Here is a 72,089-nt window from a genome sequence, read left to right on the forward strand (position 1 = left end):
ATGACTTTCCCTACCAGACTGCCATCCTCATCAGTTACAAATTCAATGATTAAACTAATAACATCATCTTCCTAATTTGTCTAGGCTTTTCCGAAAAAACTTACTATCTTAATTTGTTTTGCCATGCTGCTCAGTCGGTGTATTAGCTATAATGAGTTTAGCAAAAAATGCCCAATGAGCCAACCACACACGAAAATTGCCTGCATTTCTAATATGCCGATTTTATTGTGAATATCAATGAACAAAGCCATTTAATTTCGTGTTTTTGCTCGTTCGTTATGATTGTTTAGTTTCGCTCATGAAATTTTCGCGAGAGGATGTTGCCGCGAAAATGCGAAAGTTAGATGCCGCGAATACATAAGTGTCCTAGGGTAGTTGGCGAGGTAAACGTGGATGGGTCTGTGATAATGTCAACAATGTTATCAAAGAAAATCACTGATATAGTAAGGGTGTAATGCTAATATACTGCAACATAGTGTGAACCAGCTCATAGCAGAGTCACTACCTGCTAATATACTGCAACATAGTGTGAACCAGCTCATAGCAGAAAAATAGTTTGGTAGTTTTGGTTTTTTGGTCAGCTTTGGTAGTTTGGTAGTTTGGTCAGCTTCTGTTTTGCTAACCAATTTTTTCACAAGCAATGAACACAGTTTTTAGGAAGCCAAAAATGTCTCCTTTATAGTAACTGCTGGTTGATAAGCAGGCTGACTTTCTGTTACTTTAACTAGCCCTCCTATGTATCTGCTTGTTAGTTCAGCTTCTAGACAACTAGTGCTAGTAATATACTGTTTTACTAAGTTGATGCTTATTTTACTAGTTGCTTATTATTACTTCAGTGAATGTACTTAGAAGTACCCTTAAGTTCACTTAAATCCACTATAATAAGGCAGCTGGCAATACTAGTATGACCAATAGCCACAAATTAGCTTCCTTTAAGGCTCGTTCACACTATATTTCCGTATTTCAGCGCTGTCCTCTCGATGTTGGTTGTCGATTATGTGAACTTTAAACAGATGGTATCGACGAAGCAACGTGGACACATCGGGAAACTTCGTCGAGCATCGACGACTGCCTTTCAAATGCGAACCATTTTGGTGACGGTAATTCGCGGTCGTGGATACTGTGATTTATTCATATCCGCTTATGATAGTCGCTGCGGAACTAGTTTTTGATTCCCGCATGTAAAAACAAAAAGTTTCTTTCCAAAAATTTAAAAAGATAAATAGAAACGCTACGTCACGGAGTATTTCCTGATGCAATTGCAGATGGGTTTGGGATAGTGTGAACATGGTTATCATCAGCGATCAAAGAAGTATTGCGACATCAACGCCATGAAATGTGAACTAACTTCTAAGACAACAGTAATAATCCACATGTGTTTACTAGACGAAATGGCAGTACATGACTAGTAACTTGAAATGCTTTCAGATTTCCAATGCAAAATGGGTAAGCAATGAAGATTCCATTTGCCTTTCTTTCCCTATTGCAAAGAATCACAGTAACTCTTGCCTTGATAGGGCACACAAGTTACCCAAAAAGGCAGCAAATGTAGATACGTGAACCATCAATATCTTTATGAGTAGTTTGATGTATATAAAATAATCAAGTGGTTGCGTAATATAAGCTACATTTGGTGTACTTAATTTTTGGGTATTCTGGAAGCAGCTTTAAGGTCAGCTGTGCATCATAAAAAATTTCATGCATAAAATAACTTCAAGTTTACAAGTACATGCAGGATTAAACAAATGGTTATTGTGTAACCTATCCCATGATTGATATTTTTAATATTTGGTCCAACATGCCTCTCTGGGATGTACATGGGTAGTCAGAAATCCTTATTCTATTCTGAGAACGCTTGCTTTACTTTCCTTTACAGCTGACAATTCAAGCGGATCAAATTCAAGAACAAAGGGGTTGCACTAAACATACCAAAGGAATCAATCATTTGAAACTTGGCACAGTGATAGAGAATGCAAGCCTGTAATTGAGCCTATCATACCATAACTACGCATACCTTATAATGCAGCAGAGGCTGTTGGTGATAGCCTATTAGGTTCTCGTTAGTTATCATGATGATATGACTTTGAAAATATGGCACCGTCGGTTCAGTGTGTTATAATGGTAAAAAACCGACTAGTTAGTTATCTGTAGTGATATTAACTAACAATCTTTTCGGGTCTGTAATCATTCCAAGGTCAGTGTCTACTATCATTTGTCACTTCTCTCTTCTCTAATCTTGCCATCTTCTAATAAGTCTACTCGGTAGTTCTCTAAACAGCTGATGTCAACCACTCCACTCAAAATTTGCATTAATGCGTTTTCTTCGGTAATAACTATGCATGCATCTTCAGTCAGAGAATGGCAGCCTCTAGAGAGGCCTAGACTAAGGACAAATTGTTTTAACCAAAGTAGTCATGAAATGCGTCCTTTGTTCAGTTCAGTACTTTGTCAAGTTAGTGTAGAAATAAAATTCTCAGTGATAGTAAGAGATGTGACTCTAGGCAAGAATCAGGATGCTGTGTTGTTTACACAACTCATATAACAGCTGATAAAGTTTATATAAAAAACAAGTCTGGATACCTATTAATAGCTGCATGTACTTACATGTAGTTGCTGCTGCTTGTCATAACTGGCAATTAGATTTGTGCTTAGCAATTACTTGGCAAATTGAAACATTATGGATAGCCTCAAGTTCCTTGCATAAACTAAAGCTTTAATCACTATCTTTCTATAAAACAAAGTTATCCAAGTTACATTAGAAATTGGTAAATATATGCAAATGGACCGCCAGTTCTGATCAAAATTTGATAGAAAAAATTGTTTAGATAAACTTTAAGAAAAATCGTGGTGCAAAAATATGGTTCAGCAGTAAAAGTCACTTTTGAGCATCTGATTCGATGATAACCAAAAAGTAACCATAGTGCCCAAAACATTCAAAATGGCAGATGGCTTACAGAAATACAACAAGACATATTTTCACAATAAAAATTTTCAATGTAATATAGAGTTCAGAAAATAGTTTACAAAGCAAAATTTTGCAGCTTCTGAGGTCACCAATTTACATGTATGTTAACATTCTTGGCACAGATGTTTTTATGACTACTGCACCCATTCCTTTAGCGTTCATCAACACATCGATTGAGGCAATGAGTTTAATTGAGAGAAACCAAGTTTATAAGGAGACTGAAAAATCTTGGATTTTTTTGGACTAGCTTTTAGTCATTGACAGAGATAACTGCTCATATGATTGCAATCTGAATATTACATAGCTACAATGAGCCACCATTTATGACACAAATTGTATTAATGAAAGGTTGATACAATTAAAGATCAATAAAAATGAAGTTCTACCAGCGTAGATACACTTTAAAGATTTGACTCTGCAATTTGTTCTATTGATTTTGACATATCATTTGAGTGATTGCTTAAGATGTTGTTTTAACATTGATCAATGTACACAATGAAACGCTGTGAATAAAGACTGGTTCATAGTATATCGCCGGAAGTCAGCATTTTCTTTTCGGTGTTAATGGTCGATTATGTGAACCATGAACAAGTGGCATCGATGAAGCATTGCGGACACGTCAGGGAAGTTTGCGGCTGCCAAACTTTCCCGATACTTTGCTGAGCATCGACGACCGTCTTTCAAATGTGAACCAGCTTGGCGATGAAAATCTGTAGTCGCAATTAGCATGATTTATTCATATCTGTTTATGACAGTTGCTGCGGGACTAGTTTTTGATTCCAGCACGCAAAACAAAGATATTTGTTTGCGAAAACTCAAAAAGTTGAATGAAACACTACGACACGAAGTATTAGCTGATGCAATCGCGACTGGGTTTGCGATAGTGTGAACATGGTTATCATCGATGATCATCGAAGTATAGTAACACCAACAATGAAATGTGGCGATATAGTGTGAATATGCCTTTAGGTTAGAAACTGTCAATTTTATGGAGGATCATGGAACGATTAACGTTTGTCAAAACTTTGCACTTTGAGTTATTCGTGTTTTAGCAAATCGATATTTTGGAAGACCAATCTAGTTTATGTCTTGAATAATGGTTTTATGTATACTAAAGCCTATTTTGGTTTACTAACCTTACACCAAATACATTATGTGTTTTTTGTTTTTCTATTATAAGTGTTGTTCAAGCACATTGTCATGATATATATTTTATAAGCGTTAGTATTTTTCAAAAAAACAAGAGCCTCGAAATCTGGTGCAACGATAATAATATTATCCTATTACAAAAGGAGTGTCTGCCAATAAAGGCTGTGCATTACTTCCTCTACTAGTCTCTAGAAAGCTGTTAGTACAAAAGTCAGCCTGAAAAGAAAAACTTTCTACTTCCAGAAGCTGAAGTGGATAGGAAAAACAGACTTCTCTCATGCGTTTGCGTCTAAGTGGCTTGCCAATAGCCACTAACTAGGTCCAGTTTACAGTGTTTCATCAATCTGTGAAAGGAGGTAGGCAGCCTGTTTAGTGACCACATTGTGTCGGCAGTAGTAAACACAAGCGCCTTTTCTCATCATTCCGAAGCAATACTATTGTCAAACTCCACGCTCCTCAGGTTATTTCTATGAGGCCCTGGTCCAAAAAATCTAGCACATGTTTTTTCTTCCTTCTTGAATTTGAAGCAATGTAAAGGTTGGCAAATGAGTTTGTTGCCCTCCTCCAAAATGACACGCTACCACCATTTGCCCTACCTCACCGTTGCCAGTACTGAAGAGAACACTGCATCGAGACAGCAGCTTTGCCAGTCTTCCTGTCTGGCGAGGTTTTTGGCTGTTTGGTCATGACGACTCAAATAATCCATCAATGTGTTTGCACACGTTTTTTCCTGACACCACCAATAGTACTAGAACCATGGCATTTGCTTTGGGTAAAGGTCGCATGCGATTCAGCTTCTGTTCCTCTATGCCTGTATACATGGCGATAGTTGTACTAAACTTCAGTGGAGGGGCTAGGCTGGTACGCTGATGTATCTGGTGAGCATCTGTCATTCTGGTCTGAGATTGTTCAGGCTTATTGTCATTGAGAGCTCATCTGGTCATTCATTTCTTTGTTTCAGCAACCAGTAATTCTAGGCCATGAATCAGCAGTAAACAGAAAATTTTGTCTCTTATCACCTCCACTTTGATTTGCAACAAGCTGTCAGGCCAGTTGGTACAGGTTAGCAGCCTCCCATTTAACAAAACCACAGGCTGCTGGAATTCTAAAAAGCCCCTCATGAAGAGAGCCGTCAAAAAAAGCATGCTTAAAATTGCATCCTTGCTGATGTGGCTCACTACAAAGAACAGTTCTGTCATAACATTTTATAGTTGAACAGGCAGCCTGATTACTCCGTAAAAGAGCAATTCGGTTCCATCGGCCAAAAGCTCATGGCTGCCACTTTCTTTCAGCTGGTTCTGCACTGTCCTAAAAAGTTGGTCAAAGCTTTCTTGCATAACACATTAGTGGTACAACTTCCTCCCAACAACGACAGCTCTCCTGTTTCTTCGGGAAAAAGTAACTTGTTAAGTGGGGCTGGCTTAGGGCCTGAGCCCAAGCTGAACTCGCCTTCTTGTGATTTTTTGGTGTGGTTATGCTTCCTGGCACATGTGGAAATCAGCTGATTGGTGGCGTTGACCTTGTCTTTACAGCTGTTTGACAATCCAGCCAGCTCATATTGTTTCTTCAAACTAAGTGGACCATGTAAACTTACTTGCTACTTTGAGCTCTAGTTTGCATGGGAATTAGTCTGTCTCTTTTGTCAAGTCATCTTTGGTGTTGATGGAACCCTAAAAGCTGAGCTTCCAACCTTAGTTCTTTGCTTCTGGTTCTGGTGTGGGTTATGGAAGTAGACTAAAAAATATTTGTGCCACAGGCCCCTTAGATTGTATCAAATCCCACTTTTTCAAACTCTACTTTTAGAGGTTAAAAAAGCTTTTGGTAGACACAAAGGGCTTCTGATGTTTGGCTCTTTGGCCTTCCAGTCTTGTCAAGGTAGCTCTAACCATTATCAGCATATATGCTCTGTCTCTCCAGCCAGTCGATTGATGTATTTTCCCGTGTGGTGAGTGTTGACGGCATCAGTGCAACAAATTGTAGGCTCTACTTCCGCGATCCGTGGCTATTTTCAAAACCACACTCGAATCAAGCCTTCACACCCTTAGCAGAAAACTTTTTAAAGTTTTTTCAGCTCTTTGCTGGTTGTGGCCCAATAGCAAGGTGAATCTCGTGATTGTTTGACTTGTTCGGCCAATGTCTTTGGCTGACATCTTCCTCCATCGCAACCTGCACTTGGTCTAGCTGCTTCTTTTTACAATCCCAACTGGAGCGCCAGCTGGTTACTGTTCTTCCATTTTGATTTGCAAAAACTCTTGAACAACTCATACATCATCGGTCAGTGTAGAGTTGAGTATGACCAGAAAGCATTTTTGTAAAATGGCTTAGTTCAAAAATTTACAAAACATGTCGGTTTCCATCATAGTCTCTATTCGCGCATTCGTCCGCATGGTGTATTTTTGCAAGAAGTACCGATTGTCAAAAGCAGTCAAAGAAACTCAAAGACAGTCCCTATTCTGTTGCCCAGACCACAGTTTTCTGCTTCTTCTGTTAGTACCGCCGTAAAGTGCAGCAAGGAGTCATCAGCTGTCCTGTTTCTGTACCAGTGTACTAGAGGTTTTGAATTAGTGTGCCATTTTGAAAGCCTGGGATACCGTCATCGGCTACTACAGGTCATCAATTGCTTAATCTGTGCTGTAGTTGGCACTCAGAGCACGTCTGTGCGCCTCCAGTGAAATCTAAGTTTTTTAAGGAAGAATCTGTACAAAGTACAGTCTGGGTGCAACCTGTGGCAAAGCCAAGTACCAGTTTTTTATTCCAAGCTCTCCAAATGTTGGTTTACCACAAAGATTAGAGTCCAAACTGTAACAAACATTTTTTTTCTTCTGAACTCCTAAGTTTGCCTGTTTCTTAGGTAGATTTTTTTTGTAGTTTTCCTCCCGACTGCTACTTTTAAAACAAATGAAGAGCACTGTTGCAGTTAGTGTGAAAACTAGGGTTTGAAGATCTTACTGCTGCTACCAGTGTAAAAGAATACTAAATATCAGCCAGTCTACGATTAAGCCATGTGGAAATCTCGACGCTTTACTATTGCCACCAACTTTTTACAGTTTTGCACAAATAAATGGCTACAGCTTTTGTCTAACAAATTTATAAAATAAACATTTTCACATAGCATAAGACACAAGTGTAAAGTCACAAGCGTCCTTGCTGTATTGTTTGCCGAAAAAACTTCCCTCCCAATCTAACTATCCTATTTCATACTCTGGCCCTTTTCTCTTATTTTTCTGGCTAATGTCTGGCCGGGGGTGTATCTGGAGTGTCTGCTCTTTAGGCTATGCTTGGCTGGGTGGTGTCAGTGGTTGTTTGCTTGCTACCAATTCCTTGTTTGAAGCAAGCAAAGGGAATAAAGCTGATAATAAATAAAGCTAGGAATAAATAAAGCTAGAAAGCTAACTAAAATTACATGAATGAGAAGCAGCATAGACCAATAAAATAATAAGTAATGTACTATTGATTAATTCTAACAAGACGCAAAAACAGAAAAAAATGTAAGACAGAGCAGGTTTCTCATTTAACTATTTAATTTTTTGTTGTAATCTTGTTTAGAACTACTAATTTGTTTGTAATAAAATTAATTGCAAAATTGATTAATTTTTGAAGATTTCTTGCTGCTTATCTTTCAAGTTGAGAAGATAAGCAGAGAGAAACACAGTACTAGGAAAGCTAGAGCAACCAAGGTCAAATAGTAGGTCAGAATAGCAATAGATAGTAGAAGTATAGAAAGCTCTTGGTATGAAAACATTTTTGGCATTAGTTGTTAGCTATTGTCTTTTTCTCAATTTCACAAAATTTGCGACTAAATGCTAAAATTATTTATCAGAAAGTTGTAATGGTTGTCATTACACTCATTACTGGATTTCAGCATGATTAGAAGCTTGGAACTGTCCTCTCTTGTCCCAACAACCAATACATGCATGTACATGTGTATGAGTAGCACTCACTAAAGAAGTACTGTGTATTTACAAGAGAGTGTTAATTACTTTAAATTGAAGATGTTCATACCTAAATAATGGCTAGCATGGCAAGTTTGTTTATTAGTGTCAGGTGTCTCACTGCTAGAAATAAAACAATATATCACTTGGAGCAGCTAAAATCAGTGATGTGGCCAAGCAGAGCTTGCATAGCATTAATAAAATCAGCTTACATTCATTGATTGCCTTCTCACCATGTTTTGTTTTGATCAAGTTTACAATAAACAAATATTGTATTTTAAATATCTATTACACCCAATATAAATAACAGAAAGGTTTATCAAACATTTGCAGTACATTTTCAAAACAGGGTGTTTACATCTACAACAATACTTTATGGAAAACAATTGAACAAACAGTTTTAAGTAGCTAATCATTGGCAGTGGGTTAAATGAATTACTGTAGAGCTTGAATAATTTGCACCTGGATAATTTGAATTTCTGCTTAGTTCAAACACTTTTAGGTCTTTTTCATCATTTACCGTTGTAAACAGTCTGACTAATTAGAATTAACTTTGGCTAATTCAAGCTAAAAGATAAGAAAAGTGTAAAAATAAACATAGTTGAATACATTAGTTTTAGCCGCAATCACAGAATCGAAGCGCAACTGATGGGACGTATATTCCTTGGTGATTGTGAGAGGTGCGTCAATTTATTAGGTCAAATTCCAGATTAACAGATAACACACAACCTTGATAGAAAAAGTTGTGGTACCGGTAAATCCGTCTTAACTATGTGAACTTAAAAACGAATTTAAAATGAAACCCACTGAAAATTGAATCTGGGCTATGACTATGCATCAAACTAGAGCAATAATGAACCTTTATCTTTGATACAGAAGTGAATAATCAAAGGCTAATCAATAATCACGGTTTTAAGCTTTATTCAAAGCTTTTTCATCTTTGGCAAACACGCCTTCAAAATTGAAACAGAATTACAAAATGAAAACTTACCAGCATAAGGGGAATATTATTAATTATTAATATTATTATTAATAAAATTCAAAAAGAAATAAAACCAAGTAAAATAGCAAAAAGAGAGAAACATTTTAAATCAACATACATGTAGATTAGGAATGAAAAACAGCACGTTGTTAATCTAATGTAAAATACAAAATACAGCTCTTATAATTCAAATTCTGATTCCTTCATACTGTTTGTCTTGGTCTCTTTGAGTTTGAATTATGCAGACTCTACTGTATTTTAAAGCTTTGAAATATATTCTATAAGCTTACTCATAAAATCATATTCATAAAAACAGTCATGCTATTACCATTTATCTGTTTGAAAAAGCTGCCCTGATGCGAAAGTACGAAAGTTACTAAAGATTTTTATGTCAAAGAGTCAGAAATATACGGATGCTTTAAAAAGTCTAGTTCAGGAATGTGAGGATTTTTTGGCAAAGTTGAGAACATTTAGATACCATTAATCTTATGAACAAAGCAAAAAAATTAGAAAAAAACTTGAGACTCCTCTACTACCAGCCTCTTGAGGGAAGTTCATATCACCCACACTCACATCCATACAGCTGAAACAATGAAAGAAAGAAGTAGACTCTCACTAAAAGACTATTTTAAAGGTTGACTTGCAATAAAATTCACATTACAGTTATTTGATATGAAAAGATTCACCATGTCTTACTCTGTTGTGTTGTAGGTGCCAAATATGTGGAAAGGTGATTACAAGCTCTTAAAAGCTAAAAAACGAACAGAAAATTGCCGCCACACGAGACCATCGTAGTTTGGATTCTCTTTCCAAAACGGCTCAAATGTGACGCAGTTGTGAGAGATGGTTTCTGTTTACACTTTCATGCAGTCTTATTCGTCGAAATATTTTCACAAATATACTTCACGCATTCAATAAAACCATGTCTATTGTTCTTATACGTCTGTTTTATCGTCATCGTAATGCTGTCACTTTTAGCAGTGATATTTTATAACTTACCGTAAAAATTCGCTTAATTTTTCAGCCTCATCTTGAAGGAGTACATATCATTGTCTGATAATCATGACGAGCCTGTTGGTCACTTGTGATAATCAAAAAGTGCTGTGAATTGAATAATTGAATTGAATAATCGAAAAATTTGTGAAGTATTGGGTCACATGATCAGATAACGACTTGCCGATTAGACCAAACCAAAACAAAACTGTAAAGTAGCGAGCATCTATATTTGATACGGGGTCTTCAGTAAAACCCGAAGTGTTTGTCATAAACTAGTGCTACGATAAGTTTTATATTGAGCTTTTTATTGTCCTTTCAATTCACGTGAGAACATGGCTACGTCATCGAATTACAGAGATTCCAATCTACGGCGGCTTTTCGTTTTTGAGCTTTTAAGAGCTTGTAATCACATTTCCACATATTTGGCCCCTACAAAACAACAGAGTAAGACATGGTAAATTTTTTGATACCAAATATCTGTAATGTGAATTTTATTGCAAGTCAACCTTTAAGCTCATGTACTGATAAGTTTTTGCTATTTTTCTATTGTTATAAAACATTTCCATGAAGAGAAAGATGTGTGCAAAAAGATGGGTTTTTACCTGCAGTTGTATGAAAAAGCATCAAAAGTCTTTGTTTCGTGAGAGCTACATGTATGATCAAAGTTGGAGAAGTAGTGGAGTTCTCCAAAGGCAGCTCTCTAACCATATCTATATCAAATATACAGGCTAGATTGGAAAGGAGTTAAGTTAAATATCCAACTCTGGCATTAAATTACTAGCAGTTTACAGACTGCTAAGTCTTGCATGATTAGTGTTACATAATTATGGTGACAAGAATTATAGTACTACTTAAAGTGAACGTCTTTAAATAACAGTTATAAACAACACCTAACTTAAAATAAATACTTAAGGTGATCATGCTATTTTTTATTAATTCGTAGCTTTTTCAAGTCTTTATTAGTTACAGTATGGCAATATATACATCAAGAGACAGTCGAGAATTTTGTCCAGATAAATAGTTTTAGATATCAACAAATATTAACATTTTTGAAGACCTTTTGGGTGAAAAAGTAGTATCTGCACAATGAGACAAAAAAAATTAAGTTTATATTTGGTAACAAAATTTAGCCAAATTTCAAATAGTTTTTTTAGCTTCTTTTATAACTAAATGAAAGTAAATATATGGCCTGAAGAGTGTTGGAAACGTTTTAATATTTAGTTTGCCGGCCTGTAGTAGTAGTAATCACTAAATGGGATAAACGAATGCCCAATAAACTTATTGTATCTCTTGAGAAAACCTTTGGAGGCAGACAGAGTGTCTACAAAACTTGCTTCTCAAATATGTAAATTATGTATGATCTAAGATAATAGAAAAGGGGCCCTACTATAGTTGCAATCACTACTGTAAAACAGGTCTCAACTACTCGGGCAAACTGATGAAATCTTTTTCTTCAAAACTTGGTTGGTTTATGGCTTACAATAAACATAAAGAGCTATTGTGCTTTGAACTGTTTGTTGTTGCTTGTTTACTTTTAGTGTTTGAACTAAATTGTTCTCAAATTGGTGATACTTAATGCCAAAAAAGTTAAATAAAAATCTCATTATAGTAAAAATCAAGAATAAATACATAGTTGACACAGTTAGATAAGACAGCGACATTTGCAACGGTTAAGAGTCTGAACAAACTTTAGTAGCCTAAAAGCTTGGCTGATAAACTAAAAGCTTTAAAATGCTTCAAAAACTAAAATATAGCTCGATTGAGCATCGATGTATCATTTAAAAAATTGGTTAGGTCTTTTAGATCTTTTGTTGATCAATTTATAGCATAAAACACTTCTTGAAATCATTCAGAGCACAAATATAATCTGCAGTCTGGGTAATCAAGCCACCCTTGAGACCAGAGTGTTTGACATCAATAAGACAGAATGGCCCTATGATGAATGCTCTTTATGTTGGCCTCACAGCAATGTCTGAAATACTTTGTAAAACATAGGTACATACGTACACACTGCAATGTATATGCTATGCTGTATAATGTGCGGCACACAATGTGTGGTCTACATCAAGCTCAATATATGTGCATGTAGAGTCAAGTAGCAAGTGATTTAAAGTACATGTATCGAAAGAGCTAGTTCTAAACCATTACTACTCACACACAAACATGTGTACATATATGATGAAACTTGGTTAAATTCTAGGCAGCAAGAGTTTTCTCGTACTGAGTAATGTATTCTTCACCATAGCATATTCATACAATAATTCACTGTTTTGGTTCATCAAAAAGAAGAATAGATGAGGAGACAAGTAAAGGTGTACATTATGTAATACAGGATTTTGCACAATCAATTACAATCTAAGACAAAAAAGATATTATTTTTTATAAAAATAATTAACTAGGACAGAAACACTATGAGTAGCACCAATTCTTATTGTGCAATATAAATTCAATGAGTCTGAAAAAATTCACCAATTCAAGTTTGACCAAGAGAGCCCTATCTTACTCTGCCTGATTGACAATTTCTTGACAATTTCAACTTTGCAATTGAAGCCTTTGGAGTAGGTCAGGTTTATTTGGTAGTGATGTGGGTGATCAGTAGTTTAAGATGGCTCATCATCTTGCCATATGAAAACAGTTGAAGCAAGTTAAATTCAAGGTCTTGGTTGACGTTGTCAGCAGGCTGGAGAGATTGTCAGGCTGTTAAATGAATGTCAATATCAGATGTTAGAGCAAACAAACCTCCATTATCTCCCCAAACCAGGGTAATAGCATTTGGGGTTTCAGCATCAGGTGCAATAGAGGTGGTGAGATTAAAAAGTTTGATAAATCGGGTTTTTCTAAAGCAGTTGATGATGGCATAAGTCTGTCCAAGTCACAACATCCAGCACATTGATGTTCTCGGCAAGATAGTAGATGTCGAAAAGATTGATAGTAGCTCGAGTGAAAATTAGTTTCCTGAGACGTTTATCACCTCGTCAATTTCTGTAACAGTTCTCAAAGCAGCTGATCATTCCCATATCTATTGAATGAAAGGAATGAAAAGTTGAATGAAGGAAGTATTGAGTGGCAAGGGTTAGAGGCAGATGTTGGGGATGTTTTTGAAGATCAGTGGAAAGGGCAATTGTCAACCAAAACAGAACCTTTCAGCTGTTAATACGCATGTCTATATGGATGTACTGCAGCCACCCTTTGTACATTGCTGTAACAGTCTTAACATTTTTATTAGCACGGCATGTTACAGGTTGTGAACCATAGGGCTTTCAACTGGTATAGAGTTTGAAACGCAAATCGTATGAATGACTAAGTTAGTAAAACTCTTGACAAAAGCTCAACTAAGGAAGTGATTGGTTATCTAAACCAAAATCAATATACAATTGTTATTTTGTTGACATACATGAATGTTAATGAATCCTGCCTTATCATTGTGTGTGTTAGTTTGCACAAACGCTTTGTGTTTACACATTTTTTTAGCTGAGTTTGTCCAAACTTTACACATATCTACTCCGTGCTTTTTTTAGTTCATCAAGCTAATTAGTTTCAGAACTCAACAGGTTCTTGATAACCTGCCTCTCAAACACCTGTCTGATTAGAAAGTCAATTATGCACCTTCACATACCTTGAGTTTGATTGTTGCGGTGAAAGCACTGTAGCAATTTGTGTTGAAAACTTCCTCTTGTGTTGCAAGCTATCTGATTGAAATTGGAAGAAAACTCGAGAAACTCCGAGACGATTGCCGGTAATTGATAAGTACAGCAGATGAGGGTCATAATTTTTGTATGTCAACTAAATAAATTATCCAAAACAAGTCATTACGTTTTTTTATTTTTTCTTTAACCTTATTATTTACGTTAAAACATCCAAGGTTCTATTTGGTGCTAAAATTTTCTGTTTGAATGATTCAGTTTGTTACATCATATCAAAAGTAGTGCGTGATATTATTTCCATTTATATAAATGCCCTATTTTCTTTAAAACTATGCTTGTTAGAAGATATTGATCAAGGTTGTAAATATTTAACAATACGCTATTGACTTTTCAAAGAATCTCTTCTATACAATTCAGGTATTTAGTTTTATAACTTCATAAATAAACTTTGCCAAGATCCGCATCAATATTTTTTTATAAGTATTGTTGAAAGAGAGCTTTAGATTTATTGTTGAATGTATACAGGTCTAGTCATATATTTCGCGTTTTTTATATTATATTTAAAAAAATTGCAATATTTGTAGCAAGATTTCAAAAAATTTATACTACTTATATACTGTTATACATGGCTTACTAAAGTCTGATTAAACTCTCTTGCGGAAAAAACTTCCAGCTTTATGCTAAAAGCAAAATATAGGTAATTCCTTATGTTCTTTATCCTTTAAAGCCTTACATATATAATAACTTTAGATATATCTAAAAACCTATACTTTGAGATTAAAAATTTGCAGAACCAAATTGAACTGAGTGTAAAACTGAACTGTAAACTGAATGTAAAAATTGAACTGGTGTAAGAAAATATTATTCTACCACTAGTACATAGCACTAAATAGTAAATACATGTAAAGGATGAGTTGTCAACTGAAACCTTATGAAATTATGGTTGTCAAGAACAAATTACGATAGTAAGATATTAGATGTGCACTTGCAGACAATTAATGTAACCCCAAAATAGTTTAAAGTCTTTCAAGCATAAAACGCTATACATCGCTATGAAAAAATAACCAATTCAAAACAGGAAAGGGTGCTAAATAAGTTCACTGGGATCTTTATCATCGCATACCTCTTATAAAAGTTAGTGATTCAAAACAATTTCTCTAATAGTTTAAATGTGGCAATTGTAAATGTACTCATCCAATGCTCAAGTTTGCTTGTTTGCTTTATTTCATAAAAAATATGAAAACAGAAAAAAGAAAAAAAAAGAAATAATGATAAGGCCCAAACTGCGCAGTAGCATTGCTAGTCAAGGCGCTGGGCCACAAGTTAACAGCAAGCAGCCAGGAACTATTTAGTCACCGCTCAACAGGTACAGCTCGATGGGACGTCTAAAAGTGGGCTTACTCAATACCTTACACAGTTCATCAGGCAGAGCATTCCATTATGCTGACTGCTGGTATGACATACTGCGATGAACCGAAGCAGATTTAGAGGGAGGTAGCTTTAGATTTAAGAAAGAGCAGCGAGTGGGATATTGATGAATGCAATGTGATTTAAGGCTGTAGAATAATTGATGAGACGCCATGAGAGTTCGAAATTTATAGAGTTTATTCACTGTCAAAATTGAAGATTTTTGAAATAGTGGGCGGGTGTGTTCTAATTTAGGTTTTTTTATGTAAAATCCTGAGAACTCGTTTTTATAGAAGTTGGAGTTTGTTTAAGTATTTACCTGGAGTGTTCCCCCAAGCCTCAATACAGTAACTGAATTTAAAATGAATAAATGCTTTGTAAATTAAAACCAAAGTTTTGTGGGGTAAATAACTTGAGCATTTATATAAGAGTCCTAACAAAGGTCTAACACTATTAAAAGGTTTTTCTATGTGAACCTTCCATGATAAATTTGTATCAATGTGAACACCCAGAAATTTTACACTTTCTACTTGGTTTAAAAATTTACCATGCAAAGTTAAAGCGGTCCTAGGAATTCATATTTATTTTGATTGTTTTTTAATATCATAAAGTTTGTTTTGTCAACATTTAATGTTAGTTTATTCATAGTACACCATTTTTGGATTTCATTCAGTTCATTATTTACTGCAGAAATTTGCTCATCTAAGTCTTCGGATTCTAAAAACAAGTTTGTATCATCGGCATACAAGATGAGAGTAAAAACTGTTAAAATGTTTGGTAAATCGTTAATATAAATTAAAAGAAATGTAGGGCCAAGTATGGATCCCTGGAGAACACCACATGTAATGCTCAGTTCTTCAGAGACAGATTGTTTAATAATGGTGACTTGCTTTCGTTGAGAAAAAAAGTTTTCCACCCATTTAATAGAATTTGAACTAAACTTTAGCTGTTTCAGCTTATATAAAAGAATTTGGTGATCAAGGGTATCAAAGGCTTTACTAAAATCAAGATAGACTCCCAGTACGGTTTTCCCATCATTAAATGCTTTTAAAATTTGATTTGTGAATTGAGTAAAAGCTAGTGTAGTGTTTTTATCTTTCCGAAATCCAAACTGGTTTTCATGAATCAACTTACTACTCTCTAAATATTGCATTATTTGTGTGTTCACAATCTTTTCCAGTATTTTGCTTATGACAGGCAGTATTGAAATAGGCCGATAATTTGAACAAAGCTTTACTGAGCCTTTTTTAAATAAAGGTGTTACTTTAGCAATTTTAAGAGATTTTAGGATTTGGCCAATTTCTAAAGATTCATTAATTAATTTTGTCAAAGGGTTGCAAATGGAGGAACAAGCAAGCTTTAATAGCTTCGCTGGAATATTATCTAAGCCGGTAGCTTTTTTTATATTTAAATCTTGCAAATATGCTTTCACCTCAGTGCTATCAAGTTTTTTAAATTGAAACTCTGGATTTGACAGATTACTTTGCAATAGTATTTTTTCTTCTTGAAAGGTATTACCAAACGCTTTAGCTAAGTTGGGTCCAACATTTACAAAATAACTGTTGAAATGGTCGGCAATACCTTTTTCATCTTCTAAAACCTGGTTTCGATTGTCAATAATTAATTTAGGCACTGGTGATGTTACAGTGCTTTTTCCTAATTCCTGATTAACAATATTCCATAAGTGTTTAGCATTAGAAGCAGCCTTAAGCTTTTCTTCAAAGTATTTGGATTTAGAAAGCCGTAGAGCTGTTGTTAGGTTGTTCCTAATTTTTTTGTATTTATTTATTAATTCCATGTTTAACGGAGAATTTAATGTTCTGCGATATAGATAATTTTTTCTTTTCATCAAGTCTAAAACCTCTGTTGTAATTCAAGCTTTTCTCTTTTGGTGTTTCGCCTGTGACTGCGCGTTAAAAGATTTATTGGGTGCATGAGTATTACAAACATGTAACAAATTTTGTAAGAAGGTATCATATTTTTCATCTGGTGTTAATTGGTTGTTTAACAAATGGTTTCAGTAAAGGTCTGCCAAATCTCTCAAAACGAGTTCTCATTAAATTTTTTGTAATCTCGGAATGAAAAGCTTGCGCTGTCAAAAACATTAAAAAAACGTGAAGGGCTATCAATGTTAATGAAAGTTGGTAGATGATCACTTAATGGTGTGTACAACGTGCCTGACACAATAATGTGGTTATGAAAATTAATGTTTATATGGTCCAGACACGTATTTATTCTTGTAGGAATATTTATCACGTTTACAAACGCATAGTTAGAAAGAATATTTAAATATTCTGAAAAGGTATGACTTTCTTCAAGAGTATTTATGTTAATATCTCCTACCATAATATGATTAGATGAAGGTGATACAGATTGAAGATAGTTGTCCAGGTCATGCAAAAAGTCACTAATACTAGCACTGGGCTGCCTGTAAACTACCGTCATGGTAAGACCAGTCTGAAACATGCCAACAACCCCACCTCCGACAGTGAAAGTGACAGCCTCCTTTCTAGCCAACTCAACCGCGATGCCAGTAAACTAATTAAGCTACCATTTGCATAAAACTTGAAACAAAGCAATCAAAGTAGCTCAAAAATGTTAAAATGTGCTTTATTATGGCAGTCTCAGCCATTGAAGCAGTAAAACATACGTCTAATAGTTACGAGTTTCATTGGACAAGATTTGTTTTAAATTAATTTTTAGAACAATGCAATGAATTTTTGTTGAAACAAATAGAACCTTAGATTAGAATTGATAATTTATTATGTAAGTATCAGCCTAATCTCATGTTACAGTTGGCTGTGGATTAGTCAAACTACTAACTATCTTTGAATCAATTAAGAGAAGACCTTGCAAATTATGTAAACTTTATTATGCTATACTCTTGATGACTTGCTGACTTGCTTACTAATCTTGCCCAATAATGACTCTGAAACACAGCATAATATAGTATTCATAAAACTGTTGGAATTCTAGAACTTCGTTGCTACGATAACAACTAATTATATTGAAAAACACTTATGTTTACTTATGATGCAAAACACACAGACGCTTAGTGAGTCAAAGTGATGTCGATAGCAAAACAGAATCAATATGTCAAGATAACAGACTCCAGAACTGCGTTGCTACGATAACTACTGATTACATAGAAAAACACATACATGTATGTTTACTCATGATGCAAAACAAACAGACACTTAACAGTCAAAAGGGTGTTGATAGCAAAATGAATCCTCTCCACATTGTTACAGTGTAGAGAGGATTCTTTGATTTCGTTCATTTTGATTCGTTGATTTTTTTGATGGCTTCATAAACAATGTGCCACATTTTGATCATTGCTCTACTAGCAAGAATATTTTCATTGTACCAATTAGGTAGTAACAGCCTAACCAGATGTCTCTAATGTATCAGTTGTGTGATGACAGTCTAACTAAATGCCTCCGATGTATCAGTTGCGTGGTGACAGTCTAACTAAATGCCTCCAATGTATCAGTTGTGTGATGACAGTCTAACCAAATGTCTCTAATATATCAGTTGTCTGGTGACAACCAAATGGATCTCTAAATGATTCTAAGCTTTCATATACACAGTATAAGTGTCATGAGATCGAGAAAATAAAGTGATATGAGATTGTATTCGACCTTCATCTTACACCCACTGCATTTTATGTAAAGCCTATTTACTGTAGATGAATACATTTACACAAACCTACTTACATGCTTTTAAATTTTATTTTATGTATGTGTATTTTTCAAAACATGGTGGTGCTCAAGTGTTAAAAAATTTGCTAAATAAACTCAATTGTAAAGCAATATACTGAACAGACTGCTGCAAGCAGTTTAGTTGTGTTCCAAATCACAAGTTTAGTTGTGATTTGATTTGATCTTAAATTCATTTCATCGGTCAATTCCAACCAAAACAAATCAGGCCATACGAAAAAACGAACACTGGAGTTGAATAGTTTTTAAGTAGGAAATTCTTATGGTATAAGGATGTTTGAGATATAGGATGGAAAAGATGTTTATGTCAGGCGAGCTGAGTATTTTTGATTGTAGGTATAGCTTTAAAGGGGTGCGGTAATAGTCTGGTAGATTACTTGAGACATGTTTGATGAGTGTAGATTATAAAGTAAAAGTTGAGTGAAGCATTTTACATAAATTTGCAATAACAAATCTAACAATGAAACAAACAAAACAATGAAAGCTATCAAAAATAAAATGCTAAATAATTCTTGAAATAATAATAGACCAGCTTCTTACTACGTTATTTTAAATGAGGGCTATAAGAAAAAATTTAGGCAACCAATTTTCTCATAAATATTTCAAAAATCATGCAAAAAAATTTGCAGAATTTTTAGACAGCAAGTTCAACTAAAAATGTAGCTAGCTATGAGTAACCACTGAAAATTGGAACAGCTGTAGTTCAGTGGACTGGCAAGCAATCAGTATGGCAGCGCTTTGAATTGCTAAATTCTTTCGTTTTTTCGTTACATCATTTTTTTGTTGTCGGCAATCTTTATAGATAATTCTATTGTTAAACACACAAAACTTTTGCAATAAATTTTTGAAAATGATGTTTTTGTTTGCAATTTTTTATTACAGTATCAGAACAACATCCAAAATACTATTGAATAAAAGAAAAACGATCGTTTTATACAAAACTATGGCGGCTTTTTCGTGAACAAGCGCATGTGCAAACGGCTTGATGACGTAAAAAAAACGATTGATTGGTGATGTTAAGAAAGACATTTAGCTAAAATTTCTTTTGTGACAAATTCTAGGTGCAAATGGCCACAGTAAATTTAGTTTAAGATAATTCTCTTTCAGAATAATTTGTTATACATGCAGCAGAAACAAAATAACTCATGACAATGAAATTCAAATTAAAAAAAATTAATTGAAAAGAATGAAAGGTGATCAAAAAATCAATATAATTTTATTGTTTAATGGATTAGCAAAAGTAAAATACTATTGATCTCTTTGATAACAAAAGTTTGTCTGCTCCTAGAGTACTTGTTATACTTTACGGAGGAATTCAACAGGTTTTACACATATTGACAGGTTTGTAAAAATAACTTATTAACCTATACAAGCTATATTACCTAAAAAATACTACAGTTTACTTTAATTATACCAAACTTTGGTACAATAAAAATTTTGGTAACAATATCTATAATTATTATTTACTATGAACTGTAAACCAGACTATACCTATCATGTTTGTTTTAACACAAACTTAGAACGATATCATTACTGGTTGGTCCCTAAGTTGGTAAACGGAGTCCATCAAAGTACATCACAAATATATTATTCTTGATGTAAGTGTTTAAAACAACCAAATTAAACTTTAAAAAATTTAACATATAAGCAGGTCCAATATTATTATTATAAAAAACAATGAGTAAATTAATAGCTCACAAAAGATATCAACCAAATACAAAATTATAACTGTGCTCACCCCAATTTAGTTAGCTTGCTGCGTCACAATATGCAATTGGTTTAATAGAGAGAACAATTTAAATGTTGATTCACATCTTATTATCTCCAGAAGTCTTTCTTTGAATCTTCAATAAGTTATGAAATAAGGGTTTAGTCTAGACCACCAGCTGACTGACAATATTGCGCATTAATATTAGCTGCATGAAATGGTTTGTGGTTGCCGATATTATTAGTTTAAACTTTCAGGGCTTACGATTTCATAGCTTTATAGTATTACAGTTTCATGATTTTATGGTATTGCAATTGTACTGTTTTGTGGTTTCATGGTTATACAATTTTGTGGTTGTGTCATTTCCCAGTTTCATGACTTAACAATTCTTATGGTCTTAGTAGAGTTCATGACCTAAACAGCTACAATGATGAACAACAAAGAAAAAAAATTATTATGCATCATCTGTCACAATTTTTGTCACAATTAGCAGAGTAGTACTAATTGCATCTTTTATCTCTGCTTAAAATTCAGCGTGGTGGAAAATTTTACTGCATTTTTTATTAGTAGATTAGTAAAAATAACTTAGTATAAATAATAAATTCGTCAGAATCTTTGGTATGATTGTTGTAACAAATGGTTCCTTTTTTACAAGGTTTTTGTTAAGTTAAAATCCTTTTTCAAGAAACACGCTGCCTTTATTCTTTTTCTTACTATATATACCCGCTATTAGGCAAAATCACATGTTACTTGTTAGTATGGCAGAGACAAGTACCGAAAGCTAACTTCTTCGTATATATTGTTTTTTTGTTTCAAACTTTAATTAATCTTTTATTATTTTGAGAATTTTTTGGCTGAGATAGAAAGCGTCGCACCAGCTGAAAAGTTGCAACTAGAGTTTGGCTCAGTTGACTCTGGCATGTTTCCCCGAGAGTCTCAAAGCCGGCTTAGCTCTCTGAGGTGGCTGGTTAGTATTGCATATAAAGACCCGCTCAACCCAGTCAAGATCAACACGGCAATGGAAAATATTTTTATATATGCAAACAACCCCTCTTTTCAGCTCTCTCAACACTTGTTGGCGGTGTCTATCCTCACGCTGGTGGATGCCATAGAGCTAGCAATGACGATCTACAAATAAAGTTCGGAAAGCCACTGAAACCTCTGACACCTCTGAGACATCCAACTGACACCTCTGTTTAAATAGCAGATAAAGAACCTGTTAGCCATATGCAGTGATAAAGAAAGATGCCATCAGCCAGTTCATGCAAATGATACAGCAGCTGGTAAAAAGATTTGAAAAGATGCAAGAGCGACCTAGTCCCACCGATGAAGCGACTCAGCCAAAACTCCCCTTTGGTGAAAAAGGCATAATTACAATGACTGGCTCAGGTAAAAAAGGTTGACCTAGCAAAACAGTGAAAGGCCACAATTGTAGCGCCTGCTGCAGGTAGAATCAAAACTCCATTTTCAAACATGCAGCCAAGAGGACTGAGTGCTAACGAAAAGGGACAGCTGAGTCAATCTATCTTAAAAGGGCTGGAAAAAAGAAGATTTAAACAGAAAATGCTCCTGTGACCACCTGTAGCTACTACTAGGCCTTGGATAGACCTAACTCCAATCCGACTCTGGAGTTGGACCAAACAGGCGCTTTTGCATCCACTAAAAAATAAACAGGACGAAGCTGAATACAAACGAGAGAGACTAGAGAGACCTTTTCAGCCTAACTTTAAGCCTAACTAATGATGCATAGCAAAGAGACCAGGCCAGACGCTTGCCCTAAAGGTTGACTTGCATCAAAATTCACGCTACAGTTATTTTGTATAAAAAGTTCACCATGTCCTACTCTGCTGTGTTCTAGCTGCAAAATATGTGGAAATGGGATTACAATCTCTTACAAACTCAACATTGAACAGTTAATCACAGCCATCACAAAAACGCGTCGAGTAGAATCCCTTTATTCAACTTGATGTGGTTATTGTTTTGACATGTGATGTTATCACATGAATTGAAAAGCTAATAAAAGGCTCAACATAAAACGTCTTGTAGCACTAGTTTATGAAAAACACTTGGGGTTCTTCCCGAAAGCACTTACCAAATATAAATGTAGATGTTTGCAGCTATACAGTTTTGTTTCAGTTTGGTCGAATCATCTAGACGTAATCTGATCATGTGATCTTACTTCCTGCCAAATGGCGCCAATTATTTCTGCAACATTTTTTGACTATCACAGGTGACCAGCATGCTCTTCATGTTTATCAGAGGATGATATGCACTCCTTCAAGCTAAGGTTAAAAAGTTAAACTAATATTTAGACTAGGCTCTGAGATATCAATTGTCAAAGTGACAGCATTACAATGAGGATGAAATAGATGCGTGTGTACAATAGAGCTGGTTTTATTGAATGTGTGAAGTATATTGGTAAAAATATTTTGACGAATGAGTTTGCATGAAAGTGTAAACAGAAGCACAACGTGTTCAACTACATGTACATCCCATTTGAGGTATTTTGGAGAGGGATTCCAACAAACGACATTTTTATGATGGCTGCGATTAACTGTTCATTTCTGAGCTTTCAAGGGCGTGTAATCACATTTCCACATACTTTACACATACAACACAGCAGAGTAAAACATGGTGAATATTTTGATACCAAATAACTGTAATGTAAATTTTGTTGCAAGTCAACCTTTAAAACAGCAGGAAAATTTCAAACTGACACGAAGCTCCATGCTGCCAAGCCAGCCAAGCTCTGGCTAAAAGCACGGTCAACCTAATCAGGGAAAACTATCTAAAACGGCTTCACCTGAGCAAAGTAGTCAGATGCTTGTCTCAAAAGTAACAGAAGTTATTTCTCTCGGCCCCAAAGAAGCTAACCAGCAGAAACACTAAACATTAAAGAGGCCAGAAGTTTTTCAGCTGTGGCTAAAAAAAGTAACAACCACAGGCTGATGATTGATGGAATGCAGCTACCATTATTTCAGGTAATCTGGCTGTGCTCATCTAACTACATAACATAAAGATGGGTGAAGTTTGTGTGGTGAACCTCATCAAGGAGGATATCATACTGAAGATGCCATTGTTGGTAGCTTACTGATACACCTTGTAGTATGAGCAGCCTGTGGTCCGAGTGAATAGAAATCTACAGACTAGCAGAAACAGACATGGCTATCTGCTGTTAAGCAAGATTAAAGTGCTGAAAAAGCTGGCCAGATATGAATGGACATCTGCTGCTGAGTCACCATCCAAGTTGCCTTATATTACCCACTTGGGTTAATACAAGAACGGTCCACTTCTGGTTACCAGCCTGAATTCTTCAGGGCCAGGAAGTCAAGCAGTTGCGAGGTGCCTCAACCTTCTTAGGCATTTCTTGACACTCAAATCTGGCAATACCATCGGGACCTACAGAGGGTTAGAGAGCCAATAAGTAGACAACAAAAAAGCCCTGGCAGTAAAAGGAAGGAGGGCTGTACACATAGAAACTATTTTCCAAACTGCTCAACCATATTGCTAAAATCCAGGCCAAGCAGAGAAGCTAGCCTGTATATTGACTTGTTATAATACTGTCCTTAGCATGGGTGATGAAGGCATAGGATACACCTCCAAAATCAAGCATTCCACTCCACTCAAAAAAGTACTCAGCCAATCCACCAGCTTTACCAATGACTAGAAAAAGCGGTGAAGTGAAAATGCAGAAACAAGACCTTGTGCAGAAAGACATCATCAAGTTAGCTGGTATAGCTTGAAGCTCCTCAGTGGTGCTAGACTAAAAAATTGGAAGTGGCAATTTTACAATGACTACCAGTGGCTAAACAACATTACCGATCAGGTCGAGTGCTGCTCTCACAGATAAATGACAGCCTGGATGCGCTGTTGGGCAGCTGATTCTTCAGCACACTCGACCCGGTTAGTGAGTATTGACAGATGCTATTGGATGTTGACAGATGTGAGCTCATCAAACTGAAAAAAAGGACCCACCCGAAGGGCTTTTCCAACCTTCTTCAGCCAGCCTACAAAAAGAGCTGGCTGAAGAAGACTGGGAAAGACCAACCCACCGAGATAAGACCATCTGAGCATGCACCGATGGCCTGCAGGTGTCTACCTTCCTTCAAAGCGGGGGAACTGACCTCATGCACAATTTGTAATCTTGTGAAAGCAGCCGAGTTGGTTCTAAAGCAGTTTAAACTGGACCTCTCCACACTACCCACAATACTCTATGGTAGCGGTCAAGGACATCAGACATTATTAAAAATTAGTAAAGCTACAGGCAACAGGACCTAAACTAGAACCTAAAAAAAGGGCTAACTTCGGAATATTTTGAAATAAGATGCCGAGAGCTAAAAGTTTTGCACCATATGAGGGTCTCTCTTATCATCTAGCCAGACCGGGTATTAGAAGCTCAATTAAACTTCAAAAGTCACTCGAGGTAGTGCTTGTGCCATAGGTTGTCCCTATGAGAGTTCACCATATGGCAGACACACAATCTGGCTCACTCTAGAGAGTGAAAGATGATGAGCCGCTCTACAATTTATTTGGTGCTGTCCTAGAAGCTACAACTAGTAAACTAAAGTAGAGTTATAAGGTGTAACTAACTGCTGAAACAATGAAACCAGGATGGCTAACATAAAGCAAAACCTGTATGACGACTGGCCTTAACAAAAACTAGCCGTTGACTTAGTCAGTTTGCTCCCTACCACCTCCAGAGGTAACAGATGAGTGTTAGTGCTTATGGATAATTTTACAGGTGATAAGATGGCTTGGCTTCACCGAATGCTACAGCTTTGGTAATGAAAGGGTATTTTGCCCTCTGGAACTGCCTGAGCAGCTACACTGATCAGAGGCTAAATTCAAAAGCCAGCTATTGGCTAACTTCTGCCAGCTATGGAAATTTTCAAAAAATGCACCCCCCTGTATATTTCCAATCAGCAAAATGGTAAAAAGAAACAACCAGAGGCTGGAAGGTTTACTCAGCGCTTTGCTGCTGGGACCAAAACAAATGAGACCTGCTCCTCCTCTAGACAATCCTCTAGAAGCAGGGTATACATAGGCTCACCACATCCCATGCCAGGAGAGATCGAGAATATGCTCATTCTGGGTCGTAGGTAAGGCTGTGAGACTAGCTGGAGTGTTAACCTACCTATTTAATGTTTTCTAACCCATTAGCCCTTATTTAAACTCAAGGATGAGTTAGAGTCTGGGCACATCACATTCAGACAAGATAAGAAATCTGGCAAAATCTGATGATGATCAGATCAAAAAATGATCTGGCAAAAAATCACAAAGGAGCCACCGTAGTACATACCCAGTGGCTGGGTAAGGCTGTCTAAAAAGCAAAATATGAAGAAACAAATTAAAACTGCAAGTCAAGCATTTAGAGCCATACTGAGTCATAAAAATCTGGGTCACCTATATGTAATTGCTAAAACGACAGTAACAGCTCCCCAGACATAACAAGAACTGTTTTAAACTTGTTCACACATTTGGTGGAGTTGGGTTGGGTTATGGTCAACCTTTAACTCAAGAGTGTAATACAAAAAGGGCCCAACGAATCTGGTCACAGAAGACAACCAAAGAGCTAGAGATGCCCTAGACAATACTCCAGCCTTCAGCAGCATTGCATATATGCAGAACCAGCAGAACAAACAAGGCAAAGAAGAAAAAAAGCTAAATGACCCACAACTCCCTCAGATGCCAGCACCAAAACAATTGCAATCGATCTGCAGCAACTACAGCCAAGCCAACCACGGAACTGATCCAACACAACACACTGCTTGTAAGGGTTATAAAGAAGCATACTGGCATGGGGGGCAAAAAATGGGTATGTCAGTCGACAATGAGTGATAACTTTCAATGAAATAATACACTACAGGCTAGTACATGTACAACCTATTAGTAATAAAAGCCAACGGTTAGCTAGCTAGAGATTGTGCCTCAATAAAAACACTCAACAGAAGGCAATAACAAACCTCTGTTAAAACATGCCAAAGAAAGTCATGGTCATAGAAAGTGGGGTAGAACCATGATTGCCTATGTTTTCACAGTCTTGGTACTTAAAGAGTGAGATCCTAATAGAGTGAAGTATAAAAAACCGCAACACCCATATATATTTAATTGCTGAGAAACTATGGAAAAGCTGAACTCTAAAGTTTTGTGTCTCACACTTCATGTGCTGCAGTCAACAAAGCAGACAGCCATGATAGACACATGATACAGTAATAGAAATCAATAGGCCAGTCGGAACGAATGCTTTGAAATTCAACACCTAGCTGATATACGTAAATCAATGCACAGTAGGGTTGTTATTGATTCTCTGCTTACCTCTCTAGTGTTAGCTACCAGCCTTCATTTCAATAGCTAAATAAAACTTCTACATGCCGAGTGGCGGCATAATGCCATTTCATGACATTAGCTATATGGTGCTTCATATTTTTATTAGCAAGATCAACAGGGGGGATGTTTTTTAGATTTTCTACACATGATGGGTATGTGATTAGGTACACCTGAGGCAGTTGTATTCTAAATGAGTACATCCCACCATTTTAAGAAAAATACAGTGTTTTTTTACTTTGATGAGAGTATATAACATACATGACATTCAAGTCAGGTAGGGTATGTTAACAGCAAAAAACACCTGTGTTGCGGCATCATAGCCTGTTAACTTTGTAAACATTGTAAGGTTTTTAGCCTATGATAACTGACATTTGGCCTCATACAAACGATTCAGGCATGTACACAATGTTTTATTAGATTCATTCACAGATCTACGATAGGATAATTGCCATGTCTGTTACGAGTCGTTGAAGCAACAGATGGAAGATAACTCTTAGTTTATAAATGTGCATAAAACGATATGAATTTTTATTGAATGCAACAAAAGAACTTCTTTCAATTTTTATCATGGAAATCAAAAAGTGACCTAACTGATAGCAACATGTTTTGTTAAAATCATTTTTTATATCATGACACTACTAATTTTTATAGGTGAAGGTCATAGTTTTACAACAATATATTTACTGCTGCACTTCACGAGATCCCGATAAACTCAAATGTAGGTTTGGTGGTAGAAAAAGTTACAGAAATAACTTGATGACTTATTCTAGCTTACAGTACGTATACTTTAAATAAGTTTTATGTGCTTTTTATCATTTCCTTGTTTGATTTTCATTTCTTTCATTGTTTAGCTTTTATTGCCCAACTTTTCTGTTTTAACAGATCGTGAGGATTGTGAGCATCTGCCGAAAATAAAAACAGGTTATTTGCTAAATGCCCGGTAAATGAAGAATCCAAAGCTTTAAATTTCTATGCTTTGCTTTTGTTGAAGGTGGCTGTTGGAGATACGAACTACATAAATTACTGTTTAACGACAAGTATATCATAAAGTTATCTGCAAGGAGACTATAGCGCTGATGTGTAGTTAGAGAGTTGAGTATAACATAAAGATTGTCAGTTAAAGATTTGCTTGATCCCTAGCAAGATTACAATATAACAAGTGGTTGATAGAACTGTTGGCAGCTTACTAAAGCGCATCGATCACACAAAAATTCATTTAAAGGAAAAGACTGATAGCAGTTTTATTATTATTGGTATTGTTATTATTGTTATTATATTGTTATCACTATTATTGTTATTACTGCTATTATTCTTAATGTCTTCTACTGCTGCTCTTGAACAAGTATATTTGTGTTTTGATCAGCTATCACTCGAATCGGCCAACAAAATTCTAAAAGGTTGCAATGCAAGATAAGTAACCAGTAGAACTATTTAAGTGTTTTATAAATAGAAATGCATATGGACATAGAATAAAATTTTGCTTGTTATGAAATTTATCAGTTGGGCCTTCTCTTGAAGTTAAATTGCATTTGTGAAGTTTTGGTCTGTTTAGTGTTTTTATCACCACACTGGCTTTCTTAATATCAAGGTCATGACCAAATCACAATTTTTTTGTACAACTAAAGTTATATCTATATGTATTGTTAAAGAGAAATCCAATAGCATACATGCAAACACATATTCAAGAAAGTAACCAGAAAACAACAAACTGTCAAAGGCAAACTGGCAACACCAAACTGTCAATACCAAACTGCCAGCATTGAGCTGTTCACATCAAGCAGTCAATGTCAAACTTCAACCATCTACAACAAATCTCCAGACACCGAGTGTGGCATGATGACAAAAATAGGTTAGCGGCTCAAAGCAACATCAGTTGACGTCTATTGAACTCTTTCTCTAGCATAGATAGAGTCCATCGCTGTAAAAGGTCAAAGCGAAATATGTTAATTCATTTATTTTTTTGAGATAGTGCATAGTCCTGCACAAAAACATATTCTGTGTTTTGGAGAGGTTATAATAGCCAATAATTTTGAAAGCTTTCAAAACGACAACACAATGATTCTATTGGCTTAAACAAACATAGTAGGAACTAGTCACAAGTTTAAGGTATTAGAATTGACTACACGATGGAAAGTCTCCATAATGACTGCAAACTTTTACTAGTTAACTCAACTAGCAGTTCTCAACCCAGAACAACTGTATACTTCAATATAATCCCACGACCAAACGAGCGGATGCGAAGTTTGAGAGTTTTTATGATAAATGCATGTGCACACAACTTACGAAAATTATTCAACAATGAGACGAACCCTTGTCTTGAAATGTCATCAACACATTTAACCATCGTTTTGCAAAGTCGTTAAAGTATAATTACGATACAAAACATATACATGTATAAGCCTATTTAAAGATATTACCAAGTCTTTGTATACCGTCGGCATTATCTTAAAACTTACCCATCTGATCGGATTATACACAAATAGACAAATTAATTTTGCTGAAATTCTTCACAAAATGCTTGACAAGCTTGGTTTAATAAAAGTTAAGACCGGAAATTGAAATGCCGAGCGACAGAGAATAGAACGATTAAGTCGTGCTCATTTCACGGAAAAATAACGTGCACATTTCACCAGCCTATAGCATCGTCAAATGGCCGAAGGTTTCTGTAATTAACGTAAGAGTACTGAAATAATTTCATTTCATGTAAATTTCATTTTTGCCGATTTCAAAGTAACTGACATTTTAAACGCTCTTGAGTACTTTGGTATTCTATTGCAGTGTAAGTAAAGGAAAGGACGATGATTTTTTTTCTAACGATCCTTATGAGGTTATTACAATATTTAATTGTAAGTTTGGATGACTACAGAACAATGACTACGTAGTACAGATTTTCTAAAAATCTATATAAATATCACAACTTCTTGATATTGCTAGCTATGACGTTTTGAAATGTAAACAATATTGTGCATTGGTTTTATATTATTAAAATATTAATAATATTGATTATTCTAATAATATCAGTGCATTTTACTTCTAATATTGGCCAATATTGCATTTCTCCTATTGCAGGGGAGTGATATAAACATATAATCTTTCCTTTCATTATTGCTATTTGTCGTATATAATAACACCCAGTACATTATATAATATATATATTATATATATACTAGAAATTCTACTGTCATACAGCCCATGAGCAAGGAGATATTGGAAAAAAAAGGGTACTGATGGTTGAGAAATGCAATATTAGCAGTCAAATGGCACTGCAGTGCAATAGGATAACTGCAATGGTAGCTGTAATGTACTGAGTGTGGGTGTTATTATATACAACAAATAGCAATAATGAAAGGAAAAGATTATATGTTTACATGTATATCTCTCCCCCTGCAATAGGAGGAATGCAATATTGGCCAATATTAGAAGTACAATGCTCTGATATTATTAGAATAACCAATATTATTAATATAGTAATAATATAAAACCAATACACAATTTTGTTTACATTTAAAAACTTCATAATTTTTATAATCTCATAAGTATAATCTAACAATCTTAAAATCTCATAAAAATCGTTAGAAAAAATATCATCGTCATTTCCTTTACTTACACTGCGTTGTACATCAGTTAGAATACCGAAGCATTCAAGAGTCTAAAATGTCAGTTACTTTGAAATCGGCAAAAATGAAATGATATCAGTACTCCTACGTTAATTACAGAAGCCTTCGACAATGCTATAGACTGGTGAAATGTGCACGATATTTTTTCGCGAAATGCGCACGACTTCATCGTTCTATTCACTGTCGCTCGGGGTTTCAATTTCCGGTCTTAACTTTTATTAAACTAAATTTTTCAAGCGTTTGTGGCAATTTTCGTCCAAATTAATCTGTCTATTTGTGTATAATCCCATCAGATGGTTAAGTTTTAAGATAATGACGACGGTTTACAAAGACTTGGTAACATAGTTAAATAGGCTTAAACGTGTTTTGTATCGTTATTATACTTTAACGACTCTACAAAACGATGGTGGAACTTTTTGATGAACTTTTTAGACAAGGGTTCGTCTCATTGTTGACGATTAATTTTCGTAAGTTGTGTGCACATGCATTTATCATAAAAACTCTCATACTTCGCTCCCGCTCGTTTGTTCGAGAGATTATATATAATATATATATACATATACATATATATATATATATACATGTATATATATATATATATACATATATATATATACATGTATATATATATATATATAGATATATATATACTTCAATATGAATGAAATGTTTTGCAAGCAACCTCTGTACATAAAACTGGATGAATAGACAGAAGGGAAAACATTTATGCATATTCACATTTATGTGAAATACCAGCTGCTTGGTGTTAATGCTCATATCTTCAGAGCATTCTAAAGGTTGGGATCTTTAAAGATAAAAGTCTAATTATATGGCGTGTTGAAGCTTAAAAATCAATAAGCTGAGAGCATTGATCTTAGATTAGGAATATAAGACGAGCTAGTACTCATAAGACAAAGCATTAACTTACTCATGAAGAAATATTCAATGCTTCAAGTAAAGCGAGATTCAATGCTTCAAGTAGTAATAATACAGCTGATTTTTTTCAAAAATATTAAGGTCAATTATTACAAATGACTAGCAAAAAATAAAGGTATATTAACTACAAAAACCTAAGTTACCTCTTAAGCTACCAATACAACGCGTAACTTTGGTTTTTTATACTCAGTCTTAAAGTTGATGAGTGGCTGGCAAGCAACAAACTTAGCTCCTCGAGCCATCACTTATACTTCTTAACTGTAACCTTCAGTGCAACAAGTTAATCTATCGAACTTGACATACAAATTATAACTTTATTAGCCACACTTCATAAGATCATATACGAGTATTGTTCAAATTTTATGAAATTATTTTCAAGTTAATATGAATAAGCTTTCAATTGTAAAACTTTGTTGAACTCAATTTTTGATAAGCCAATCTTATAAACCAACATCGCTAAAGGTCATTCAATTTTGAAGAAAGGAACAAACGTTTTTTGCAGCTAAAACATACTTACTGTATTGTTTTGAGTATAAACTAAAGATTTTTGAAGGTCTGCTATATTTAATCTCTGTTATGTAGTTATACTGTGGGCAAAACATGAACAAAACAACAAAGAAGTTGTTGTGCAGCACCGAACAATGATGGGATTCTAACCTCTCTTTTGTCACCAGCTCTCACTGCCCAGGGCATTGAGAGCTACCCTAATAGAAATATGACCGCCTCTACTGTTAACACCTGCGCACAGATCGATAATTGTTTAGCAACCTTCGCTGCTTCACAATAATCCCTCTCCATCTACACCAGCTGAAGGCTTTTGAGAGGTAAAGGAAGAATATGTCAACTCAGTAGCTCAGTTCACAGGTTCTTCACTTTCGTTTGCTTCTTACTTTCAAAACACTTGACCACAGTTGTTTATATAGCGAGTCTTGTTATTGAGCCTGTTAGTAAAGGACTTGAATTGGACAAGGATTAGAAACATGTTAAACTCCAGGCAGTTCATGAATGAATGCACTTTGTCTTTAGATTACTTAATAACTGTAAACACTAGGATAATGCCTTCAACAATGCCGTACCTTCACCTCAACCAGACTTTCGAGATCCAATTTTGAATTCTGGTGCAGTAGCACTCACGCATCAGAAAGCTTGAGTAAATTTGTAATTAGACACTTGAGTCTGAAGTTGCCCAAGTAGCTTCTTAGACTATCACCAGCTAATGTTCCATTGACTCTCGCCAAAGCCAGCAGCAAAATGTAGATCTTCTACTTGTAGTGACTCCAACTCACCACTAGGTCCCAGTCATGCTGTTGCAAATGCCCCACATGTAACTCTAAAACTGAAATGTTCCTTTCAAAGAACACCAAAATACACAGCTGGCTAAAGCCTCCCCTAACTAACAAAATATTTAGAGTCAAGACTCCTCTCAACATGACACTGCCAAAGTGATCTACGGCATCATTCATAATGAGGTAGTCAACCCCAAGGTTCTCTAACTCTCTCATCACTGGCGCACAGATACAAAAACAATGCCTTCCTATTCCAACAATGATGCGGCATCTATGAATACAGCAAGATGTACTGCTCCAGCTTGCATTTCTCCTTGGAAAATTCAAATCTCTTGTGGAAACCTTGGAAATTGCTACAATGCAGTTTCTTGATAGGTGCTTGTTGCTTCCATGCTTGGAACTACTGTTTTTCCCTCCCATCAGACTTGGACTAACTCAAGTCAGTGCAGTTTTGACTCTGCCACATATACCAACCACCACAGTGATAGCACTTCATGCTACCTGACTGCTTCCTTGCAGCCACTGGAAGATCCTGTGAAAAGCGAGCTTCTTTTAATATGACCTTTTACCATTTTTTGTGAGACTAACTTGTCTCGCACTAAGCCAGCAATGAAGTAAAGTCAGCAGTGTACGCATGCTTTGCTGACACAGCCCACTTATACACAGAGAATGGAAACCACTCATAGAACTTGCCTCAAAGCCAAGGTGGTCTGATGTCAACCCAATCCTCTCAACGAACCAGCTTTGAGTCACTTTGATTCTCACTGTGAATGCAATTGCGTTCACCCCTGCCATCATATTTTACAATATAGCCACTAACCAAGTTGGCAATGCTATTTTTCAACTACAAATGCTGGGCAACAGCTGAAATAGTTGGTGAGCAAAACAGTAAAAAAGTTATTATGCAGTACCAAGTTGCAACGAATGAACCTCAATCTCTTTTTTCTACCAGCCTGTATCTCCCATGGTAATACAAGCATGCCGCATAATGGCTAGAACTAATCTCATGAGATTATGACAATCCCTTCTGCCAACATCTTTGCACAACCACCAATCTTTGCTGTTGCACAATAATTTCTGTTCACTCAGACCACCACACGCTGAAGGCTTTTGTTAGAGCTGGAAAGAAGAGTACACCAACTCATTAGCATACCTCACAGGTACATCGTTCTCTTTCACTTGGCTTCTTGCTTTTACAACACTGGATCACTGTTGGTTCTCTAGCAAGTCTTGTTATCTAGTCTACCGGCTTTGAATTTAAACTGGCTTTTGTATAACTGCGTGACCACAGAAAAATTGAGCTTAGCAATAAACAATGACTTTTTGAATATTTAGATCATATTCCACAGTCACTTGAAAGTAGATCATCTATCTAATCCTTGGCTATTAAAACAATATTCCATGATTTGAACTAATATTAAACTAACATACAGTGATACTTTCTACTTTATGGGCTTAGGTTCCAGACCCATAGGCAAAGCGGTAAATTCTGTGACATTGAAACTAGATTATTTTGGAAGCATGAGCCATAGTTTTAGAACACTTGGGATGTTTTTAAACTAGTGCAATTACCATACATGAAAGTATACATTTATGTTTTTGTACATGCTGTATACTTGTATAGTACATTGTGAATAAAGGAAATGCAGTACTTTAAAAGATTAATGAGAACTAAACGACAATGAATGACCGAGGTGAGAATGAAACATACGAAAAATACAAAATCTTTTTGAGCCACCAGAATATGAAAATGATGGAAAAAGCTTATTAGTGATACTCTGTAGATGAAGGAAGAGGGATGGTCAAACTCCATTTCATAGATAAGCGCTGTCTCCAGCTATTCTTGACACTGGTAACATTTCAATCTCCAACACTAGCCGATTCGTCTCTAGGGAACTTTTATATCAACAGAGTTATCATGCATTAGCAAAGAGACTGACAGTGTATTACTATATGTACCCAAATGAAAGTCGCTAAAAACATTTGATAGCTGAAATCACAACGTAAGTCAATACAAGTTGTAAATCCATACACTCTAGTGTTTTTTATATTGCAACAATGTAGCATGGCTTTCAGAAAACCAGCAGATAGATATTTTGATTGCGGCTGTGTATAAATACTGATTTGACGCAGCTGTCAACCAAACTGCCTTGTTGCCTTGTAATGATGTCTACCACCTTTTGTACATAGATCAACCCACCTCTGGTATGTCTACTCTGATGTACTCCAGATGGCTGGTGTGTGCAAAAAATAATACAGAAAAGTTTCTTTCTTATATGACAGGTTGATGTGTTTTAGAAAATGACAGTGGCTGCCATATGGAGGAGGATTACTTGGAAAAAAAACTTTTCCATTACAAAGTCCATACCAATGACTCACCAAAAACCAGCTAGGAAATTGGATTTTCCATAAATTCCCAGCGAGCAGTTTCATTATGTGGTTTAGATAAATTAACTATTCACATAACTATTTCAGAGAGTTGAAAAGTTGTCCAACCATAAACTGAGCTCGCAACTCCAAATCTTCTCAAGTTATTGATGAAACAATAAAAAAGAAGTGAAAGTGGATAAAAGATTTGACAAGATTTTTGGGTATCTGCTTATTTTGCATTATGCAACCATTTACTTTTTTTATTTGAAGTTTGTTGGAAAATACAAATAGTTTAGGTGTACTAATGAGAACATATCATAGAGTTATCAGTTTTAGATATTGAAGGTATGATCACATACATGTATATAGTAAGATACTTCTATAAGGAGTATCTCGGTATGCTATAATCTTTGTACGTTGAAGAAGCCATGCGTTGGAACAAATTTTTTAGTATAAATACTGTTGTGGAAGTAAGCGTTGACTAGCCACTTGTGAGTTCAGCGTACAAGTTGTCTTATACCGAATGAGTAATAGCTCTCATGCACAACGGTAATTGTTGCAAGCAAGGTGAATGGCGAATGAGTACGACTCTTATTTATACAAGCTCAATAAACATGAAAAGACAGAACGATTACATACAATTCAGTACAATCAAACGTAATGCTGAATTGAGTTTACAAATAATAAATACTCAAACAGTTACACCTGTAAATGCAAGAATGTCAAGAAATATATGTATACACAAAACTGCACAAAGGTAAATTAATTTTACCACTTTGTTCTTAATGATGATTAGAAATGTAATTCTCAGTCTTGTAGTTTTGTAGCTCGTAGTTCGTGCTCCTAACTCTGTCTGTTTGTTCTCCCCTTAACACTGGAGCACCTTTGCTTATATTGCAAATGCTGGGTGTTAATCCATCGGCTTTCAAGGCAAGCTGGCTTTTGAATTACAGGGCTAATCCAAAAATAGCTGAACACTTATGGTAATCAAAGAAGCTCAGCTTAGTAAAGCCATCACAATACATATAACCAAGTTAATTCATTCCAACACTGGCTATTTAATAAACGCCTCAGTTAACTGCATACAGCACTAAATAAATACATTAAACAAAACTGTATTACATAGATATATTGTTTCTATATATATAGAAAGCTAAATAAATTAATATCTATTAAAAGGTAGTGCTTGTTGTTATCTTACGTTGGAGACATATGAATAGAAGTGCAGGGTTGGTATGCACAGGTTTGGAGGTAACACTAGTAACAGAGACATGGAAACATAGATTCAGTGCCGTTCAGCTCTGGATGCAGAAATATAAGACTTATGCCAACTCAAACAAGGAAAGGTTCAAATTAACTTATTTATTTTATATTTGTATGTTATTTCATGCTTTATAGGCTTCCAAGCAAGCAATTATTTGATAACTTTAAAAATCATAAGTTGGACATTTGTGTAGAGTGTCAAATATTTGCTGGGGTTTTACACTACGCGTTAAAAACTCATATGTTCCTACATGTATGATTATTGATTTGTTTGTTCTGTACACGTTAGTAAACTTGTAGAGGTCAGACATGTAGAGGTCAAATGTAGATGCCAAGCATGCAAGTCATCGGTCATAAACCTAATAACCAAAAACTCTCAGTTTTACTCACAAATATTAAGTTGTTGTATAAAGGTGTTATTAAGCAATTGCAACACTATAAAGATGTATTTAATATATGATCACAAATTTTTAAGCTAGCTGAAACTGACTTTATGCAATCTGTCAGGAGACAAAAATATTTATTTAAAAACAGTTTAAATATTGAAGCTTTTAGGAGCTCAAGTTGTTATTTTGTAAACAAAGGCAGATGAGGCTAGGAATACATCAGATGACTGGCTGAGAGGGGAGGCGTTTTCCAAGTTGTTTCTCAGCGTTTCTTTGCTTTTCATCATACTACAGAAATACTTCAAATAATCTAAAATTTGTTAAATAGCTGCACAATATAGAGTTAAAGTAGTTTTGTTTTATTCTTATAAATTTTTTTTATATAAATATAAAAAGATTTAAACCGCAAAGGAAACGTGGTCTACAGGCATGTTTTCAAATAGCATACCAAAGGATACGCCTTTCAATGAACGATATTTCTATTTTCAAATGTTTTAGTATTTTATGATAACAAGTAGTATACTGTCAGGGTTGGCAAGTTAGAAAGTTTGAAAGAAGCAGAAAACAGCAATCACACTAGGATTGGCATCGCAGATATTGTAACGCTAAAACAAAAGCGTGATAAACTGCCAAGCTAGGAATGCATCAGCATTGGAAGCTCTGACAGGTCAGCGTGTCAGACTGTGGAGATGGGCCTGCATCTGTGTCGGAAACATTGCTACAACAGCGCGTTACTTGTCAAAACAATTCATAAGTAAATTGTTTGACAGGTAACGTCAGCATAGAAAACATAGAAAAACTGAGAGAAATAGCAATCTCTCCCCGCTGCTACAAACAGCGTAATAATTGATGATTACCACTATTCTCCCATGTACCAAGCACAGTAGCCATCTAACCATTTCAGCTAATGAGAGACATTAACAAGCTTGGTAGATGAATGACCATATACGATGTCATCACTACATATGAAGGAGAATAATACGTCACAAGAATTACCAAAGGTTATATTGTACAGAGCAAGCAACTTTGCAGAGGGACAAGCAGGAAACATATACATCGAACCCTCGACCAGTCATAAATGAATCAAATATTTACAACACTTTTATAGATATAGCTTATAACATCATTTATTATAGATAGTATGGCCTTGTGAAATCATAATATAACTATGCATAAATTTTAATGTTTTGAAAAACAGAACTGATGTAATGAATATATAGTAGCATGAAATATGAATATCTCTTTTGCCTTATGTACAATAGATGATTATAACTGTCTCAGAATAAATATTATAGCAAAATCCCTTTTTTATGAATCTGCTAGAGACGGTTTTCAGGTTATGGCCAATCATTGCCCTATAATGAATAAAGAAGACCCAGTGTTTTTGACCTAAGTTTGATTGAAAAAAGTTTCTATATATTAGACAAAGCAAGCATAAAATGACTTGATGCTAGCAATTATTAGAGATAAAGTTGGGACAATTATTGGAATACAATTATAAGGACAGATCTATTTGTCAAAATATTGTTTATAAAAAATGTGAGTCTTATTAAAAAAAGCTGACACTTTTCAGGTGTTTCTACTCTTATCACCTGAAGAGCCAAAAATATCTTCATGTCATTCTTCCTTAAGGCAATTTGGATATTAAGATCAGATCACATCGGCGCTGTGTAAAGTTACAAGTAGGAAAAAACAAAATATCTACTAATCTTCTTTGCTGGAATGTCAAAAAGTAGCCACACCTGAGCTTTTTATACAACACAAACTAGTATCAGCTGAGAATCACTCTTTTCTTTTCACTGTGAGCTCTAGTGTTCCATATAGTAGTGGTTATTATCAGCTCAGGCCCACTTCTTTTTTTGCATGCAACCTAGCTTTTCACCGCTTTGCTTTGACTTTAACTTTTAAGTGGAGCTACCGTCCTTAGTATATAAAACACTCAGAAGAAAACTATCTGATCTTAGACCAAGCTAGTAATTAAGACAATCTCTCTAACATGAGCCACACATAGTAATTTCAGCTGAGACAGTAAGTTCCAAAGAGAAATCCTGACTACAGAAATTAGAAATTGAAAATAGCCAAATTTCAGTTTGTTTTATCATTATTGGTTTGTCTTCCTAAGACTAAAACTGTGGTTAAAACTGAATAGTGATGTAACAAAACTACTTTACATTTTTGTCTTACTCTGACAAATAATTCATGGCAAGCACATTCTGATATGTTCCAAACTACTGAACTACCAGAATATTTTGGGAGTATTTCAATTGTCGTGTGACACGATAAGATATGCGTATCATGCTGAAACTCTTCAAGAGATCATTTGCAAAAAATATGTACACTTATTAGTTACATCCGAATTTATGATAACAATTCTATAAAACTATAATTTGTTTGTGTTGTGTTTATTATTATTATTTCATTGTTTTTACTATAATTATTATTATTATTATAAAGGTTTTTCTTCACAGTCATGTGGTGGTAGGTGACTGGTTTTAGTCCATGTTGAGTCCGGGTCTTAACAAAAGGCCAAAGGATCCAACATCTTCCTCAATTCCACTAAGAGAGGACCTTCCTCAATATGTGAGCTGTTCCTAAGATGGCTGTCTTCTGTATAGTCTCAAAAGACATGTTCACTCCCACCTCGGCCAAGTCTGCTATATGCCTCATTGATGTTGTTCCGAGTGCACCAATTACTATTGGTATCACTTCGGTCTTCACCTTCCACTGTCTGTTTATCTCGAGCCCAAGCTCTTTGTATTTAGCAATCTTCTCATCTTCCGTCTGTATTACCCTTGTGTCTCCAGGTATTGATATGTCTATGACCTGACATTGTTTGGTTTCTTTGTTTATTAGTATCAGGTCTGGTCTTCTAGCTTCAATAACCTTGTCTGTCTGCACGTTGAAGTCCCATAGCAGCTTCACTTTCTCATTCTACAATACAGCTTCTGCACGGTGGTCGTACCATTTTTCTGTGTGGTGCAACTCATGTTTTTGCATATGCTCCTGTGCGCTGCACTTGCCACTTTGTCATGCCGGTGATCACTTTGTCATGCTGCCCTTTTTATTCTGTCTGTGCAATCTTACTGCATTCGCTGACTATGTGGGACACTGTTCCGTCTTTATGCCTGCACAATCTGCATTTCGGATCATTTGTTGACGTTTCTATTTTGGTCTTCCTATAGTTGGTTCTTAATACTTGATCCTGGGCAGCAATGATCAGGCTTTCAGTCTCTCGTTTGAGACATCCATCTTCATCCATCGCCATGTTTCCTTTGCTGATTGATCCTCTGTCTGGCTTAGATGTTGTCCGTTCATTGGCTTATCATGCCAGTTTTGCTTTCGTTCAGTTTTCTGATGGTTTCTATACTCTTGTCTTCTATCTTCACTGTTGGTATTTATGATCTTACCCGCTGTTCTTATAAATTCGACTAGGCTGCCTTCTGTGTACTGTTTTAGGCTGTGACTTTCGTAATTCACAGTTTCCTCAACACTCATTAATCTTCTTCCTCCTTGGTCCTTTTCAACATATACTCTATCTACATCAGATCTTGGATGAAGACCTTTATGTATTGTCATCAGTTTCCACGTCCTTCTCTCCAGTTGCTGTAACTCAGCCTTCGTCCACTGAATAATCCTTGCTCCGTATCTGGACAAGGACACAGCCCATGTATTGATAGCGGTAATGAGATTTCCAGCAATCAGCTTTGATTTCAGCACTTTCATGAGCCTGTGAATGTATTCCTTTTTTATCTTAGCTTTCATTTCAGATTGTTTTATGTCGTCTGCCTCCATAACTTCTAAATATTTGTAGCTTTTATTATCTTCTAGTTCATGGATTTCTGTTTCATTTGGTAGCATGATATTTCCTTTGCCAGTTAGTTTCCCTCTTATCATGGCGATAGTAGCGCACTTATCTAATCCAAACTCCATACCGATGTCATCACTAAAAATTCTCACTGTGTGTATCAGTGTCTCAATCTCATTCTCGTTCTTCACATACAGTTTCAGGTCGTCCATATACAGCAGAAGGTAAACTGAACATTTTTTTTTGAGATGGTATGCTGGTTTATTATTATTTCTATTATTACTATTGTTGTAAAGGTTTTTCTTCACAGTCTTGTAGTGGTAGGTGACTGGTTTTAGTCCGTGTTGAGTCAGGGCCTTAACAAAAGGCCAAAGGATCCAACATCTTCTTCAATTCTACTAAGAGAGGACCTTCCTCAATATGTGAGCTATTCCTAAGATGGCTGTCTTCTGTATAGTCTCAAAAGACATGTTCACTCCCACCTCGGCCAAGAATGCTATATGCCTCATTGATATTGTTCCGAGTGTACCAATTACTATTGGTATCACTTCGGTCTTCACCTACCACAGTCTGTTTATCTCAAACCCAAGCTCTTTGTATTTAACAATCTTCTCATCTTCCTTCTGTACTACCCTTGTGTCTCCAGGTATTGCTATGTCTATGACCTGACACTGTTTGGTTTCTTTATTTATTAGTATCAGGTCTGGTCTTATAGCTTCAATAACCTTGTCTGTCTGCACATTGAAGTCCCATAGCAGCTTCACTTTCTCATTCTCCAATACAGCTTCTGCACGGTGGTCGTACCATTTTTCTGTGTGGTGCAACTCATGTTTTTTGCATATGCTCCTGTGCGCTGCACTTGCCACTTTGTCATGCCGCCATTTATATTCTGTCTGTGCGATCTTACTGCATTCTTATTATTATTATTATTACTTACTAGCAGTAAGTTCGATAATACCCTGGGTTTCTTTTCTTTCTAATCAGATGCTGGCAGGCGAGTGCTTAAGGTGCTGGTTCACAGAAACCAAATGAAGTTTTAAAACTAAATGTTTTATTGACCTGAAAGATAGCACGGAGAATATGGGTGTAAAGTTTAGATAAAATTGGCCAAAAATCATAGAAATACATAGAGCTTATATGAATAAATAGAGACACTTGAGTCACAGACAAACTCACACTGAAACATTTGGAGTTATTAAAATAGATGCACTTTACTGTACTGTCAGAATGGAATACTCCTTTACCAAGCGATAGTTTTCTTGGTAAACATTGTTAGCTTGTTGACTAAGTGAATACTAGAGGGAATTTAAAACTCTATTGAAACGGCCCTTGCCAATCTGAATAATATGTCTAAGTGCACGCCGGTCTACAAAGAATCCAATGAAAATCAATAGAAATGCAAGACTTGTACAATGGAAGTTATTGATTTTTGGCTTTGTTAGCAAATGTGTACTAGTGGAAGATATTAACCTATTATAACCTGTTATTTCTCCAGTGCATCACAATCAATACGAGCAGACGTAATTTACGCAGACGCAGTGTTTAGCTGAGTACCATGGCTATTATTGAATGCTCAGGGCTAAAAAAGCCTGATTACAACATCCCCAACCTTTGCAGCCGCTACTTAAAAACATCAACAGTGTTGTTTACCAAACAGTTAAACAGTTTTAAACAGGCAAGCTCTAATTTCAAATTTTACGGAATTATAAAAAAGCAATTTTATTTTGTGTTTAGAAATAAATGCTTAGGGCTAAAAAAGCCTGAATACAACTTCATCAACCTTTGCAGTCGCTACTTACAAACATCATTAGTGTTGTTTACCAAACAGTTGAACAATTTTAAAAAGACAAGTTCTAATTTTAAATGTTACGGAGTTATAAAAAAGCGCTTTGATTTTGTGTTTAGAAATAAAGGCAGTCTGTTTTCAGGTGTTTATTAAAGTTGCTTACCTTTATCAGGCACAGTGTTTGTTTTTCAGAGGTCCACATCTCTTACGTACTGTGTTGGCGTCATTCTGTTCAGATAGTGAATCCAATGTCACTTTGTACCATTACAATAGCTAATAGCTATAATGAACAAATTTACTGCTGGTCACAAAGACTAGCCTGTAAGAGGAGACTGTAGCTTGTAGGCACAGAATAACCAAAAGTTTCAAATAATCATAATAATATAAATGTGAGATTTAGGCTTAGAATTTAAAAAGGAAATAAGCAAAGCAGCTTGTTATTATAGAATTTAAAAATATCTAACTGCTCAAAAAGATTGTTCATCTGTAGGCTGAAAACATAAAAAATCAGTTGTCTCAACTGGCGTTAGCAATCATTTCCTATTTGTCCAATTAAACAGTTCAGCGCTTCAAACAAAAGTCACAATTTTGTTCCCATCTGGTTAAGCGTGTTTTCTTTTCCTTCTAAAAAATCAAAGGCTGTGACTTTTAGAAAACATTTGTACAGATAAAATGTCACTAATATGGAGATAATGAAAAATAATGAATATCTTCACTTAAAACCAGCCCTATCAAAACTAATTTGAGATGAGTATATTGATAGATCAGGATCTCCTGCCCCAATAATTACTGTCGTAGTCTTAGTAAATATATCACGTTTGTTTCTAGTAAAAAAGCTGCTTCTGTGCTCAGTTGAAACAAGGAAGGAAATTAATACAAACTTTAATAAAGGCTAGAAGGAATATAATAAAAGAGACTATTGCCAGTCAGCAAAATATTTGCTCCCCTCAATCTAATATCTCTTCTTTCTAATAACTTTGTATCTGTAGTCATAAACAAGAGTCATTTACAGAACGGTACAACTAGCATTTTTGACTACTCTTCTTGTTAAACTAGAAGAATATCAATATTCATTTGATATAATCTATCAAGAAATATACAACACTTTGCTAGGTACTGGTCAGTCTCACTAAATATCTCATTTTTTTTTCTTATTGAAGTGACTTTTTAAAGATCATCATACTGTAAAACATAACTTGAGAGAGTAAGATGAAAAGTGCAGCTGTCACTAGTGTTTGTACAGGGATGAAGAAATGAAGGATATCAGACTTTAAAATGCTCTCCTTACCAAATTAACCTTTTCAGATCCGTCTACATATACACAAATAATTACCATACTCTGGTTTGGTAAAAATAGAGCCAAAAGGGGAAGTTCTGCTAACAATTATTGAAAGCAAAAATGAATGACAAATGTAACACTTTAATGTATTTTTCTTGACAGATATGATGCATCGGGCTCTAAAGAGTTAGGCAGGAAGATCTAATACCTTATCTCTTAATAAAATTTTAATTTAAAAAAGGTTTAGGCAATATTATTTAGCAGAGAACAATATCCAGCGGTCTTTGAAAACTCGGATATATGACTTCTGTGCATGACATACACGTATGTCCATGATGATATATTTTATGCCAGTAAGACCATTTAAGTTCAACGATTCCTGATCTTTAAAAGTGAACAGCAGTCATCAGAACTAACGGAATGAATTGTTAAACACTTTGTTTGACAAGCCATCCTATTTTTTATTTTGGGCTTCCTTTTGCTAGACTTATTGTCATAGTAACAAAACAAATGTGCTGAATATTTTCATTTCGCTGCTGTAATTCTTTACTTACTTACATTTACAATTTTTCAGTTTAAATGTTGAAATTTGTCTTTGAAATAAAACCAAATTTAACCGTAACTAATTTCCTTAAATAATTCTGGCAAAAGAAAACTATTGAGGAGTAATTTGTGATGTCAGCAATTTTTAAAAGAACAAAAATGTATTGCCTGCTTAGCTTGCTGCAAGCAGATACTGTCTGTGTTTTCAAGAGCAATGTTGCACAAAAACTATGCTTTTTGATTTTGGCCAGACATGTCTGAAACCAGTGGCAAGGAGACCTCGATTACTAGAGACATGCCCAGTTGCAAAGAGCAATTCAACATTGTATGCCATTCCTGTCACCACCAGTGGCATTTTTGAGAATTAAAACTTAGACTGTTGTTGGCAGGTGAGGTGTTCTAGACATCTCAAAACAGACAAACATCGCGAACATTAATGTAAGATTTCTGTTAAACTTTCACGCAAATTTATGAAACTGTTTCAATTTATTTATGCGTATTTACAATAATGAACCTCATAACTTATAAGTCAGCTAAATTTAAAATTTGCAGCTGAATGTCAAATTTACACTTTCAGCTGGATGTCCAAATGACACTTGCAGCTAGATGTCCAACTGATATCACCTTAATGGATGTCTCACAAGAGGGGGTCTTAATGTTGAAGTAGAAAATTCTGGGTTATCAGGGAGTGTACTATGGGAAAAAATAACTTCTGAAATGCTATTGAAATGCAACAGCCATTTGCTAAGTCAAAGATGGTGAATTACAAGTGAAGAAAAAAAAGTGGTTGAAGCTGTTGGGCCTTAGTTAAAAAATGGTTTTGTTGGCACTCACAGACAATCTATTATTTGTAATTACAAATGCAAAGCTAGAGTTCTTTTGCTAAAATAAAAAAGAAAGCAGATTACGTTTTACGATGGCAAACAATCTAACATGTAGCAACCACATTCCTTAACCATGATAGTAAGAATGTTATCTATGTCATGTGTACTGCTCATTTAAAACCTAACAACCTTCTAAATGTGAGATAATCTTAGTTAATCAATAAACAACTGGTCATATTGACCCAAGTCTTTTAAATTTGACACATGGCAAAATTTATTTTTTGCTGATCATTCAACTTTTTAGGTTATTTTCATGGCCAAATTGAAGGCTTTTACGAGAGTTCATTTTCGCCCTCCCATGTTTTGGCATGTGAGTGCAAGTCACATGCCAAGTAATCTTAACTGACCTACTGCCAGTATCAACTCTATTTTCACTTCAAACGGCGTGATGCTACCAGAAGACTTGACCAGACTCTATCTTTTAGAGAGTTGAGTGACAATTCAATATGCATCTTCCCAGAATACTTCAAGCAGCCACTTTGACAGAATACACCTCACTTTACCAATGAGTGCGCAATCGATGAGGATAGAGCTCCTTTGCTACTTAATACTTCTACTTTTGATGAGTCCTTAAGTCAAAACATTTCAAAGCAATTTGAAAACATAGCAAGCTTTTTAATAGCATCAATTTTGTCAAGCATCTAACCAAAGGAGGAGATGATGTCGACCCAGCCTTGACAATAAAATAAACCTTTGATAAATTCCGGTTCAGCTTTTGCATCGTCAGCACTTTGCTGAGTAAAGGCATTCATTAAAAATACATAAAAATTTGAATCAATAAAAAACAAAGATGTATAAAACACATAGATCTCTCTCATGCTCTGGCTGGGTGAGAACTCTCCACAAGTATCATACACTGTGTTTCCATGACACGCATGATTCCCAAATTTGAGCCAATCAGCAAGTTAACTGCATCAGGGAAACGATGCAAATTCACGAGCTAAGCGAGTTTTGCGATTCACAAAACTTTATCGAATCTATTATGTTTGAAAATAATGGAAACAGCACTTGCAAATGATGCGCATTAATCCTTTCACTGCCAAAGACGCATTTATGGGTTTTCTAGGGCCGACTGCCATAGACACATTTTTGCGACTTTCCCAGTAATTGCATTGTAACTTAATTTTATTATTTGTAAAAACAAAACCCACAGTCTATATGAATTTTTATAAAATTGACAGTGTTGTTCGAAAATTTCTCTATAAAATTAGCTTAAATCAACTGAGCAATTTTAAACTTTTGTTTGAGAATTTCTAATCTAAAACCAAACATTTTTTGTATAAGTTCATTAAGTACCACGCGAGTCAGAAAACAGGCAATTAGTTATGTTGATGACATTATAGTCTTTTCAGATTCAGATTTTCGTGATTATACAGATAATTAAAGTAGCAGCACTGTCTCTGATAGTGGTGAAAGTAATAGTTTTGTAAGAGTAAGGAACGCTGTAGAGGATCGTTTTAGCTTCGCATGGATTGTAGCTTCACATAGCTTTATCATCGCACAAAATAGAGATCCATTGAATTTTTGCAGAGTAATGTTGGTTAAAATGTTGGCAAAATAAAATATGTAACAAAAATGTTCTAGATAGAAATTGAAATTGAAAAATACTGTATACGCGTCACCAAGCAATATCGGCAATTTTCGGTAAAATGGCTGGCACTAGGCCGATAGCCGAATTTGTACATGGTTGGCACTGAAAGGGTTAAAATACCACACCAGCTATTAAACTTTTAGCATTTTCAATACTTCTGCTCATCCTTTTTTGATCGAGTTTCACATGTTTGCGTCGCTAACACGTCGCTCAATGCTGCGCTCACTGCTTCGCTCACTGCATCGCTAATTATTAACTTATAACCTAAAATTTCTTACCTTTTTTCAACAAAGCGCTGGTGAAAATCCGCATCATGCAAATGCCCATAGAAGCACTTAAACACAGTAACACAACTTGTGCACAACTCAGAATCATGTGAGCTCATAGAAACATAGTGATTCTGATAGCAATGACTTTCAATCACTGCAAACTAGTGGTAGTTGTTTTTTGAAGTACTTGTGACACCCTTTATCATGTTTACTAAAGCGTTTGACTCTCCAATTTGCCTCATGATGAGCCTTAGAAAAAACTACTCAAGGTTATTGAAAACATGTCTTTATTATATAAAATTTGATTACTTTTTGTTTCATGAATTATTATTTAATGGGGTGGTAAGGTTGGAAGAGTCTTGAACCCCGTTTAATAAAAATGAGCAATTAATATAATATGGACTAATACAAAAACACTTTTGCTCTTTAAAACCAACAACTAAACAGCTTCTGAAACAATTTTTGCTGAACTAGTGTGTTTTCTATAAGAGTTATCAGAATTGTTTCAACTGCCAGATTTCTTAGAGCTATGTTCCCTGCCCTTCAAATGAACTAGCAAGTTTGTTAAGCCCATGTTTATAGATAAAGCAACACAAATGAATCAAATACTCTAGTTTTGTACTACAATTGTTTTAGTAGAACTGGCTTAAAATGTAGATAAAAATGAAGGATTTTCCATTTTTATCATCAGTACTGATGGCCATTAAAGTGCTACTGTACTTTCTAACTAAGTGGACTAAAACTGATCATGTTTCAATGGAACTTTTCTATGAAGTTTTGTAATAATTCAAAAGACTCGTAAATTTTGACTGTTTATATGTAGTTTTTTCTCAACAAGTAGATTTGCAAAAATCTTTCATACGCTTTTTAAAATTGTTTTAAACAAGTTCTTTGTCAACTGTCAAACTTCTAGTATACATGTATCTTATATTTTGAATTTTCACCAAGCTGTTAATAGTCACTGTTCAACATGTCAGAAACACAATGTAAAAAGGGAAAAAGTTGAATTGAGACATTTTTCAATAGTAAAAATCAAGTTTAGCAATGGGCAGAATGAATTGATGCCTCAAGCTGAAAAATCAAATAAGTTCAAAAGGTTAGAAGCCAAGTGAAAGAGTAGAAAACAGGAAAAATCTCCAGTTTGTTAACTGTAACTCTTGATCATTTTATTGACACAATCAAGACAACAAGAGTGACGCTAACACATAATTGATGTCGGCAGGGTTTCTTTTAAAAAACCAAAGAGACAATGGAAAAAAAGTGTGTCAAACAGCAGCATTAGCAAATCATTGTGTTTCTATGGCAATGAGCTGTTATTGCTGCTGTGATTAATACATTCTCAATTTAATCATCAAAGAGGTCATCCCGCATCTTTGCATCACTAAATAAGTGGTTTATATGGCACCACTAATATCACTTATTAGCAGGTATTGTTAGTACCACTCATGACATGATTTCATTAGCATCACTCATGACATGATTTTATTAGCATCACTCATACAGAGATATTTATCTTGACGATATATTATAAAATATCTAGAATGCAGCAACATAATTATAGCATTGTTTAAAACCGCTCAAGCAGTGGTATTAGTTTAGTACCACTTGTGGTGTGATAGCAATTAAAAGCTAAACAAGGTTTTAAACAATGCTACAATTATGTTGCTACATTTTAGATATTTTATAATAAATCATCAAGATAAATATCTCTGTTTGAGTGATGCTAATAAAACCACATCATGACTGGTACTAATAATACTTGCTAATAAGTGATATTAGTGGTGCCATATAAACCACTCATTTTGTGATACTAAGATGCGGGATACACTGTCATCAAATGTTCAAAGTCTCTTAAAGCGTATTGATGTAAGTAAGCTGTTAATATTAATGTAAGCTCAGTGGCTAATCTCAAAATATTACATGAAAGGATATCAGAATCTTTCACTGTTGTAAAATCGTAATTCAATAGCCAAAAAATGTTGGAGCCATACTGAGCATAACAGCTGGTTGGTGTTGACTCTGTGTCACAAGGTATCAACAAATGCTAGTAGTTCTCTGTGTATCAGGGTGCTGATATTTACACTCGGCACTTGGTTGTTATTGATAAGTTGGTAGCCTGTGAGTGCGTACTATCAATAGGCACGAGGCCTCAGTAAGCAGGTTTAACAAGAAAAGTCAAAATGTTCAGAAGAAAGTAGTCTAATCTATAAACTATATAAATTCATCTCAATCGCTCAAAATTAATAATACAACAAAATTTGCTTCAAAATAATATTATCAGAAAAATATTAAATAATTACCTGATTTATATCAGGTTATATAACAATGATTTTGTATTAATAAAATCAATTTGTATGATCGTCTTACTACCTCGCTTGTCCTGCCTTGAGCCTTGAGCGTTCTAGACTATGCTGAAGCTGGTACTAGAGTCTTACAATGTATTTCAGTATCTCACTTATGATTTCCTTCAACCTGCAAACAAAGTGCATTTATTTCATAATATATTTGAACTGCTGTATAACTTTGCTAAAAAGCACTCCATTTTCATTTCTCATTTAAAAAAATGAAATCATTTGCATTAAACAGCATCTTAATGGGACACCATGTTGAATAATTTTTTAGACGCAGATTTTAAAGGCATCAAGCTACTCTAAAAGCAGTTTCATCAAAGGAGTGCTTCCTATCCACTATGTTTCCATGATGACCATAATGCACAAATGTGAGCCAATCCAAAAGCTATCCGCACCATGGAAACAGCATAAGTCAACAAGCTAAGCGAGTTTTGCTATTAGTAAAACTTTATCAAATCCATCATGCTTGGGAATAATGGAAACATCACTTATGAATGACGCCCAATAAGATACCAGGCCAGCTATTCAATTTTAAACATTGCTAATACCTCCTTCGTGCTTTTTTGATCAAGTTTTACATGTTTGTGTCGCTAACGTGTGCGTCGCTAACATGTGCGTCGCTAACATGTGCATCGCTAACATGTGCGTCGCTAACATGTGCGTCGCTAACATGTGCGTCGCTAACATGTGCGTTGCTAATTATTAAATTAAAGCGAGCAATTCCTTACCTTTTTTCAACAAGGCATCAGGGTCACTCTTCATCATGCTAATGTCTATAGAAACACTTAGTTTGTATGATAGAACAACTTGCAAACAACTCAAATTTTCACTCTGTTAATATTTAAAAGAGAATAATACTACCATGTATCAGAAGCAAAACTTTAAAAACAGATTCAAGTGATTTAAGAGACAATAAAAAGAATCCTTAACTTGATCAATCCGTCCTTTTGCTATGGCTATACACAGTATTGATTCACTTTATGAATATAAAGTTCAAAAGTCGGAAACAGCCACAGAGCAGAGTCATTGTGTAACAGAGCAATGGTTTTCTCATGCTTCACAACCAACAACTGAATTAGATTAATTTGAGTCTGTCAAATAAATAGTTTCATTTGTAAACAAAAGTTTATTTGTGCTAGGGAATGTACTAAGCAGAAGTGACAAGTGTATGCATCACTAACGTGTCAGCATGTTTGTCTTGCTACTAATGTTACTTCAGTTTAGTTGTTAGCGCTGAAAGCTGGTTTAACCTGCATCACCATGTCAGGGTTGTCCTCTTTGTGATTATTTGTTGACTTCATGCACTATGAAACGGTGTCGAAACAACCTGGACATGTCAAAAAAATGCAGCCGCAAAATCTCCTCGATAGCTCACCAGAATTTTTGTTGCAGATTGCCTAATCTATATTTTTGTTCCGGACGGTCGCTGTGGGAATAGCGTGTCATCATTTCTGAAACCACATCGTATATTGAGAATGCTATGCCCCAAAGTAATCCCTGATGTAAATGCGGATTGGTTAGTAATAGTGTGAACATTGTTATTACAGAAGACCAGTCAAGTTTTGTGTGATTAACACTGACATGCTGCAATACAGTGTGAACCAGCCTTTAAGCCTGGTTCTCAAAGATGCCGCAAGCTCTAGTGGCAGAATTGCAAGGCTATCAGCGGTAAACTGATAACTTATCTGCCAAGTACTGCCGATAGTTGCCGGTAGGGATCAGCGCAAGAGTTTAGCGCTGTTCAATATTTGCTAAGAGTCGCAGGCAAAACCCAAATACACTGTACACAAAGCTTAGACTTTTCAAAACAGCATAGCAAGTGACCATTCTTATGCGATCATTAGTGTGAACATAAGCTGCTGAGCCTAGCGCCACACATGTTTTGCTGCACAACATTACCGCCGAGGTCTCACAGCCGGTATAGGAACCAGCTTTAGTCAGGCTGATGCGGCACTCATGTAAGCTGCTTGCACAATAATATGCTAAAGTATTTGTAAGGTAAACAATAGCTTTATTAATAGCAGCCTTGTAATGTTCTGTGCATGGCTTTATGATTAGATTTGTGATGCTAACGGTGAATGTAATGCGAATCAGTACATGATGTGAACAATTACAGCTGCTATAATGTCAGTGTGTCTGTCTGTCAAGGAGAATTTCATGAGTCTGAGTCTTGTTTGAAGCGATATGTTATTCCAACCTCCAACCATTGTTTTGGACAGACAGGTATGGCTTTTAATATAGCAAAAATTAGTTTGTCTAAGCCACTAACCATTAGTGAATAGTTGTCCTCTGTATACAAGCATCAATTTGAGCTTGTCATGTTTGACAAAGAGCAATCTCAGGTGAGATTTATAAAAAATGCCAGTTTGACCAATACCTCATCTGCTATGTTTGTTGGCATCTGAAATCATTGCAAAAACTCAGTGCTTTGAAATTAATAGCAAAATTGTAAATTGACGCTCACTAGATGCAGATTTGCTAAGATTGTGACATTTTGTCACTTCCATCACAGTTTGTTAACTCTCAAATCTGTGCCATTATCAGAGTGGTGAATGTTACTAAAAAGCAATGATAAGACGCCAGTCTTTACTTGTTTTCACTTTTATAATTGCTAATCTTCTAGTCTATAAGAAGCAAGATAAACAGCTAGTATAAACAGAAGCCAAAATTATGTTTTCATTTACATTTTATTGCCATTTTTTCCTTGTTCAGCCAAACTTAAAATCATTTGAGCTATACTTTTATTTCTTCAGCTAATCTCTATTACATGCATGAGTTGTTCGTTTGTATCACATTTTGATTTGCTGCTTGTAACACGATTCTGTGCTATTAAAAAAAACAGAGTTCTATTTTATAAGTAACTTTACAAATAAATGGCATATATATGTAATATGTATAGATCTTTGCATGCATCTATAAAAATTCCCTGTTTTTAATTGTCACATATGCCAGTGCTAATAAACCTCTGGTGGCTAATTATTTTCAATATATTTTTGCTTGTTTATAGTTATAAACCAATATTATTGCCTCCATTGCTTTATTAATTGAACCTCACATGCTGGCTTTTAGATGCTGCTGTTATCTATAACTTCGACATTTAATAAAGCTTTCCAAACAGCAACTCTATCTGTCTTCCAAATCATTAAAACAAGTACTACATAACTTTAAAACATTTTTGCCATTACTAACAAATATAATCCAAAAGTAATAAAAAATATATAGTAGTAAGGTGAGAAAATAAAATGTAAGTCTGTAATGAGTGCTCATCAGAAGGAACACTGCCATGGCTAACTGAGATATATTCACATTGGTTTAGGTGAGAGACAGAAAGATGGGAAATAGATAGTGAATGAAGATAAGTTTGAAAAAGTGAGGAAAATAGGAAAGTCAGTATTTAAAGATGATGCAAAGCTTGAGCTACCATTACTAATATTCTAAAGATGTCATTCAAATTCAATGGTAGTTTGCGTAAGCAATTTTTCAAAAATCAAGTTTCACATATCAATCTCTCAAAAGTAGGCCTATACTTTGTTTGTTGAAGCAGCCACTCTGTGTTTGTATTACCATTTTTTGCACCAACAATGGCTCTGTGATTTTTACTAAAACTCTTGAGCAAAGTAGCAAATGGGCCTCAACAACCGGCAACATGCAGAGCTGCAGAGAGAAAGTAGAGATCAGATGTCCTTCTCGTCACTTTCAATATCAGTTTCTGAGAATTGAACCTAGCTGATTGTTTACAGGACAGATGCTTTAAATCACCAGGCGGTCACAAGGTCACAAGGTCACAAGGTCACAAGGTCACCAGGCGGTCAATGATCTTCTGGCGCTGAGATATTCTTGTTATAAAAACTGAACACTGTAAGCTGAGCTGAATATTTGTACTGCACAAAAATTCATCTGTCATTTTTTCTATTTACTCCAACTAGTGAAATTTGGTCAGTCAATTGCAATGACAGTTCAAACGTCATTATCAACCAAAATTCTTTTTAGAAAAAGCAACAGTTAGTATAAATTTTTCCTTCTCACATAAAATGGCCTCTTACATGTAGTTTACAACAGGTTCAAGATGAACCAGAGTACAAGTTCACGCTCGAACCATTCCAAATGCTTCGACATTTTATTCTTACACGAATCAGCTGTTTGCGCCAATCTAAAAAGCTGCAGCTGGTAATGAGTTGTTTTTTGAAGCGGTAATACTACTTGTTATAGATATACCTGCAGGATATTTTAGCATACATATGCTAATACTGTACACGCGAAGCTTGTACAGTATTATCACTACCATGAATCTGACCACTAAGCTATACTGATCTTACAATTCTGTTGCTCTTATCATACACTGTATACCCTCTTCTTGGTAACACATGCTAAATGGCATGTTAATTGATGCATTGCTCCCATGGGTTACAATGCCCTTGTTATAAAATATGTTTTGCATCACACTATAAGACACAGTGCTTTTTCGTCCTCGCCATACTGAAGCGATTTTTTTTTCACCATAAAATATCAACAAAAACTCCCCTCGAAATTAAAATTTGGTGATTGTTGTACTTAATTACGATAAACTACTTCATCAAAACTATTTTTGATAAAGTTTTCTATCATGGTATTTTTCTATTTTTTACAAATGGTTTTGATGTTAAAGGTGGTTTGATTGCCAGGAAGTTTCAATATTAAATAAAATAAAACTTGATAGTTATTAAAATGCGCAAATCAAGCAAAAGTGTGATTATGGCATTTTTAGTACCAGAGACGGACAGATTAAAGACGCGTAACGCTGCAACTTGAGCATAATAGCCTAATAGTAACCAGTGACATCACTTCACCCATATTTTTCTTCAGCTTGTTTGAACTTCAATTAAGTTTTTACAGTTTTTGAAAAATCTTGGCAGTAAAATCTTCAAACACCAAAAAAATTTGCAGCTGATAACAAATGTCGATACTTTCTGATAAAATTTACTGAAATTTTGCATGAATTTTTATACGTATATTCGAAAGTACAGCCAGCCAGTAGCTATGCTTGTTTAATGAAAGTACAAAGTAGATGACAAAGAATCACCTGAATGTTAACTGCAACTTCTGATCATCTTATTCACACAATCATGGCAACGAGAGTGATGCTAACACATAATTGATGTCAGCAGGTTGTTTTTTAAGAAACAAAAGACACAATAGACAAAAAATCATGTTAAACAACGGCAATAACAAATCATTATGTTTTTTATGTCAAAGAGTTGTTTTTGCTGCTGTAATTGATACATTCTCAACTTGATCAATAAATCGGAAAGGTATTTTTATGCACATCGGCGTAACTTTGTGTAAGCTCAGTAACTTATGGCAAAATATTACATTGAAAGCTTTAAGGCTCTTTCTCTGTAGTGAAACTGTAAAACAAAAGCTGAAGCATCCTAGAGAAATATTGAGCATATCCATGGATGTTGACCTCGTTTTACAGGTTATCAGTTAATGCTAGTGATTTTGCATGTGTCAAAGTGCTTGATATTTAGCCTTCACACTTTGTGGCTATTAATAAGTTGGTTCTCTTTGAGTACTTGCTCCAGTGAATATACACTTCAGTGTTTATATACCGCTAGTGTGAGTATATACCCTTAGTGTGTATGCACCCTGAGTTAGTATGTTATATTATAAAAGTTAAAGTGCCTCAACAAATAACTCAAATTCATAACATAATGTCAATTGCTCTGAACTAACAATGCACTATACAGTAAAAGTTGGTTTAAAGTAAAGTTATTAAAAATATTAAATAATTGCATAATTTCTATCTGTTAGATAATAATAAAAATTGATTTGTATAATTGTCCAGGAAAATGCTATGAGCCTGCTCACTTCCTATGGTGTTCTTCTCTGAGCGTTGTGACCATGCTGACTCTAGTATACCTAGAAAGTTGCAATGTTTCGTAGGTATCTCTCTTATGGTTTGCCTCAATATTTAAACAATGCCCGTTCAGCTCATGATACATTCAAACTATTACATAACATTGCTAATAAACTCTATGCTTGTACATTTGTGGTTTTAAAAATCCTCTGAGTTGAACAGGAAGCATTGATGACACAAAGCATTAAAAAATTATATATATGCATGAAGGCAAAAACTTAAGCTGAATTCTCAATTTAAAGGCATCAATTTTAAACCTGTGTTCTCATAGTATCACTCCCTAAAAAACTCTCCAAAAAGCGTTTATAAAATAGCTTTCTCGTGACAACTTTTACAAATACATGTAGTGCTCCCAAAGCAGCACTTCCAAAGCAACACTCCCAAAGCAGCACTCCTTGTAAGATAAAATTAAATCAAGAACCGGTTACCTTTAACAATATAAATAGATTTCGTTCATACACATCACCAATGGCACATCACTCATCCCGAATAGATTATGAAAACATCCGTAAGCAATTAACTTTTTCATACTCATTCTTTCTGAGCCACAAAAGTCATCCACACTAGGGTGTGTCAACATGTTTTAACCAAAGTCAGCAATAATAGTATTTTCTATCGCCGCCATGCCAGTTAAAGATCAATGATCATCACCCACAGAATTTTTACCTAGGCAGTTGCTGTACAGTAGCACAATCAACAAGATGTAAAATTATAGTCTAACCTGAGCAAAGCTATAGAAGCCTTAACATACTCTTAATCAGGATTGTAGGAATGGAGGCAAGGTCAGTTTATCAAAGTAATACTGAATTATTATAAAATTGCAATATTTGCTTCACTATTATTGTTTTTGTTAAGATTTGCTATGTTTTAATCACTATCTGTAACTAGTAATATGAACAAACACTCACGAATTTATAATCTTTTAGATTTCATGGTGTGGTGAGGTATAACGAGAATCAACTTGTCAACAAACTTCTAAATGGCTCACTACATCAGTGCATCTTAATCTAACTCTCATAATCCGGTGTTTTTAGAGTTTTCTCAAAACTCTACACTCCTAAAGCAACATATCCAAAGTAGCACTCCAAAGCAACACTCCAAGGTAGCACTTTTACAACAGCACTCCAATGTAGCACTTCCACAGCAGCACACCAGCACTGACTTCCTTAACAGAAGTATTGTGTGATTAATACCATACTTTGCAAGTCTTCCGGTTTGGCCAGGACCCTCCAGTTTTTTAAGTCAGTCTCCCTTTCGCACGAAACCTCCCGCTTTCCTCCATCGTTTTTAATAATAGTGGTTTAATTTTTTTATTTGCCTTTTTCCCTTTGTTTACTAGTTGTGAGCCCTCATCATCATACAAAGTTAGCAACAATGAAACAAACAGCTATTAAACCGTATGTTTGCCATAATACCCGGGATATTTAGATTTAGCAACATTGATGTCTAATGATTTGCTCTACAGTTTTTCATCAATAAACAAAGATTATACATAGAGCTATGACATATCGTTGGCAAGCGACCATGACCTCACATTGATAGTAGAGAACCTGAGCATTAAATAAAATCATGGAAGGGCTTCCTATGTACATGTAGGTACCACTGAAGAAGAAAAAACTTCACAAAGAAATCTAGGCTTCAGATTCAACTACTACATTTACTGTCAATCTCTCGCTTTTTTCTCAACTAATTGGCAAGTATGATTAATACTGACATACTGGGATGAAGTGTAAGCCGGCTTTTGATCAGACTGTCACGCGTCACTGTCTACGTCAATGCAGGCTGCTTACACAATAAGCTCAAGTATTTATAAGGTAAACAATTATAGCTTTACTAATAGCAGCCTTGCAATTTTCTTTGCGTGATCTTGGGATCGAAACTGTGACATTAACAGGCAAGTGTAACGTGAATCAGTACGTGATGTGAACACTTCAAGCTGTTATAATGACTAGCACCTTGACAGTTTCATGTACAGAGAAGAAAGATCATCAGGTGCGCTGATGAAGCTCTAATAATAAGTATGTGCAGAATTATTTTGAACTGCCAGAAAGTGTCAGCGGAAGTGTCACTGTGCCGGTCAACCGAATGCAATTTCATGAGTTCAAGGGTTGTTGAAAGTAATATTTTGTGTTAACCTTTAACCCTGACTTCAAACAAGGTACGGCTCTTATTATAGTAAAGAATTAGTCCAAACCAATAACCGTCAAGTAATAGTTATGCTCTCTAAATAAGCTTCAAGTTGAATTTGTCTTATTTCACAAAAGACGATGTTAGGCAAGTTTTCTTTAAAAAAACCAGTGATGATCAAGATCTTATCTGTCGTGTTGGCATCAACTAAAGTAATGAAAAAAAGCTCACGGCGCTTTGAAATCTTTAGCAATGATACCCGTTGATGCTCACCAGACGAAGCTTTGACAAAATTAAGGTTTTCGCCACTTTCAGCCCAATTCATGAACTCTGTAGTCTGTGTCACTATCACAGTGAAAGGCCGTACTAAACTTCAATGATATGCTAACAGTTTTTATTCTTTTTCATTTGTATAATTGTAAAACTTTTCACATAAGAAACAAGCTTATGCGGCTAGTATAAAAAAGCCAAAAAATGTTTTCTGTTTACACTTTTTCAGTATTTCCTTGTTGTAGCCAAACTGAACCAAAAATCGTTTAAACCGCGATTGTCTTCCTTTAACAAAGCTAATCATTAGTACATAAGATTTTTGTATAACATTTTAGGCTGTCAGTTAGAACTCATGAATCTGTGTTTCTGAAAGAGCAAAGCACAGTTTTATAAGTATTTGATATTACCAAAAATATTAAAAGGTTACCTCACAAAAAAGAAATATGTAAAATCTTTGCACCAAAGGATAAAAGTCACCTGCTTTCAATTGTCATATATGCTGGTGTAGATCAACATGTGGTAGCTGATCATTTACAATGTATTTTTGCGAATTAATTTTTAGCAAGTTAATCCCACGATCAAACGAGCGGAGCAAATGTTTGAGTTTTTATGATAAATGCATGTGCACACAACTTACGAAAATTATTCATTAACAACGTCGAAACTTTTGCATCGAAATCTCATCAACAAATTTAACCATTTTTTTGTAGACTCGTTAAAGTATAATAACAATACAAAACACATACAAACCTATTTAAACATGTTACCAAGTCTTTGAAAGGTTACCACAAAATCTTAAAACTAACCCATCTGATCGGATTATACATAAATAGACAGATTAATTTGGTCCAAAATCGTTATTAAAACTGGTCAAGCCTTACTTTTATCAACATTAAGACCGGCAAACAAAACACCGAGCAACAGAAAAGAGAACAATTAAGTCGTGCGCCTTTCACAAAAAAATAACGTGCACATTTCACCAGTCATTGTCGAATTGGCGACGGTTTCTGTAATTAACGTAGAAGTACAGAAATCGTTTCTTTTTTGCCGATTTCAAAGTAACTGACATTTTGGAAACTTTTGAGTACTTTGGTATTCTAACTGATGTCCAAAGCAGTGAAAGTAAAAGAAATGACGATGATGTTTTTTTCTAACGATTCTAATGAGATTATTACAATATTTAATTATAAGCTTGGATATTCTTCTTGATACTTCTTGATATTGTTAGCTATGACGTTTTGAAATGTAAACAAAATTGTGCATTGGTTTTCTATTATTACTGTATTAATAATATTGGTTATTCTAATAATATCAGTGCATTTTACTTCTAATATTGCATTTCTCCTATTGCAGGGGGAGAGATATAAACACATAATCTTTTTATTTCATTATTGCTGTTTGTCATGACCAAACATTTTTTTAAATAGATTTTCTAAAAATCTATATAAATATCACAAATTCTTGATAATGTTAGCTATGACGTTTTGAAATGTAAACAAAATTGTGCATTGGTTTTATATTAATACTATATTAATAATATTGGTTATTCTAATAAGATCAGTGCATTTTACTTCTAATATTGGCAAATATTGCATTTCTCCTATTGCAGGGGGAGAGATATAAACATACTCTTTTCCTTTCATTATTGCTGTTTGTTGTACATAATAACACCCAGTACATTACAGCTACCATTGCAGTTATCCTATTGCGCTGCAGTGCCATTTGACTGCTAATATTGCATTTCTACTATTGCAGGGGAGAGATATAAACATATAATCTTTTCCTTTCATTATTGCTATTTGTTGTATATAATAACACCCACACCCAGTACATTACAGCTACCATTGCAGTAATCCTATTGCTCTGCAGTGCCTTTGACTGCTAATATTGCATTTCTCAACCATCAGTACCCTTTCTTTTTTCCAATATCTCTTTGGTCGTGGGCTGTATGACAGTGGAATTTCTAGTATTACTATCTTATTTGTTTTAACAGTCAAGCCTCTACATGCTGGTTTTTGAATATTGCTGCTATTTTCAATTTCTACATTTCACAAAGTTTTTTAAACATGAATTGTCTACTTATCTGTTTTTCAAATCATTCAACTAAGTATCAAATAATTTTTAAAATTTTTTGTCATTACTATTAAAATTTACATATATAATTTATATATATTACAATAGTAATCTATATATATATAAATCTCAGTTTTTCATTGTTATCGTCTGTCATTATCCGTCTATGTTGCTTTAGCTCTTAAAATCTCGGAATGAACAGCTCACTTCGTGCCGGATTTAAACTTATGGAGATTGCAACCGCAAGTTTCTAACCACGAATCTGACCACTAAGCTACGATGTTCTTACAATTCTATTGCTCTTATTATACACTGTATACCCTTTTTTGGTAGCACAGGCTAAATGACAGGTTGATTGATGCATTGCGCTCATGGGTTACGATGCCCCTGTTATAAAATATGTTTTGCATCACACTATAAAACACGGTGCTTTTTCGTCCTCGCCATACTAATGCAAATTTTTTCTTCGCCACAAGATATTAACAAAAACTTTTCTCAAAATTAAAATTTGATGATTGTTGTACTTAATTATGATAAAATAACAAAAATGTAGATAAGCTATTTGACGAAATACTTCCCGCAATGCTAGAAAAAGATACATGTTTCTTGCTATTTTAGTTCAGCATTATCCGTTGTGGTAAAAACAATTAGCAAACAGATGAGTGACAAAATTATAGTTGAGAGTTTGCAGTTTATTAAAATACATACTAAAACTTCTTTAAAGTATGTGTTTAGTAAGCTAAATTCATTTAGATTGATTCAGCGCTTATGTTATATGTCTATCTTGAAGGTAAAAACTCTCCACTGTACGTAAAGCACGTAGTATTTTGTAATTTTACATTTTATTGCAGATTGTAACCACGAAATGCATAAAGTTATTTTGCGAGGAGGTGTTTGCATTAGATATCTACTAAGGGCTTCTATACCACTCTGTAGGATATTTTCGCATTATGATGCCAACACTGAAACAAACCAAAATCATATAACTGTATAAAAAGTAGTTTTTCATTGTAATCGCAGCAAAACCGACTATATTTAGTCATTACTTGCTAATAATTTCATATTTCTATTTAAACACCTTTACATTTGTTTTTTTCCTAATTTATTTCAACAAAACGCTTATTTTGTTATACGAAATTTAAAAGTTGCGGTTGTTTGAAAAAGTTTGAAAACCTTTACAGCTGTTTTATTTTTTTTTCTAATTCATTTAAACTGCTATGGTGGATGCCGGGCCATGACCTTATAAATGTTGTAAATATTTCTATATGTATATATCCTACATATTGTGTTTGCTCTTGTTTTATTATATTGTTAATGACTTGTTCGTTATACATATTGCTATTACGTTTTGCTTTTGTTGTATTGCTGTGGTAATGTATCAAAACCATGCCAAGGCATTAGCAATTTTATTTTTCCCATTGTTAGCCGGTTCTCCTTAATCGGTTCCATTATCCGCTCCCGGTGAATTTATTGTATATAAAAGGAGTGCGCTCACTCAGTTGGGCAGAGCAGCAGTCACAAGCTCCTTGACTAATGGATTTTCTTTCCATTCGTCTCAGGCCGGCAAATTCCTTTACACCGCACAAAAAATACTTTTATCACGATATAAAGTTTAAAAGTTAGAATGGTAAGTGTTGTATACGTTAAATGAAAATAAATCTTTTGTTCAAAGACTTTTATTACCCAGGCAACGCCAAGCATTCATATAGCCAAACATATCAATACATTTGCAAAATAAAAAGTGTGAAATGTGAGTTAGCAATGGGTACTCATAAAAAAGAGAACTGTTATGACTAATTAAGATGTACTCATAGCAGTTGAGGGATGAGAATGAGAGGGAGCGAGAGCAAGAAAGAGAAAGAGATAGCCAGAAAGCAACCAAGAGAATGAGAGCGAGAGAAAGAGAAGGAGAGAGAGAGAATGAGAGCGTAAGCAAAAGAGAGAGATGAGAGTAGCTGAGGAGGTAGCTGACGAGTAAGAAAGATAGTTTTGAGGATGGAAAGAAAATGAATAAGATGGGATGTGAAAAAAGGGGAGTGATAAGTGGTGGAAGAGAAGGTAGAAAATTAGATGGTAGAAAAAGTAGGAAGATAGTTGGTGGAGAAATTAGACAGAGAGTCGAATGAGGAAGAAATTGTGGTAGAGAAGTGAGGGAGAAATTTGGTAACAGTTAAAAAAATGCATGTAGGAGATAAAGGTGGGAGATCGTTTGTGGATATGATAAGCTTTTACCATCAATAGCTTTGGCGGAGAAGGCCGATGAATTAACTGAAAGAAAAGGTTTGGTAGCCTATTGGTCTTAGTCATGGCACAGTTCCGTTTAACCAGTTGAACTCAAAGCTCACATCTGATTAGACAAAATAATTTTCAGCAAATGTTATTTATTTTATTTTCACTATGTTATTTATTTAACCAAAAACTACTTAATAACGCGATGTTTAAAATCATGTGGCTGTAGTATAGGACATACGCATAAAATCATGCGATCATAAGAAAGGACACGAATACAAAGAACAATTTAATTTGTTTCAACTACATTTTGACTCGTTTGGCTGTTTTTTTACAAAATTTGATGCCTTTAACCAAGATATACACACTTTCATGCATTGTTGTAGTTTAATGTTGCCACAGCTTAAAAGAATATAGATGGTTAGAAAAACATAGAGATAGGTGAAAAAATAGGGTGATATGTAGTAGAAAATGGAGAGAGGGAGGTGGTCAAAAGAGGAGGACGATAAGGAATAAAAATTAGGCGATCAATAGAAAGAAGGTAGGAAGATGAAATGTTGACAAAAGATAAAGGTAAATAACAGAAAAAGAGGAGATAAGTGGCAGAAAAGATAGAGAAATAAGTAATAGAGTAAAAGAGTGGTAAAACTTAGCTGATGGTTTGATGTGAGATAGGTGGAGAAGGAGTGTACGAACACATGAAATAAACTAAACTTAAGAGTTTAGTGAACTTAAACTAAAATACTAAGCAGTGCCACCACTGCGTTTGAATATTTATTTATTTTTTATTGCAGTTCAATAGCAGGGAAAAATGGGAGAGGGCCGCAGTGTTTTAGACTTGCTACAAGCCATGATATTATCTTTCATTAAACAAGCCTAGCTTTTCGTTACAAGCATTGAGATACTAGAACTGTGCCAATAGTTAGGAGATATCCTTCAAACTCTAGCAAGATTTGTTCCAGCTTAAGTAGTTGAAATCTATTAAAGTCTAGCTGTTGTGAATCATATGGCCAGTAAAGATAGTATCTGTTAATTCGAATGTTCCTTATGATGAGAATTAGAAAAACTGGCACACTTTCAAGTAATCCTTTGGAGTGGCCTCGCAGAGCAACTACTGGCTATAGTTGTTGGCAGCTAGAGTGTTTATATAAGCTGAAGTCATAGATAATCTCAATGCTCGGTAACGAAATGCTAAGCTAGTTAGTTTGATGAAGTATAATAACATTGCTTGTAGCAAATCTAAAACATATGCTTTGCCATTAGCATTTCCTGCTACTTGTGAACAATGTGATTTGTCTATAACAACCATGTATGAAGGCCGCCATTACGGGTCATATCATGTGAACCCAACTGAATCAAACTAGCGCATGAAGCCATTCCTAATCCAAGGTTCAAACTTAACAAATCGCCATTACCTACCTATAGCGGGGATCGCAAATTGTATGGGGGTTTAGATCGATTTGGCGCATGTTCGCTGTTCGGGAATTTTTTCTGAGCACGAGAGCTTGGGAACTAAAACACTGTTTAAAAGGGAAAGCTTATGAATGTATTGAGTCTATTAATAGCGTCCACCCTCATGCCAACACGCTAATGTGGAAAAGTTTTTATGGCCGTTACTGTAATGTGGGTCTGAGTGTTAAGGAAGTGTATTCAAAGATATTGACTTTTACACCTGTTCATGAAAATGATAAGCATAACCTTGTTAAGTTTATTTACCAGGTGGAGCTTTGTTACAGACAGTTGGAAGAGATCGAGCACATCAAAAGCATCATTATTTGTCAGATTGACAAATTGTGTAGGCTGCTTCCTGCATCATTGACCTGGCAATGGATGAAGAAGATCAAAGTCGCTTCTATAGATGAACAGCTTCATCCATTCTCTGCATTTATGCAATTTTTGGATGGTAAGAGAGACACAGCTGTTAGGCTGGCAGAGTCTTTAACTGTCGCTACATGTGGCTCATCAACAACCAAGTCTAGGAAAACAGGTACAGCCTGCAATGCTGCGCACGTAAAACAGACAGCAAAGATTAAGGATTCAGATGCACAGCAGCCCAATTGCTACCTACGCTTAAAGAGCACCCACGCCGTGAAATACTGACAGTTATTTAAAAAATTTACAACTGATGAGAAATACAAACTTCTGAAAGACAATCATGCTTGCTTCTGCTGCTTCAAGAACAATTGCAGAGGTGGCAAGTGTTCAACATGTAAGAGGAATTATCACCATATGCTCCTCTGTCGAAAGACTGGAAAACCCCCTTCAGACAGTTTTCAACCCCATCATACTCAGGATAAAGCGCTGGCTGTCAAGAGCAACCACTGCCTGGCTGGTTCATCAGTCCTAATTCAAAGTGTACAGTTGTACAGGAACTAAAAGTTCCTGACTGATTTCTACAACAGCGGCTCGAATGCCTCATTAATCACTCATGCAGCTGCCAAGCACATAAATGCTCAAAATGTTTGCTCTCTAAAACTTGACTTGACGACTACAGGCAATGTTGAGTCACAACACAAAACCCATGTAAAACTACTACTGGTCTGCCCACCACAGTCTCAGCCTATGAGCTTGATGAAATCATGGGTAAAATAGAAAAACTGGATTTGGAGATATTAAGTGAACTTTTTTCCAAAAAGGGACGCCAGCAAGCTGGGCAGGAATGAATGTGTGAAGCTTCTTTTAGGCAGCGATTACACTGGGTTACATCCTAAGAAGGAACTGGCTAAGGCAGGGAACGACTTGTGGATTCTGGATTGACCCCTTGGCCAATGTGTACAATGAAGACATCTAAGACTAACTTTTTCTTGTCATCTAACTTTCTCCAGTATTCACCTATTAGCCGCTACCCGTGATGCTTGCAGATCAAGTCACCCAGAGTTTTTCTCTCCATTTGCGCACTTCACCAAAGCGCAAGAGTCACACATGACTCAGTTTATTCAGGGGGAAATCATGGGTACTGAATTGGCCTTTAGGTGTAGTGGTTGCAAGTGCGGCAAGTGCCCAACTCCAGGACACACATATTCATTTAAAGAGGAGGAGGAGTTGCAGCTGATTAGGCAAAATCTCCAGTATGATAGTGCAAATCAGTGTTTGACAACTTCATATCTCTGGTTGCAAGATCTATATGAAATTCCTGACAACTACAATAATGCCCTTGCTACTTTTCAGAGCACAGAACAGAAACTATGGAAATATCCACAATGGTCTGAGGTCTGCTCTGGGCAAATACAGGATATGGTGGATTGCAAGGTTGCAAGGGTCCTGAATAAGGAGGAGCTTGCTAATTGTGAAGGACCTCTCTTCTACATTAGCCATTTAGCCATACAAAACCTTAAATCCACCTCGACACTTGTTTGCATTGCATTCAACTCGAGTCCAGTCATACAAGGAGTGTTGTTGAACTCATCCCTAGCAAAGGGTACTGATGCTTATATAAACAACCTTCTGGGTATCCTACTTTGTTGGCACTAGGGACTAATTTGTATGGTAGCAGATATCTGCAAGGTGTACAACTCTATACACATTGAACAGGCTGAGCAGCACAGCACTGTCATTGTTTTCTATGGTAAAACCTGGAGAATCGGCAACCGGATATTTATATCACACCAGAGTGAATATGGGGGATTCATGAGCTGCTGCAATAAGTGCTGAAGCAATCTGCAAAACAGCAGAAATGGTAAAAGATCAAGACCCTGATGTATCCGATCTGCTGAAACAATCCACCTATGTTGATGATACTTTTCACTCTGTTGCCTCAAAGGAGGCAGCCATTGACTTGGCTAAGAACACTACTTGTGTACTTAGCTACGCAAGCTTCTCTCTCAAGCGCTGGTTTTTTAGTGAAGAATGTGAACCCAGAATTTCTCTAGACGATGAGCCACCCTCATCAATAGATCCTAACTACAGGATTCAAGTACTTGGCATTTATTGGAAACCATTGCCAGATAAGATGGCCACAGAGGTCAGGCTGAACTTTTTTGCCAAAAAGAAAGGAGTTTACACTGAGCCTAATTTAACTTCCAAACAGGTTTCTTCTGGTCTGCCTTGTACTCTAACTTTCCATATGATCTTGGAGCAGACTATGAAACTGTATGATCCTTCAGGCATCTACTGTGCATTCACGCTCCGAGCAAAGATTCTTCGCCAAGAAACCTGGATTCTGGTCTGGTCTGTCTTGTAATCTAACTTTCCATATGGTCTTGGAGCAGACTATGAAACTGTATGATCTTTTAGGCATCTACTGTGCATTCACGCTCCGAGCAAAGATTCTTCTCCAAGAAACCTGAATTCTGAATTTAGGTTGGGATATTTCTCTACCAAGTGATCTGACACAACGCTGGGCATGCTACTTCTCTGAGCTATTCGAGGTCACTCAGTGGGAGTTTGGTCGAAGCCTGGTTTCACCCAATGCTAAAGGAGACCTCGATCTGATAATTCTGTCTGATGCAAGCAGCCGAACTTATGGGTTTGTGGCTTATATCAGGTAGAGGCTCAGCGACAGTCAGTTTTGGTGCAGGTTCACAAGGGCCAAGTGTAGAATCGCTCCCTTCAAAAAAGCTAACCACCCCTCAACTAGAGTTCTGTTGAGCCGTATTATCGAAACGTGAAAAAAATCGTTGAATCTGAGTGTCCAAAGACTGGCTCTGTTAGTCCCAGTTGATGAGTTCCCTCAGTAGGTGGGTGCACATTCACAAATCAATTATTGGTGGTGCATCCTTACAAGTTTTACTAACAACCTCAATCATTCTGCATCCTAATCATTCTAATTATGTCCCCTAATTTGCACCCTCATCTTCTATTGTCAATCATATTTTATCATTCTACGTCAACAACAGGCTGTTTTTTCTAGATTTCAAATTGCATTGAATTGGACATGAATGCATTGTTCCATAGTTATTTCAAGTTAGGTACTCAAAATTATGCCCTATTGTTTATCAAATCTAGTCAAAAATTTGTCTAAATTCTGTCAAGCCCAACCCTCCGGTGTTTCAAATTTACTACAAGCAATGTTATTATCTTTCATTAAACTAACAAGCTTAGCTTTTTGTTATCAAGCATTGAGATACTAGAGCACACAGTAGTTCGGTCATTTTGTGTGAGCATCTGAAAATTCGAGTATGTGGAATTTTTTATAGTATGTTGTGCAACACTTCTACTTATAAAGACATATCTCTAATTTTTAACAAGTGGAGTGGTGCGTATGTAAAAGGTTTGCTGATAAGAAATCATGATATTGTTCTATGGGCTATGCAAGCATAATAACAATTCTATATTTAACTATTACATTTATTAAAATTTCTGCTAAACCGATAGTTAAACTTTTAAATTTACATATTTGGTACAGAAAGTTAGATGATGAAATGAAAAACACAAAAGCTCGGTTAATTTTGTAAAGATGCATTCAAACTATCCAAAAAGAATGACTGTAAAGATACTGTTAAAAGCGGGGTACCTGAGATGGTATTTTGATTTTAAATATATATTCATTATGGTGATAAAATTCTACATATAATTCTACAAAGAACCCTTCATCACAGACAGATAGCACAGGGGAACAAGGGGGCAACAAGAAAACTGTGTGCAGCTAACTAAAACAAGTTGAAGGTTTTAATCTTTTCTAGCTGTCATTTTTTCCAGATTGTCTTCTAGTTCTGGCAACCAATTTATCAACTCATTTTATTTAAAAGGGAACTTAAACTTTCTTCTGTTGTGTTCAGCAGGTTGCATTGCTACATGTAGAAGGTTTGAGTTCAGCACTGTGTTGATTTCAGCAGAGCACAAATGGGTTGGTTTTAGCTACCTCTAGTTGAGTTCAGCACGTTACACCATAGAAAAAGTTGTGTTTAGTATCTCTTTTTTTTTTGCTGAGTCCTAATTAGTCAGTCTCAAAAACGTAACATAAGTGAGATTCGTCTCCATTCCACTTCAAACAAATTTGCTTCACTTAATAACTCAATTCAAACATCTGGACCTTTCCAACCGTTGTGATGCTGTGTATTGTTACAAAGGTACCGTGTTTTTTAAATGTGTGAAACAGATTTTTTGTTGATTGCCTGTTTGAACCATCTTTGTTAGATTCTTTTTAAACATATCAACTTTCTTGATCTCTTTAGCGTCTGGAGGAAAAATAAAATTTTTTTAAAAATTGTGAATGGTGAAAATATGTTATGTATTCTTTTATGCTACTAACGTTGGAAAACAAAATTTCTAGTTGAGTTAGCAAGATTATCTTTAGATAAAATAAGCAGCTTTTTGGGAGTTGTCTTGTCTTGTGAGCTGTAGTGAGGTAGACTGGAGATAGCAAAAATGTTTCTTATTTCTTGTTTCTAAAAAACGTAAAAATTGTATAGTTGAAAATCTTCCAACAAAGTGAATTATCAATAGATTTGATCTCATGCACCCTTTTTAAAAATAACCCAGTACGACTGATGCCTCATCCATCATTTTTGACAGCTACTAAAATCATTGCAACAAATCAGACAGTATATTAAACGCAAGCTGATGCTCACCAAATGTAGCTTCACTAAAATGAAGGATTTTTGTCATTTTTGGCCTAATTTGTGAACTCTCAAGTCAGTGTCACAGTAGTAAATGTTACTAAAGCGCTATGACATTGTTCCAGTCTTTATTTTTTGTCATATTTAAACATGTGGCTGTAAAACTTCTCTCTTATAAAAAGCAAGCTTTAATAGCTGCTATAAAAAGACCACAAAATGTTTCCCATTACATTTTTTACAGCAATTCTGTCTTGTTCTAGCTCTAATGAACAAGAAATAAAGTCTGAACGTTTCACTTTAAGCAACATACACAACTCGCAGAGACAACTGAAAGAATTAGCACACACTACCACTTACAAGGCAAAAAAGAGGAGGTAAATTCAAAGTTGGTTAGAACAAAGTAGTTAGAGAAAAACAAAAAAGCTTTTATGTACAAATTTCGAAAATTCACAGGTTTTACCTCTCAAACATCAAGGTTTAACTCCTATGAAAATAAGAGAGTAATGATCTGAGGGTTTTGAATGTGTCACAAAACGAACAGCCGCTGACTTGCTTCTTTTTTATCATGTGAAATGTGAAGGGTTTAACAAAGAAAATTTATTTATTAGCATGTTTTAATTACTTGAAAATTAACAGTGTAAAACTGTTAACAGACTGCATTTGAAATGCTTATTTAGCGGGTTTCGATAGGTACATCATAAGCAGCCATACTTCAGCAGCTGAAAAAATAAGCATAGAATTGTCTTATTGGGTTATTCTATTTTTTAAAGAAGAGCAGACAACTGACTAAGTCCAATCTAAACCAAAATATTTTCAGCTGATGTATGCGCTTTTTTCTAATGATACGGTAGTAATCACCTAGTTTGACCGTTCACTAAACAAGTTTTAAAATTCTTCCAAGTGTCAATTGAGATAATCAAAAAATTCATAAACATTGTTCTTTTACTAAATGCAAAATGACAATCACATGGATAATGCACAAAGTCACATTACCAGAAGCCTGTGGCTTAGCTTTGCTGCAACTTTATTGTCTGGTGACTTTTTTACTGTACTGTACAGGAGCGTCACCTGATTTTTTTAGTAACTATGACTCTCATTCTTGTTTTTTTTATTGATTGGTAACCTGCGCCTGACCTGATCAATTCTTGACAAGTTGACAATATTTTATGTTGAATATAGATTCCATTCATGACAGCTTATGTTTCCAACTCATCAATTTATTTATATGATAAGTTAACATTGCAGATGACAATAAACTACATTTGATACGTGTTTTTGTTTGAACTAGAGTAAAAAACACAGCTTTTATAAAAATGTCTTTAAAATGGATCGAGCACTCTATCTGGAACTAACTAGTGTAAGTGTCTCTCCTAGTTATCTCATCAGCAGAGTCTTTGTATATTTAATTAGAAAATGTAAGAACACAGCAAGAGCTCACTTCCTAAAAAGTACAAAAAAGTAAGTGCGAGTGGAAATGAGCACACTGAATTTGGTATGGCATGCAGTGCTAACATTCATTGCATCACCAAATAATGAAGTCAAAGGTAGAAGTACAAAAACATCGTTATACCCTTTGATAATGGTTAATAATCAATCATGCAACAGGATACACTGAATGTTGATATTGAATTGATACTTTGGATTGCTTATTAGTTGACCCTTTGACTCGAGTACAACAGATCATGGGAATACAGTATGGTGATTTGTAAAAGGTTGTTACGAAGATGTATGCGTAAGATATGAAGATATCTCAAAGAAGAGAAACAATTTATTCTCAATGACTCATCTGTGTTGACCTGAATATGTCAGTACTAGCGATTGGGGCCTGCCGCTAGGCATTTATTTGATAAACATCTTTTTATAGTAACATCGGGCTAACATTTCTAGGAAAGCCACTCATTTACACAAGCTATGCAACATTGACGAATTATTTATATTGGCAGTCATTGCTGACATGCATTGCTATGAATTCTGTTTAAAATGAACAATCTCATATTTTGTCTGTCTTCAAGGTTTCTTCTCAAAAAGCAGTGTCATGATATATCTGTCTGTGAACTGCGGGTGGGTCATGTAATTTGTGTCTAAAAGATAGAATGTTTATTTTTGGTTTATGTTGTATGTCACCAAGTTGTGTTTGGCAATGTTTATACTTTGACATCAGTCATGCCATCAAAGTTTTTTTACATAAAAGAAGCACTCTCAGTTATAATAAAGAGTCAGTCTTTTATACATGCTTGCTATATGCACAGTGTAAATTACTCAAATATATTATCTTGCTTAAAATTTAAGTTAAAGTCTTATTTGCACAAAGTTTTTTTGCCGAACGAATAAGTGTGAGGTCAGCACACTCTCACATATGTTTCTGAGATTGTATTGCTATTGGTAGATTGCAACAATTAAAATCAGCTTGAAAGATGTACAAGGCCAAGCATTAGTGAAGAAAGTTCAAACAGTGTAACATCTGAATGCATGGATATATAACTAAACTAACAGAACTCAATCAGTTTCTAGTTGCAGATCTTAAATAGCGGTATCTTGACTCACTGCTGCCGACCAATAGGCGATGTCTGCAGGTCAGCATTGCTGTTTAGTTTTCATCCTAATATTTTGGATAAGTCAATCAGAAATAGGAAGGCTACTGTCCAATTGGGAAATTAGATAACAACTGTATAGAACATATGTGGTTGATTTTAGAAAATAATTGACTCCTGAAGAATCAACATAGTATGACGCACATCGTTTATTCTCTCGTGCCTTCTGATGTTACATTGATTTTCTCTTGTGACATCATGTGCGTAGCATCTTATTATGAACAGCTGACTTTCATTACTCTGATTATTATTGATATTGTTATTGATTTATCACAGCAAAATGGCAGTTTAGGTTCAGATCATCAGACGTGTTGGTAAAGCACAGAGAATAAGTATGTTCACAACTATTCTGGGATGATGGACAGGGGAGGACTTGCAATGGCGGTAGAGTGTTGACCTGACAAGCTTAATGTCGTGAGTTTGAATCCCATAAAAAACATTCCTTTTTTCCAACCTCTAACTGCAACTCCAAACAGACAGACATCCCTTAGAATAGATTATCAAACTATGGTGATAGCTTAGGTACTATCAACACATTGATAGCACCAAGTACCTGTGAGAAATAGTCATTTGTAATAACTATGTGCAAAATTATTCTTAGGTGCAGAAAGGTGGCCAAGCAGTGCTGATTGTAGCTCGCTTGGCTGAGAAACAAAATATCCTGGCTTGATTCCCATGCTGTGCAACCTGTTTTTCTCAATACTCTTGTAGTAACTTTTGCCAGATGGACAAACAGACACGGCACTTATTAGTAACAACTATAGCCATCAACTGGAAAATTCTGCTGAGGTTTGGTGCATTTTACTAAAACTTTGTGTTTTGGTTAGAAAACAAATCTGCACCTGTTACTATCAAAGCTGTACTCTGACTCTAACTAGAAATACGCACTCTATAACCAACATAAACCCACAGACACTAAATACATTTGTTTTTAATACTATTTAAAGTACTGTTTTGTAAGCAACCATTAAGTTTTGGCGCACAAATGGTTCGGTCATGTGACAGTATGTCAACTAATCATATGCAGATGGTGTTCAAAGCGCTGTAATTCCATTATAACAAACTGATAGGGTAATGATTTCAGTGAAAGGTTGGTTGTGTTATGGCTTTTGACCTATTTTGTAAAGGAAAAGTGATAGTACTGAAAGCATTTATTTCAATATTTACACGATGTCATATTTGCTTCACCAATCAATGGGATTATATAAAAA

Source organism: Watersipora subatra, chromosome 6 (genome assembly GCF_963576615.1).
Source record: "Watersipora subatra chromosome 6, tzWatSuba1.1, whole genome shotgun sequence".
Taxonomy (NCBI): Eukaryota; Metazoa; Bryozoa; class Gymnolaemata; order Cheilostomatida; family Watersiporidae; genus Watersipora; species Watersipora subatra.